The sequence below is a fragment of the Arachis hypogaea genome, chromosome 16 (assembly GCF_003086295.3).
Source record: "Arachis hypogaea cultivar Tifrunner chromosome 16, arahy.Tifrunner.gnm2.J5K5, whole genome shotgun sequence".
Taxonomy (NCBI): domain Eukaryota; kingdom Viridiplantae; phylum Streptophyta; class Magnoliopsida; order Fabales; family Fabaceae; genus Arachis; species Arachis hypogaea.
The window spans coordinates 111,808,016-111,880,104 of NC_092051.1; the positions used below are offsets into that span (position 1 = coordinate 111,808,016).

Consider the following 72,089-nt stretch of genomic DNA (forward strand, 5'->3'; position numbering starts at 1 on the left):
GCAAACCAAAAGACACGCGCACAAGAGACGCGTCTCCCCCACGGTCAGCCGATTCGACGACAACACACGAAACGGGAACATCACGCGCCACCAATAGCCCTCACGACCATCACTGGCGCGTCGGGGGCACTGTTACGGCCTGGTCCAAGATCCCGCGGGTCGACCCGAGCTCCACCCGATCCGGCCACGCATCCTGTAACCGACCCGGACACGCGTTCTGTACGGCTCGCACACAGCTAGGGGACAGCATCCTTTAGAATATGGGCCTGTCCCCATGGGGAGCCCACCACTGACATGTATATAAGGGGAAGACTGGCTCTTCCCCCGAGGTACGTCACATTTTCTACATCACCCCTTTTTTCGCCTGCACATTGTCTGACAAGAGCATTGGAGTGTCTTTGCAGGTGGCACCCCCCTCTCCACACGAAGTACTTGGGACCTCGCATCCATCTGACCGAAGAACCGTGACCTGACGAGCCCCTCCTATCACCCAGAATCTTGACCCGAACCGTCCGGTAACCGAGATACCGAACACAAACCAAAATTAATTAGTTTCTGCTTCATTGCGAGCTGTGCCATTATCAAGTTTCTTGCATAGGAATGCCTTTGACTCTCCAAATAGTAGTGTTTGTCAACACCAAGATCTCTAGTTTTTCAATAACATTACCCTCATAAATCGGTTTCACACTCAATTCTAGGAATGGCAACGGGACTGAATTAGAAAAGGGGAGAGGGGTGGCGTCTTCCGCTGTTCGTTCACGTTCTCATATTTACTCTCCGTTTTTACATTCGATTTTCGTCGTGAGAAAATATTATTCTTAATTTCTTATCCTCGTTTTTCACATATCTCTATTTCTCACAGAATCTTATTTTTTATTTTTTTATATTGATAATTTATATAAAAATTCTAATAAAAATTAAAAAAAAAATAAAAAATTATTACAACATACACATAAAGCATTGTTTAACATTATAAGTCCAAAAATATAAAATAACATACTATAATTATAGTCCATAAAATAAAATCTTAAAAAATATAATTTTCAGTCTAAAAAATAATATATAAAATATAATTTGGGAGATTAAAATTTAAAAATTTTGACCTTCTAAGATAACTGAGGCACAGTATTGATATTATAAAAAGAAAGAAAATTAGGTTTTTCAATAAGTATATATATATATATATATATATATATATATATATATATATATAATAACTAAAAAGTTTATATTAAAAATAAATCATTAAAGATATTTTAATAAATTTAATAATTTGAAAATTAGCGGAGACGAGATAGAAATTTGGTGTTTGCTTTGGTATGTTGATAAATTCATACGTACCGATACATTTAAAATATAAATAAATAATAATTAGTCATGTGGAATTTATTTTTCACATCAGTATTTAATTTTTTAAAAAATATATATTTTATATCACCACTTTTACTATAACACCCTATTAATTAAATAAAAATAAAAAATATTTTTTTCTTTAATTTTATAAAAAGTCTTAAACATCCTTACTTTATTCGATTAGACAAAAATACCCTTTTAAATCAATCAAATTTTAGAATTTAATTAATCCTAATATTATATTTTTAAATAATTTAAACAACAAAACAAAAACATATCTGAAAAAAAAAATCAAAATTGTTCGTTCAGCTGGGTTTCAAAAATCCTCTCTTGAATCTATTCTTCTCTCTCTCCCGATGGAACTCGATCTCTCTTATCTTTATCGGCGTTGCACTCAAGCTCTCTCTCTCATCTCCGGTCTCGTAATCAAGGTCGTCGTCCCTCTTCTCCTCTTCGAGACCGGTCGTCGCCGTTACTCTCTGTCTCATCATCGTCTTGCACATAGTCGCGCGCCTTCGTTGCGATCTTCGTCGCCGGCGGCAGAAGCAGCAGGTCCTGGGGCTCGTCGTCTTCTTGCTTCGAGTCTCGCCATCAGCTTCCTTTGCACAATCAGAAGCTGCTTTATGATTTTGTGAGTTCTAACAAAGGTAGGATTTTATTGTTCCAAGTTAGTTGAAACTTGAAACCGTGAGGTTGATGTTTTCTTCCCTTTTCACTGGAATCATCGAAACCAAAGCCACACACTATTAAAACCAGTGTTCCTCCTTCGTAGTTTCCATCATTCATTGCAAGCTTTTCTCCATTTCCTCGCACACCATTCTCCATTCCTTCTTCGACCTCATTGCCACAAAGAATCCTTATATTCTCGCTCACCCACTTCGCTAGATCACACTGTCATTTGAGCTCAGCAGCTAAAAAAAATTGGTTTTTGATTTGTGGGGTTTGTTCAAAATGGCGTCTTTCACCATCCCTTGTCCCAAGTGTCTCTCTTTTTCACATTTGGGATTGAACTCTCAGACCACACAACAGAACATGCACGTGGCTGGGTTGGGATTGAAGAAATCCCAGTCATTCGGATCTTTGGTTTGTGATTCAAACTCAATTGGAGTTCAGGTGTGTGTGATTTATTCTGATTCCAAATGTGATTTTTTTTGTTCCTTTATCGTGCCTGGTTTATGTAGATTACATGTTTGAGATTTTGATTCTATGGTTTTGAAGCTGAATTGATAATTTTTTTATAATAGATCAGTTGTTCATTCCTTCTTTGAATTGCCCTGTTATATTCACATCTTCCTAGTTTGTGATTAGTGCAACAATTGTCAGTGATTTGACTTTTAGATTGGATAGTACCTGATTTTGTTACAAAGTAGAAATTTACTTTGATTCACATTTTTACTGTATCAACGGGTCTTTTCACTCACATACAGCTCATAACAAGCATGCCAGTAGCATTTATCATAGTATATGTAATCTGTAGCTAATTAAAATGCAGATTTTGTTTATTTGGGAAGTCTTTTCTTGAACAAATTTTACAAAAATATATTCCTGTTGCCTCTAGCTAGGCATGTTTATTATGCATGGTGATGCTCATTTAAATTGCTTAGGAAGTATTTTTCTTAAAATTTTACAAAAATATATTTATTTCTATAATTTTATTTGCATATATAATAAAACTTCTAATATCTGGTTTTAGTGCTTTTTGAGAAAAGGGACAGTTTCCTCAGTGCTTTTTTCAAACTTGTTATTATACCAGTTGCAATTTAGGTTAGTATGGCTTAAAGGATGTATCATTAGCTCATTACTTTAAACACAAACTATATCACCTTACTAACACAAGTTGATGCTAAAATCATGTTTGGGCTTTGAGAGTTGGGACATAGCTCAGCTCAATTTTATTGAGCATATTTGAAATGAATTGAAACTTGGTTTGCATGCTTCAATTCATTAATTGGGCTACTTTTTCAATGCCAAGACAAACATGCACTATGATTCTAGTTAGATCCAATGATAATTGCATAGTTAACCGAACTAGCTTTTCAAGGTTGAATTGGTGATTTTAAAGAATAAGCTATAAACCTCAAAGTGTCCATATTGTTAAATAGCCGATGTTCTGAATGCTGCATGATATCTACATCTTATATATATTCTTTACAGGGATGACTTCCTGTCACAAGGTAGTTGGTAATATCAGTGCACTTAGGAGGTTGTATTATAATATGCACAAATTTTCTTATTTCACAAAAATAGCTTTGCACTTGGTTGACTCGCTTAAGTAACAATAGAAGAATGAAGTATGTAATGCATGAATCGTAATAAAATAGTGGCCTAATTACGCAACAAGATCCATTAGTTTGCCTTAGGTTTCTTGAAATTTATTACCATGATAATATTATGGGGTAAAAAGTAAGTGAAAGATTATTGGATGATTTTATGTTCATTTGTCCTGTGTTAGTGGTTTTTTTCCTTGGTACTGTTCACTAATCTAGACAAGTGCCTTTCTCTAACATGCCTTCATTTTCAGGATTGTCACAATACACATATTTTATAACAATTTGATCACCGGTGAAAACTCATATAGCAAACTCTCTCTTGTTGATTTGAGGAGCTGTTTGATTTAGCGAACTCATATTCAACTCCCACTTCTCAATACCAATTTAGCATTACCGTTTTTTAGCTCTATAATGAATAGGTCCTGTTTTCTTTTACTTACTATATACAACTTTTCTGGTATCCACTGTTTGCTTCCTGGTTTTAGTTGGCATTAGATTATCAAGGCCTTTTTTTTTAAATGTTCCTGCAGGCTAGAGATCTTATCTTGATCTTGCAATAACTCCTTCTCATTGAAGTAAATATTTGTCATGGAATTTCGTAGCAAACAACACGTTAGTTTATTAGTTATGTATTTTTAGTTTTTTCTGACTTCCTTAAGTTTCTTTCTAGTAGTAGCATCTATAATTGTAAAGACAGTTCTCATGATGTTCTGAGAATCTCTAGTAAAACATCTTAAGATGGTTAATAATAATATTATTATTCTTTGGCAATAAAGGTAATTTGAATTGGGAGTTTGGCACAACCCAATAATTTTCATTGTATGCTAATTTTTTTTTCTTTTTCAATGTTCATCTCAGGTGCAAGATTTACACTTTATTATTCCTGACTATTTCTTTTGAGTGGAGCAGTAATACACACCCACTTTCTTATCAGCAGGTTAGTATTATGTACATTAAAATTGTACTTTCATGGATATTTTGATATTTTGGAAACCATGAGAGTAGACTGTTAATTATTTTTTTTATTATGCATATATCAATTTTATAGATAAAGATGATGTTCCTAGCTATATAGATAAAGATGATGCTCCTAGCTAATAAGTCATATCAATTTTATTTGAATCTGTTGTATTCTTATTTTCAAAAGAAAGACCATAGAAAGTTAATAAGTCAGAGAATTTTTTTTGTAACTCTTGGTTGTCATATAAATAACATTCTTATGCACTAATAGCTCTTAGGTTTCATAGAATTTGATTGACTAATAATTTTAATCATAAAAAATTGAGTTCATTTTGATTATTCCATTCTCCTAGCATTTATTTAGTAGCTAACATGTTAAAATTTTAAGTTCAGTCATGGAGAATGATGGCAAAGAGTCATATAAGGATGGTGATCAATCTGAGGATTTAAGTGTTGAGTATGAGTGCAGTTCCGATGAAAGTGATGATATGGTGGATGTAACTGTAGATGAAGCAGAGGCAGATATAATTAATGTTGATGATTTTGAAAAGTTGATAACTGATTTGACCATTGAAGACATATGGGGATTGGTGTTTGATACAGAATCTCAAGTTTGTAAATTTTATGCGAAATATGCCAAGTGCTATGGATTTGTGTCCCGAAAAGACTTGAAGACGGTGGATGCTAACGACAATATTAATACAAGACAATTAGTTTGTAATAAAGCAGAAGAAATAAAGACATTGGAAGCACCTTAAAAGGGATAATCTGCAAAGGGAGCATAGGGCAATTACTCGTATCAACTGCAAGGCGAAGATTCGTTTCATTCGTCACTATAGAACGGATAAGTGGAAAGTCAGTGTCTTTGAGAGTGAACACAATCATCCACTGTGTCCACCTAAGTACAGAAATCTTATTGTCGCGAATTGTGGGCTTAATGACGCCGATAAAACATAAGCAGACAGCTTGCGAGTATGTGGTGTTAAAACTTTCCATATAATGGGTTACATGGTTTTTCAAAAAGGTGGATACGATAAAGTGGGTTTTACCAGCAAAGACCTACATAATCACATTAGTAAGACTAGGCATGGCAAAGTGAAAGACGGTGATGCATTTGCTGCGTTGGCCTATCTGTTGTCCAAGGTAGACAGTGACCCGTTATTTCTAGGAAAGTTCACCTTAAAAGATGGTAGGTTGGATAATTTGGTGTGGGCTAATGGAGCAAGTGTTGTTGATTACGAATGTTTTGGCGATGTACTCACTTTTGACACCACTTATAAGAAAAATGTCTACAACAAGCCCTTAGTCATATTTTCAGGGACCAACCACCATGGCCAAACAACTATCTTTGGATGCGCCCTGCTCTCAGATGAAAGGGCTAAAACTTTCAAGTGGGCACTGAAGGAATTTTTGAAAATCATGGCAAGAAAACTACCCGGAGGCGTTATGACAGACGGAGACCGTGCTATGAGAGAGGCTATCTTAGAAGTATTTCCTTGCATACCACACCGCCTTTGTGCATGGCATCTCCATTGTAATACGGTACAGAATATAAAAAATAAGCATTTTTTGGATGATTTTAATGTATTATTGTATGGGCAGTATACTGTACAAATATTTGAAGAGAGATGGAGCGAGATCATATCCAAATATGGACTTATCGAGAATGAATGGGTCCAGGGCATTTATAATGACAAAATGAAGTGGGCTACCGCATATTTGAGGGAGCACCTCTTTGGCCGCATAAGAACTACATCACAGTGTGAGGGAATTCATTCATTATTGAAGAACTATGTTGACAGTAAAACCAGTCTCCTTGAATTCATGCATAAATTCAGTGAAGTACTAAGGCATTACCGAAACAACCATCTTACTACTGACTTTGATACCTTTTATAAGTTTGCTGTTTTGACTACATGCTTAAAAAGTTTTGAGAAACAAGCTGCTGAACTTTATACTAGAAATATTTTCAAACTTGTGAAAGATAAGATAGAAGCAACAAGTGCCTTAAATGTGACTGAATGCCCAAACAGTGGAAACATTGTTGAGTACAACACGAGTGAGTATTTTAATTAACAATGGCTATTTAAAGTATCTTACGATAAAGACAAGGGCTTATTTGCGTGTGAGTGCAGACTATTTGAGGCTTGTGGATTACCGTGCTCCCACATCTTTGGGGTCTTGAAACATCGCAATGCAAAATGCGTCCCTACATCTCTTATCTTGAAAAGATGGACAAGAGATGCAAAGAGTGATTTTATATGCTCAATTGGGGAGCAAGACTCCGCTAATGATATAGTGCACACACTTAGATGCGGTGCAATGGCATCAATTTGTTGGAAGCTTTGTGATTATTGTTATTGTTATTGTGCACGAGAAATACCACATCGGTTGGGGAGGGAAACGAAGCATGCCTTATAAGGGTGTAGATACCTCTCCCTAGTATGACGCGTTTTGACGAGTGAGTGTGGGGGGCTTCGGCTATCATCCCTATCGTCAAAGACCAAACCGTGAGGCCTTGTGTGCCAAAGCGGACAATATAGTGCTAGCGGGTGGTCTGGGCTGTTACAAATGGTATCAGAGCCGGAGCCCAGATCAATGTGCCAGCGAGGGCGTTGGGCTCCCTTAGGGGGTGGATTGTAGAGTCCCACATCGATTGGGGAGGGGAACGAAGCATGCCTTATAAGGGTGTGGATACCTCTCCCTAGTATGACGCATTTTGACGAGTGAGTGTGGGAGGCTTCGGCTATCATCCCTATCGTCAAAGGCAAAATCGTGAGGCCCTGTGTGCCAAAGCGGACAATATCGTGCTAGCAGGTGGTCTGGGCTGTTACACAAAATAAAAGTGATACACAAGCGAGGCTTTCCCCCACGTCAGCGCTAATAGGTGATCCAGTTGTTGTGAAGTCAAAAGGGCTCCAAGAAAGGTTCCAAAAGGCCAAAAGAGGCGAAGATATTCACATTGTAAGTCAAGCAGGCATTTCAGTAGGACAGGTCCATTACTCATCAAGGAGGACTCACCCGCCGAATACTCAAATACTGAAGATGAACTAATGGTATTAATAGAATGCCTTTTTAATTAGTTACTTTATGCTTACCTATTATTTTAGTGTCTTTCGCAGAACTATTAAATAATGCTAAATTTTGAGCAATTTTTTCTATTTTTAGCAAGTTAAAGAATGTGATGCCAATAAACAGACTCTCTCTCAGGACAAAAAATCAAAAGAAAATACACCCGTGCACAATAACAATAACTTTAAAGTAAGCACTTGTCTATGTTATACCATGTATCAAATTTATCGTCATTTCGATTCAAATTTGCAACATATTATTCTAGTAGTGCTGATGCGTGGCGGATGTCGGCCGATTAAGAAATCAATATAGGAAATACGTTGCGAGTATAGCTCTTAACCAGCAAAAATCTGCTTCATCAATTTAAAAAAGTTGTCACAAAAGTTTAGAATAAAAATACTGGGAGTATGAGTTCCAGGTCGTCTCCCAACGAGTTGACAAAAGGGTGCTATCTTATTAATCAGGAGTTTTCTGGGTAATTTTGAGTTTGGGCAATGGGCAAATAAATAATTATAAATTAAAGCAGTGAAAATTAAAAGAGATTTATAATATTCAAAATAAAAGACCTTGACTGGGGAAATGATTAATTGGAAGTTCTATTCTTGTTGGAATTCTCTCAAGTGTAGTGTAAAGAGGTTGTTATTTTCACTTAGTTAACCCTTACTAAATAAAGAAAAGTCAAGTGATTGAGCTAACTCTTATTCGCAAATCCTAGTCCTCTCCCTTGGGAAGGTCTAGCATTAGTAAATACAGAATTAGCCAACAACTTCCAATTTAACTAATCACTTGAGCATTCTAACTCAAGTGTCTCCTTTTAATCAACCCCCATGTCAAGTTGGGAATCTACTCCATTGACATGAGAATTACTTGCATAGAATTAAATAAGGAATAAAAGGAAGACATGATAGACAATAACTATGATTCAATTAAAAGTAAAAGTAATCCTTTGCATTAATAAATTCTAAAAATAATCCAATTGTAACTCTAAACAAGAATTAAGAATATGGAATAATAAAGGAGTAAGAAAACAAACTAGAATAGTATCTTCAATGGAGGTGATGACTCTTCAATATCCAAAGCAAAAGCAATAAACTATGAAACTATGAATGTAAAAAAAAACCTAGAGAAAAATAATTTCTCTCCAGATTCAGATCTAAAAACTAAAACTATGCTAATGAGAATGTGTGTTGAGTCTCTGCATGTTTCCTGGCTCTAGTCTATGTTTCTGGGCCGGAAACTGGGTCAAAACTCGGCCCGAAATTGCCCCTAGCATTTTCTGTTATTTCTGCAGATCGCGCATGTCACGCGTACGCGTCAGTCACGCGTGTGCGTCACTGGTCGTTTTGGCATGTCACGCGTACGCGTCAGTCACGAGTGCGCATCTTTGTGCAAACTCCAATCCACACGTATGCGTCAGGCAAGCGCACGCGTCACTGCAAATTTCTCCATATCGCGCGCTCGCGTGAGCCATGCGTGCGCGTGGATGCTCGCTGGTTATCTCCTTAGTGTCTTGTGTTCCTTCCATTTTTGCAAGCTTCCTCTCTATTATCTAAGTCATTCCTGCCCTATAAAGCCTGAAACACTTAACACATAGATCACAGCATCGAATGGTATAAAGGAGAATTAAAATAGACAGATTAAAGATTCTAGGAAGCAAGTTTTTCAACCATAGAATAACACTAGGAAGGAATTGTAAAATCATGCAAATCATATGAATAAGTGGGCAAAGACTTGATGAAACCACTCAATTGAACACAAGATAAACCATAAAATAGTGGTTTATCAACCTCCCCACACTTAAACATTAGTATGTCCTCATGCTTAGCTCAAGGAGATAAAATAAATGAGTAGGGAAAAGTAAGACTCATGCAATGTAATGCAACCTATGCATTAATGCAACTATATGCTAAGATGATTTTGCCTACTTGGTTAAAAGAAAATAAGTTTTCCAAGACAAATATAAATCAAATTCCACTAATTAAAATCATACAGTAAAGACAAGTAAACTTGTAAGAAGACAGCTCATGAAAGCAGGGAACATAGAGTCAAGCATTGAACCCTCACTGATGGTGTATATGCACTCTAATCACTCAAGTGTATAGGGTAATCCACTTTAGTCTTCTCTAGTCATGCTTTCTAAACTTTGTTCTTCACCTAACCAATCAACAAGTATTTAATGTACCAATACAAACATCATGAGGTCTTTTCAAGGTTGTAATAGGGCTAAGATAAAGGTGATGGTATATATATGGCTAAGTGAGCTATGAATTGAATCCTTGATCAACCTAAGCTTTCACCTATACACACACTATATACTTTTTAAATTCATGCCTAGCTACCCAAAATTCCCACTTTTGTATTACATACTCATGCATCAACTTTTCTTTTAATTTGTATCATATATGCATTGATCTTTTTCTTTAACTTAACATTGGGGTAATTTTGTCCCTTTATTTATTTATTTAATCATTGAATATTTTTTTATTTTTTAAGGAAATATAAAAATAAACATAACATATCAATGCACATGGATTTGTTTAATTTTTTTTTCTGGTCTCACATGAGTAGGTACCCAAATTTCTAATATTTTATCATGACACATTCCCTATTAACCCATGTTCTCACAATTTTCCCACACTTAATTGACATACAATCTCTATCTTAAGCTAACCAAAGATTCAATTTGGGGTATTTAATTATTTTTTCGCTTAAGGCTAGTGATGTGGTAAAATATAGAACAAATGGGGATTAAAAAGGCTCAAAGTGGCTAACAAAGGTAATTGAAAGGGTAGGCTATTTGGGATAAGTGAGCTAATAATCAAATAATGGCCTCAATCATATGCATGCATATAACACATTAAACATCGGATATATAGGATGGAACAAAATATAGATTACAATCATAGAGAAGGAAACATACAAGAATAAAATATTATGGTTAAATAATGTAACCATGTAATTAAGCTCAAGATCTCACAGGTTGTGTGTTTTAGCTTTAAACCATGTTCCAATTTACAATCTTCAAACAGGTTTTTTAACTCAAAAGTTTTGATTTAAATTAGTGAAAATTTTCAAAAATAGGGTCTTAAAAAGAAACTTATTATTTTTCAACCAATTAGAACATGCATGCAAATACCTATTACTATGCAATCTATCCTATCCTAAACAAAAGAAAAATAAAATATTGGTGCTAAGAAAGAGCAGTTACCTCCAGAAGTCAGGTACTGACCGACCTCCCCACACTTAAAGCTTGGCACCATCCTCGGTGCCATCAGTCAGGAACAAAGGTGGGCTGGTAGCAGTATCTCCACAGTCGGGGTTGTCATGGCTCCCTGTGCTAGTAGATGAAGTGGAGTCCGGAGTGTCTGGTTCTTCTTTAGGTGGGTGGTTGTCAACAATCAGCTCCTTGAGGTATGTAAATTGGCGCTTGTTACGGCGCTCCATTTGCTTTGCCTGCCGGTCTAGTCAGTCTAACCTCTGAATTATCTGTAGGAGTAGCTAATTTGTTGAAGGTTTTTGTGATGTGGAAGGAGAAGGGATATCTTCCGCCGGTTCTGTGGTCTGGTTGATAGTGGCTATTGGAGGTCTGATGTACTTCCCGTTGGGGACGTACTGATCATCCCGTGGAATCATGGCCTTGGTGTCTCCAGCTCTGTAGGAAACTCCGGCTGCTGAGACTAGATCTGAAACTAAGGCAGGAAAAGGTAGGTTGCCCGCAATTTGTACGTGTCCCATGGCATTCCGGATGTGTCTTGGTAAGTTGAGAGGCTGGTCTGTAAGGATACACCAGAGTAGAACAGCCATATCTGCAGTGAAGGAGGACTCGTGAGTGCTCGAAAAGATGTAATGGGACATAATCTGTGCCCATACTCGAGCCTCCAAGGTGAGTGCTGAAGCCAATATGCCCTTAGGTCGGGATCGATGGTATCCATAGATCCATCTGCTGTCAGGTTGTGCTATAATTCTGAGGATGGTGTCCCAGTCAAATTGGTATGTCTGGCGTTTGAAAGAGGCTTCTTGGTATGCATCCAATCCTTCTGGAGCAGGAAAAAGATCTAAAGCTCGCTGAATGGCTTCTTCAGTTGTGGGGACTTGCTTTTGACGGACATAGACAGACTGCAGGGTTTGCATGTGAAAATTGGAGTAGAATTCGACTACCCATGAAAGATTGACCTGCCGTGGCTGTCTCCGTAAGAATTCCCATTGTCTGCGTTCAATTCGGGGATCAACAAAACTAACAATGTGGGTCGGGAGGATGAGGAGGTGCTCATTGTTATAGTTCCTCTCAGCCAGAATGGAGAACATCTGCTCACAGTAGCGGTTAGTGAACCGCGCAGTGTCCTTTGCTGGAAAGGTTTTCTCTGTTTCATTGACCTTAATGATCCTCTTGACTCGCTTTGTTGAGGGTTTTACTGATGTTGAGGATGGTTCCGCAGCTAGTGCTCTTTTTGTTCTTTTCCTTGCCGGTGGTTTGGGAGTAGCTTTCTCTTTACCCTTCTTGGTGGCCATCCTGAAAAGGGAAAAGGAAAGTAACATGTAAAGCTAAGGGTTAAAGCAAGGAAGAGCATAGTACAAGTGATAATCAATGCCAAGGTAAAGAAGGATGACTTTTATCACATGTTCGCGACTACATGTGATCAGTTCATCAATGGAAATATATCAAGTGCATATTCTGGCAAGATGCATGATGTTTATTAGCATGCCGGCAAAGGCATGAGTAGTATAGATCAAGCATCAAAAGTTAAATTGTATTATCACTCGTAACAAATTAGCCATCACGTTTGTATTGACAATTATATTTAATTAATAAAATATTTAAGGGTTTTTGTAAAAAACAGGCATTAGAGTAGAATGATAGAATAATTAAAATGCACAATGCTATACGGGCTTTTTCACAAATACTTAGCTTGCATGGTAAATATGTTATTGAAAGTATTGAATTTGAACATGCAAGCAACCCTAAGAATCAATATTAATTGTCAAACAATGCCTCAATATATCCACAAGCAAATATGGAAGAAAACAATCACCCAATTAAATTTCTAACACCAATTAAAAGGATGTAAAAAGAAAAAGAAAAAGAAAGACAAAGAAAATATAGATAATGAAATTAAAAAGAAAAAGAAGAAGAAAACATAAATAAAAGTAATAATGGAAAAGTAAAAAGGGAAAGAAGAAAAGAACCTTGATGAAGAAGATGAAGAAGGAGGGAAAAAGTAGTAGAAAGTAAGATAGAATAAAGAAGAAGAGGGAAGAAGAAAGAAATAAGAAGGGAGAAGAAAGAATTAGGATTGGGGGAGAAAAGATAAGAATTCTGGCGCAGATCTAGTTAAACTGTGCGTTGCATGCGACGTGGACGCGTGCATCACGCGTTCACGTGGGTTGCGCTATTTTCAAGTGACGCGTACGCATAAGGGACGCGTACGCATGAAATGAATTGTGCTATTGGCGCGAGAGCAGCCTCGCACACGCACAACTCTCTGTTCAATTCGCATATTTGCCAAAAATTCAACCGACGCGTGCGCGTGAGGGATGCGCACGCGTGGATGGCCTGGAGGGGAAAATGACACGTTCGCATCAATGACGCGCACGCGTGATGTTGCTCGTTCTCCTAGCACCATTCCAGCATCAAGGCATTACAACTCTCTGCCCAAACCTTGTTTACACCGATTTTTGCAGGGTCACGCGTAGGCGTGGGTGATGCGCACGCGTGGAAGGCTGATTTTGCAAGTGACGCGGACGCGGTCGCATGGGCGTGTTTGTGCCTAAGGCACGCCTCAAGCCATGCTCCCGCGCAACTCTCTGTTTCTTTTCTTCTTTGTTTCGAATGCACGTATGACGCGTACGCGTCAGAAACGCTCGAGCGTCACATGCCCTTTTTTTATTATGCAGAATGCAAAATGAAGACGCTGATGCAGATGTTATGAATGACACTAATAAACATAAAGGAGAATAAAATAAAATAAAACTAAGACTGAAAAGGAACGATCATACCATGGTGAGTTGACTCCCACCTAGCACTTTGCTTTTACTTCCTTAAGTTGGACGGTCTTCAGGCTCATTCTACTACTGTTGGTGGGTCTTCCAAGAGGAAGACCTCTAACTCTTTGTGTTCCTTCATCCTTTCACCATGATAAAGCTTTAAGCGATGTCCATTGACCTTGATGCAATTGGAACTTGAAGGATGACGCAGGTGGAAGATGCCATATGGCTCTGCTTTCTCCACTTTGTAGGGACCTTCCCATCTGGATCTCAGCTTTCCTGGCATGAGTCTCAACCTGGAGTTGTAAAGGTGAACCAGATCTCCTGGTCTGAACTCTCTTCTCTTGATATGCTTGTCATGCACAACCTTCATCTTCTCTTTGTATAATCTGGAGTTGTCATATGCTTCGAGTCGAAGGGTCTCCAGTTCTACTAGTTGCAGCTTTCTTTCAGCACCAGCTTGCTCGAATCCCATGTTGCACTCCCTCACAGCCCAGAAAGCCTTGTGTTCCACCTCTACTGGAAGGTGGCAAGCCTTTCCGTACACTAAGCAGAAGTGGCTCATCCCAATAGGTGTCTTGTACGCTGTCCGATATGCCCAGAGTGCATCAACAAGTCTGGTGCTCCAGTCCTTCCTATGAGGCTTTACTATCTTTTCCAGAATACACTTTATTTCTCTGTTAGATACCTCTGTTTGTCCATTGGTCTAAGGATGGTATGCTGTTGCCACTTTGTGAACTATTCCATGTTTCTTCAGTAGTCCTGCTAGTCTCTTGTTACAAAAGTGAGTGCCTTGATCACTCACGATTGCTCGCGGTGATCCAAAGCGACATATAATATGGTTTCTAACAAAGGAACAACAGTGTTAGCATCATCAGTACGGGTGGGAATCACTTCTACCCATTTAGAAATATAATCTACAGCTAATAGTATATAAAGGTAACCACTAGAGTTTGGAAATGGACCTATGAAGTCAATACCCCAAACATAAAAAATTTCACAGAAAAGCATAATCTGTTAGGGCATCTCATCCCTCTTGGATATATTACCAAACCTTTGGCATGGAGAACAAAATTTACAAAAAGCAGCAGCATCTTTAAAAAGAGTAGGCCACCAGAATCCACAGTCTAAAATTTTTCTAGCTGTTCTTTGAGGACCAAAATGTCCTCCACTCTCAGAAGAGTGGCAGGCCTCTAAAATGGACTGCAATTCTGATTGAGGCACACACCTTCTAATTACCTGGTCAGCGCCACACCTCTATAAGTATGGGTCATCCCATATATAATATTTAGACTCGCTTTTCAGCTTGTCTCTTTGATGCTTAGTAAAATTGGGAGGGAAAGTATGACTGACTAGATAATTAGCTACAGGTGCATACCAAGGAACTACTTCAGATACTGCATGCAAGCTATCAAATGGAAAAGCATCATTGATAGGAGTGGAGTCATCCTTAATGTGCTCAAGGCAACTCAAGTGGTCTGCCACTAAATTTTGGTTACCACTCCTATCCTTAATTTCTAAATCAAATTCTTGCAGCAACAGTATCCAACGTATCAACCTTGGTTTGGACTCTGTTTTAGCTAATAAATATTTTAAAGCTGCATGGTCTGAGTACACTACCACCTTGGTACCAAGTAAATAGGCTCAGAATTTATCCAGAGCAAAAACAATAGCCAAAAGCTCTTTTTCAGTGGTGGTGTAATTATACTGAGCAGCATCTAAGGTCTTAGACGTATAAGCAATTACGAAAGGATCCTTACCTTCGCGCTGAGCGAGCGCCGCTCCTACTGCATGGTTGGAGGCATCACACATAATCTCAAAAGGCTGGCTCCAGTCTGGTCCTCTCACAATTGGAGCTTGAGTCAGTGCGATTTTCAGCTTATCAAATGCTTGCATGCAATCCTCACTCATCTCGAACTCAACATCTTTCTGTAGTAGTCTGGATAAAGGCAATGCTACCTTACTGAAGTCCTTAATAAATCTCTGGTAAAAACCTGCATGGCCAAGGAATGAACGGACTTCCCTCACGGAGGAGTGGTAAGGTAAACTAGAAATGACATCTACCTTTGCTGGATCTACAGAAATACCAGTATTAGAGACAACATGGCCTAGAACAATCCCTTGTTTTACCATAAAATGACATTTTTCAAAATTCAATACAAGGTTTGAGCTAACACACCTGTCTAATACTCTAGCTAAACTATCCAAGCAAAGGTTAAACGAATCACCATATACGCTAAAATCATCCATAAAAACTTCCATACAGCTCTCAATAAAATCTGAAAAGATACTCATCATGTATCTTTAGAAAGTAGCCGGTGCATTACATAAGCCAAAAGGCATCCTCTTATATGCATATGTTTCAAAGGGACATGTAAAAGTAGTCTTTTCCTAATCTTCAGGAGCTATATGAATTTGAAAATAGCCTGTATAATCATCTAAAAGTAGTAATGGGATTTACCTGACAGGCGATCAAGCATCTGATCAATAAATGGCAAGGGGTAATGATCCTTGCGAATAGCTTGGTTGAGACGCCTGTAATCAATGCAAACTCTCCATAAAATCTGCACTCTAGTTGTCAGGAACTCTCCATGCTCATTCTTTACTGTTGTGACTCCAGACTTCTTGGGCACCACTTGCACTGGACTGACCCATTCACTATCTGAGATGGGGTAAATGATATCTGCTTCAAGCAGCCTGGTCACTTCTTTCTTGACAACTTCTAAGATGGTGGGATTCAATCTTCTTTGGGGTTGACGGACAGGCCTTGCTCCCTCTTCTAAGAATATTCTGTGCTCACAAACTTGAGGGCTGATGCCTACTATATCCACCAAGCTCCACCTAATTGCTCTCTTGTGTCTTCTCAGCACACTGAGCAGCTACTCCTCCTGTTGGGAAGTGAGTTCCCTTGCAATGATAACTAGGAGCTTCTGATTATCCTCAAGGCTAGGCTCTGGATTATCTGGAAGGGGCTTTAATTCCAATATCTGCTCAAGGCTAGGCTCTGGATTATCTGGAACTATTGATAATGGCAAAGTGTCCTCATTGTGTTCAGAGGGTGTCCCCACACTTGGACCTTGCTCCACGTACTTCTTTTCTACTTCTTCTTGGTGAACTTTAGCTACAGTTTCATCAATGATGTCGCACTGGAAGATAGAATGATCTTCCGGAGGGTGCTTCAAAGCTTCATTTAAACTGAAACTTACAGCTTTGCCATCTATCTCAAAGGAGTAAGTTCCTGAGAATACATCCAGCTTGAACTTTGAAGTTTTCAGGAATGGTCTTCCAAGCAGGATTGATGATGGTCTTCCTGAGTCATTAGGGGGAATTTCCAAGATATAGAAGTCAATGGGAAATGTGAGCCCCTTAATGCTCACTAGCAGGTCTTCAGCAATTCCAACCACTGTAATAATGCTTTTATCTGCTAACACAAAACGAGCTGCCAACCTTTTTAAAGGAGGGAGCCTCAAAGCATCATATATAGACAATGGCATTATACTAACACACGCTCCTAAATCACACATGCAGTCATAAAATATTACACCTCCAATGGTACCGTTAACCATGCATGGACCTGGGTCACTACATTTTTCAAGTATACCCCTCATTAAAGCAGATATAGAACTACCTAAAGGAATAGTTTCTAGTTCATTAATTTTATCTTTATGTATGCATAAATCTTTTAGAAACTTTGCATATTTAGGTACTTGTTGAATAACATCAAAAAGGGGAACAGTTACCTCAACCTTTTTGAAAATTTCTACCATTTTGGGATCAAGTTCCATCTGCTTCCTAGACTTCCTTGCAAGGTGTGGAAATGGGATAGGAATGGCGCCACTTGCAGCTTCTGTGTCCTTTGGTTCTCCATTCCTTGGCTGAACTACTTCTTCTTCAACCATGTCTTGTACTTCTTCTTCCTCTTCAGCATTTTCCACTTCAACTAAGTCTTCAACTGGGGTGTGTTCTTGTGGGTTTGGCTCCTCCTGATTCCTCTCTTGCAGTGTAGTTTCGGACCTCAAAGTGATGGCATTGATGCCACCCTTGGGGTTAGGTAAGGGTTGAGAAGGAATTCTACTAGAGCTTAAAGGCTGATTGGTGGAAGCAGGTAATGAATCTATCTGGGAGACGAGAACTTGTAAAGTGGCATTCAGACCATTTAGAGTAGAGTTCAGTGTAGTCTGCATGTCTTGTTGTCCTTGTGCAAGAGAACGAAGCATCTCGTCATTTGATGAGGAAGGAGGATAAGTGATCTGAGGGACCTGTTGTTGGTTGTGCTGGGATCCTTGGGACTGCCTTAGGTGGGGTGCTCTGTAAGGCTGGTTCGGATTCTGCGGTTGATAGGAATGGTTCTCTTGATTCCGGTTCTGCTGATTGTTATTGTTATTCCACCTCTGGTTTCCCTGATTGTCTCTGCCCCTCTGTTATAGTTGTCCTTCCAACCATGGTTGGAATTATCTCTCCAACCCTGGTTGGAGCTGTCCTGCCACCCTTGGTTATAGTTCCCACCGTGGTTGTAGTTGCCGCCTTGTTGATTGTATCCTTGATTCGGGCGGTCATAGAAGTTATGAGTAGCTGCCACAGTGTTGTCTTCTTGTTGGAACTGCGGGCACTCATCACTGTAGTGACTATAATCAGCACAAATTCCGCATACTCTTTGGGGGACCAACTGTTGGCTTTGTTGTGGAGGGGGAGGCTGAGGTTGTTGTTGATTCAACTGCATCTGCTTCAGTAGGTTGGTCATCTCACATATACTCTATGTAAGAGCAGAAGTCTCAATACTAGAGGAAACTTCTGCAATAGCCTTTGAGTGGTTGTTCCTGTGCTTATGATTCCGAATGGATTCAGCTAAGTCGCTGATCAATTTCCATGCTTCATCTGCGGTCTTGTACTTTTTCAGAGAACCATTACTAGCACCATCCATTGTAGTCTTATCCCGAGGATTCATGCCTTGAGTAAAGTAGCTGATCAACAATAACTTGTCAATCATATGATGGGGGCATGCGTCTAGAAGATTCTTGAAGCGCTCCCAGTACTCATAAAGAGTCTCTGATTCACCCTAAACAATGCAGGAGATCTTTTTCCTCAGTCTATCTGTAACTTCAGCTGGAAAGTATTTTTCCAGGAATTCTCTCCTGAACATATCCCAGTTAGTAACGGTCGCTTCAAGTTGAGTGTAGTACCACTCCCTCGCCTTTCCCTCAAGAGAAAACGGGAAGGCGGTTAAAAAAATAGAAGTTTCATCTGCACCATGACGCCTTACAGTAGAACAGGCTGTCTAAAAATCCCTTAGGTGCTTGATAGGCTGCTGAGCGGGTAAGCCATGAAACTTGGGCATCAAGTTGATTAGTGCAGTCTTCAGTTCAAAATCTGCAGTTAGATTTGGGTGACGCACTTGATACGGTTGCAGAATAAAGTCTGGGGCTCCTGCCTCCTGGAGAGTGATCCTCCTGGGTGCCGCCATGTTACCTGCACCTAAATCAACCGGATTAGTAGAGACGGAGCTTGTTTCTTCCTTAGATGGCGATTCAGATTCGCCCTCAGAAGAGACTGGTGAATTGATAATAATCACTTCACCATCCTCAGAGGCTAACCTGCGCCGAGCTCGCCTAATATGCAAAAGAGTTCTTTCAATTTCAGGATCAAATGTGGCTAAGCTCGGATCAGGCAGTGAACGCGTCATTCAATGAAAGAAACATACAGCTCATGGTAATAAAATAAAATAAAATACGCAAAAATTAAAAATATGTACACTAATTAATAATTTAGCACACAATTGCAACTCCCCGACAACGGCGCCAAAAATTGATGCGTGGCGGAAGTCAGCTGGTTCGTGGCAGAATTTAGGCCAATTAAGAGAATTTTAATAGGAGAACAGCGTTGCAAGTATAGCTCTTAACCAGCAAAAATCTGCCTCACCAATTTAAAAAGGGTGTCACAAAAATTTAGAATAAAAATACTGGGAGTATGAATCCCAAGTCATCTCCCAATGAGTTGCAAGAAAGGATGCTATTTTATTAATTAGAAATTTTCACGAGAGTTTGAGAGTTGAATAACGAGCAATTAAATAATTGTAAATTAAAGCAATAAAAACTAAGAATGATTATTAATATTCTAGATAAAAATTCTTGACTGGGGGAATGATTAATTGGAAGTTTTATCCTTGTTAGGATCTCTTAAGTGTAGTATTAAAAAGGTTGTTGTTTTCACTTAGTTAACCCTTACTAAATAAAGGAAAGTCAAGTGATTGAACTAACTCTTATTCGCAAATCCTAGTCCTTTCCCTTGGGAAGGTCTAGCATTAGTAAATACAGAACTAGCCAACAACTTCCAATTTAACCATTACTTAATCCTTCCAACTCAAGTGTCTCCTTTTAATCAACCCCATGTCAAGTATGGAGTCTACTCCAATGACATGAATATAACACTCACAAAAATAATAGAAGAAGACATGATAAATTAAATTAAATTAATTAAAGGTAAAGGTAATCCTTTGCATTAACAATCCATAAAAATAATCTAATTACTACTTTAAACAAGAATTAAGAATATAGAATAAATAAAAGAGTAAGTAAGAAAACAAACTAGAATAGTATCTTCAACGGAGGTAATGACTCTTCAATATCCAAAAGCAAAAGCAATAAATTGGGAATGTAAAGAGAAACTAGAGGGAGAGTAATTCCTCTCTAGATTCAGATTTAAAAACCTAAAACTATCCTAATGTGTATGTGTAAAGTCATGTCTCTGTGTCGTGTTGAGTCTCTGTATGTTCCCTGGCTTTATTCTGTATTTTTGGGCCGAAAACTGGGTCAAAACGCGGCCCAAAATCGCCCCCAGCATTTTCTGTTAATTCTACAGATCGCACAGGTCACGCGTACGAGTCGTCCACGCGTTCGCGTCTTTCAGCGATTTTCCTTGTCACGCGTATGCGTCGTCCACGCGTTCGCATCATTCGTGCAGACTCCAATCCGCGTGTACGCGTCAGGCACGCGCATGCATCGCTGCAATTTTTCCATTCCGCGCGCTTGTGTGACCCATGCGCGCGCGTCAGTATTTGCTGGTCATCTCCTTAGTTTCTTGTGTTCCTTCCATTTTTGCAAGCTTCCTCTCCATTTCCTAAGTCATTCCTGACCTATAAAGCCTGAAACACTTAACACACGGATCATGGCATCGAATGGTATAAAGGAGAATTAAAAATACATAAATTAAAGTTCTTTAGGAAGCAAGTTTTCAATCATAAAACAATATTAGGAAGGAAAATGTAAAATCATGCAATTAGTATGAATAAGTGGGTGATGACTTGATAAAACCACTCAATTAAACACAAGATAAACCATGAAATAGTGGTTTATCAACCTCCCCACACTTAAACATTAGCATGTCCTCATGCTTAGCTTAAGGAGATAAAACAAATGAGTAGGAAAAAGTAATACTCATGCAATGCAATGCAACCTATGTATATAAATGCAACTATATGCTAAAATAATTTTGCTTATTTAGTTAAAAATAAATAAGTTCTTCAAGACAGAAATAAATCAAATTCCACTAATTCAAATTATATAGTAAAAGCAATTAAACTTGTAAGAAGACATCTCATGAAAGCAGGGAACATATAATTAAGCATTGAACCCTCACTGATGGTATATATGCACTCTAGTCACTCTAGTGTATAGGGTAATCACTCTACTCTTCTCTAATCATGCTTTCTAAACCTTGTTCTTCACCTAACCAATCAACAAGTATTTAATGTACCAATGCAAATATCATGAGGTCTTTTCAAGGTTGTAATGGGGCCAAGGTAAAGGTAAGGGTATATATATGGCTGAGTGAGCTATAAATTGAATCCTTGATTAACCTAAGCTCTTACCTATACATACACTTTATACTTTTAAATTCATGCCTAGTTACCCAAAGTTTTCCCATTTTTGTATTATATACTCATGCATCAACTCTTCTTTTAACTTTGTATCACATGTGCATTGATTTTTCATTAGGCTTAACATTGGGGTAATTTTGTCCCCTTATTCATTTATTTAATTGAATATTTTTGGAATTTTTTGTGCAGCATAAAAATAACATTGCCAATGCACATGGATTTATAATTTTTCTTAGTTTCACATGAGTAGGTACCCAAATTTTCAATATTTTATCATGACACATTCCCTTATTAACCCATGTTCCCACAATTTTCCCATACTTAATTGACACACAATTTCTATCTTAAGCTAACCAAAGATTCAATTTGGGGTATTACTTGTTTTTCTGCTTAAGGCTAGTAATGTGATAAAATATAGAACAAATGGGATTAAAAGGCTCAAAGTGGCTAACAAAGGTAATTGAAAAGGTAGGCTATTTAGGGTAAGTGATTTAATAATCAATTGATGGCCTCAATCATATGCATACATATAACACATTAAATATTGGACATATAGGATGGAACAAAATATAGATCACAATCATAGAGAAGCAAATACACAAGAATAAAATATTATGGTTAAATAATGTAACCATGTCATTAGGCTCAAGTCTCACAGGTTGTGTGTTCTAGCTTTTAACTATGTTCCAAATACAATTTCCAAAAAAGTTTAACACAAAAATTTTGATTTAAATTAGTGAAATTTTTTTTCAAAAATAGGATCTTAAAAAGAAACTTATTATTTTCTAACCAAATAGAACATGCATGCAATTACTTATTACTATGATATCTATCCTATCCTAATAAAAGAAAAATAATTAAATATCATATTTTATGGTGTTAAGAAAGAGAAATTAACTCCGGAAGTCAGGTACTGACCGACCTCCCCACACTTAAAGCTTGGCACCGTCCTCGGTGCCATTAGTCAGGAACAAAGGGGGCTGGTAGCAGCATCTCCATAATCGGGACTGTCATGGCTCCCTGTGCTGGTAAATGAAGTGGAGTTCGGGGTGTCTGGGTCTTCTTTAGGTGGGTGGTGACCAACAAGTATCTCCTTGAGGTATGTAAAATGGCGCTTGTTACGGTGCTCCCTTTGCTTTCCTTTCCGTTCAAGCCGGTCTAATCTCTCAAGTATCTGATGGAGCAGTTGGTTTGCTGAAGGTGCTTGTGATGTGGAAGGAGTAGGAATATCTTTGGCCGGGTCTGTAGGCCGGCTAGTAGTGGCTGCTGGAGGTCTGATATACTTCCCGTTAGGGACGTATTGATCATCTCGTGGAATCATGGCCTTGGTGTCCCCAGCTCTGTAAGAGACTCTGGCTGAGACTAGATTTGAAACCAAGGCGGTAAAAGATAGGTTACCTGCAATCTGTACGTGTCCCATAGCATGCCGAATGTGTCTTGGTAAATTGAGGTGCTGGTTTGTAAGGATACACCAGACTAGAACAGCCATGTCTGCAGTGAAGGAGGACTCGTAAGTGCTCAGAAAGACGTAATGGGACATGATCTGTGCCCAAACTCGAGCCTCCAAGGTGAGTGCTGAAGCCAATATGCTCTTAGGTCGAGATTGATGGTATCCATAGGTCCATCTGCTGCCAGGTTGTGCTATCACTCTGAGAACGGCGTCCCAGTCAAATTGGTATGTCTGGCGTTTGAATGAGACTTCTTGGAATGCGTCCAATCCTTCTGGTGCAGGAAAAAGATCTAAAGCTCGTTGAATGGCCTCTTCTGTTATGGGGACCTGCTTCTGACGGACATAGACAGACTGCATGGTTGGTATGTGAAAATTAGAGTAGAATTCAACTACCCATGAAAGGTTATCCTACCGTGGCTGTCTCCGTAGGAATCCCCATTGTCTTCACTTAATGCAAGGCTCAACAAATTCAACAATGTTGGTCAGGAGGACAAGGTATTTGTTATTATAATTCCTCTCTGCCAGGATAGGGAACATCTGCTCACAGTAGTGGTTAGTGAACCGCGCAGTGTCCTTTGCTAGAAAAGCTTTCTCTTTTTCATCGACCTTGATGATCCTCTTGATTCGCTTTGTTGAGGGCTTTACTACGGTTGAAGATGGCTCTGCCACTAGTGCTCTTTTTGTTCCTTTCCTTACTGGTGGTTTGGGAGTAGCTTTCTCTTGACCTTTCTTGGTGGCCATCCTGAAAAGGGAAAGAGAGAGTAATATGTAAAGCTAAGGGTTCGAGCAAGGGAGAGGATAGTATAGGTGATAATCAATGCATGATAAAGAAGGATGTCGTTAACACATGGTCATGACTACATGTAAAAAGTTCACCAATGGAAATATAGCAAGTGCATTTGATGGCTATTTAATGCAAGATGTTTATTGGCATGCCAGCAAAGGCATGAGTAGCATAGATCAAGCATTAAATGTCCAAGTTAGATTATCAACCCTTTCAAACTAACAATCTATTTGTATTGACAATTATATTTAATTAATAAAATATAAAAGGAGTTTTGTGAAAAACAGGTATTAGAGTAGTAGAATAGAGTAATATAAAAATAATGTGTAATGCCATACGGGCTTTTTCACAAACACATAGCATGCATGGTGAATATGTTATTGAAAGTATTGATTTGAAATGTAAGCAACCCTTTAAGAAGTAATATTAATTGTCAAACAATTCCACAATATATTCACAAGCAAAAATATAGAAGAAAACAATTACCCAAATAAATTTCTAACACCAATGAAAAGAATATAAAAAGAAAAAGAAAGAAAAAGAAAACATAGATAATGAAAGTAGAAAAGAAAAAGAAAAAGAAAACATAAATAAAAATAATGAAAAAGTAAAAAGTAGGAAAAGAAAGAAAAGAACCTTGATAATAGATGTGAAAAAATTAAAGGAGGAGAAAGTAAAAAAAATGAGAAAGAATAAAGAAGGAAGAAGAGAGAAGAAAGAAATAAGAAGAGAAAGAAAAGATTTGGATTTGGGGAAGAAAAGATAAGATATCAGGCGCTGATCTGTTTAAGATGTGCGTCACATGTGACGCGGACGCGTGGTGCACGCGATCGCGTGGTGTGTGATAAGTTCAGGTGACGTGGATGCGTGGGTCACGCGATCGCGTGACCTGATTTGTGCTATTGGCGCGAGAGCAGCCTCGCGTACGCACAACTCTCTGTTTCGTTTGCATAATGCCAAAAATTCTGGGTGACGTGTGCGCGTGGGTGACGCATTCCCGTGAATGGCCATATTTGAAAACGACGCGAACGCGTGGGAACGCGTTCGTGTGATAGGGCTTGTGCTTCTAGCATCATTCCAGCCCCACTCCATCATAACTCTCTGCCATACACCTCTTTACGTCGATTTCACAGGGCCATGCGAGCGCATGGGCGACGCGCACGCGTGGGAGGCTTTTTTTCAAAATGACGCGAACGCATCAGCGATGCGTTCGTGTGGGCTTGTTTGTGCCTAAGGCACACCTCCAGCCACGCTTTCGCGTGACTCTCTGCTTCTTTTCTTCCATGTTTTGAATGCGCATATGACGCAGACGCGTCAGTGATGCTTACGTGTTGCGTGCATTTTTTTATGCAGTATGCAAATACAAATGCAGGCTATATACAGCTATATACAGAGATTATGAGAAGAGTCATTAACAGAAATAAAAATAGAATAAAGTAAAATAAAACTAAGACTGAAACGGAACAATCATACCATGGTGGGTTGTCTCCCACCTAGCACTTTGCTTTTACGTCCTTAAGTTAGACATTTTTCAGGCTCATTCTGCTTCTGTTGGTGGGTCTTCCAAGAGGAAAACCTCTAGCTCTTTGTGATCCTTCGTCTTCTCTCCATGATAAAGTTTTAGGCGATGTCCATTGACCTTTATGAATTTAGAGCTTGAAGGATGACGCAGGTGAAAACTCCGTATGGCTCTGCCTTTTCTACTCTATAGGGACCTTCCCATCTTGATCTTAGTTTACCTGGCATAAGCCTCAGTCTGGAGTTATAAAGAAGAACTAAATCTCCTGGTCTGAAGTCTCTCCTTTTTATGTGCTTGTCATGGACAGCCTTCATCTTCTCTTTGTATCGCCTGGAATTGTCATATGCTTCTAGGCGAAGGTTCTCCAGTTCTGCTAGTTGCAACTTCCTTTCAGCACCAGCTTCTTCAAAATTCATGTTACACTCCCTTACAGCCCAGAAAGTCTTGTGTTCCACCTCTACTAGAAGGTGGCAAGCCTTTCCGTATACTAAGCGGAAGGGGCTCATCCCAATGGGTGTCTTGTACACTGTTCTATATGCCCAGAGTGCATCTTGTTGCCTGGAACTCCAGTCCTTCCTATGAGGTTTTACTATCTTTTTTAGAATACGTTTAATCTCTTTGTTAGAGACTTCTGCTTGCCCATTGGTCTGGGGATGATAAGTTGTTGCTACTTTGTGAATTATCCCATGCTTCTTGAGTAATCCTGTTAGTCTCCTGTTATAAAAGTGGGTGCGTTGATCGATCACGATTGCTCGTGGGGATCCAAAGCGACAAATAATATGGTTTCTAACAAAGGAAACAACAGTTTTAGCATCATCAGTATGGGTAGAAATTGCTTCCACCCATTTAGAAACATAATCTACAGCTAACAGTATATAAAAGTAGCCATTAGAATTTGGAAACGGACCCATGAAGTTGGTGCACGAAATTGTGATCATCAACAATGGCGCCAAAGGACTTGGAGCTCTTAAACATGAATCACACTTTGTCACAATTCCGCACAACTAACCAGCAAGTGTACTGGGTCGTCCAAGTAATAAATCTTACGTGAGTAAGGGTCGATCCCACGGAGACTGTCGGCTTAAAGCAAGCTATGGTTACCTTGTAAATCTCAGTCAGGAGAATTCAGATGGTGATGGAGAATTGATAATTAAAAGATAAATAAAACATAAAATAAAGATAGAGATACTTATGTAATTCTTTGGTTGGAATTTCAGATAAGCGTATGAAGATGCTTTGTTCCTCCTGAACCTCTGCTTTCCTATTGCCTTCTTCCAATCATTCATACTCCTTTCCATGGCAAGCTTTATGTTGGGCATCACCGTTGTCAATGGCTACTTCCCGTCCTCTCAGTGAAAACGTTCCAAATGCGCTGTCACCGCACGGCTAATCATTTGTCGGTTCTCGATCAGGTTGGAATAGGATCCATTGATCCTTTTGTGTCTGTCACACGCCCAACAATCGTGAGTTTGAAGCTCGTCACAGTCATCCCTTCCCAGATCCTACTCAGAATACCACAGACAAGGTTTAGACGTTCCGGATCTCAGGAATGGCCGCCAATAATTCTAGCCTATACCACGAAGGTTCCAATCTGAGATTAGAAACCCAAGAGATACACATTCAAGCTTATTTGCATGTAGAACGGAAGTGGTTGTCAGTCACGCATTCATAAGTGAGAATGGTGATGAGTATCACATAATCATCACATTAATCATGTTCTTGGGTGAGAATGAATATCTTGGAGAAGAAATAGACTTGAGTTGAATAGAAAAACAATAGTACTTTGTATTAATTCATGAAGAACAGCAGAGCTCCACACCTTAATCTATGGTATGTAGAAACTCCACCGTTGAAAATACATAAGAATAAGGTCTAGGCATGGTCGAATGGCCAGCCCCCAAACGTGTCTAAGATAGCATAAGACTTATCAAAGATCAAAATACAATAGTATAAGGTCCTATTTATAGAGAACTAGTAGCCTAGGGTTTACAGAAATTAGTAATTAATGCAGAAATCTTCTTCTGGGCCCACTTGGTGTGTGCTTGGGCTAAGTATTGAAGCTTCCATGCGTAGAGACTTTTCTTGGAGTTAAACGCCAGCTTTTGTGCCAGTTTGCGCGTTTAACTCCAGCTTTTGTGCCAGTTCCGGCTTTAAACGCCAGAATTCTTGAGCTGACTTGGAACGCCTGTTTGGGCCATCAAATCTCGGGCAAAGTATGGACTAATATATATTGCTGGAAAGCTTAGGATGTCTACTTTCCAACGCAATTGAGAGAGCGCCAATTGGGCTTCTGTAGCTCCAAAAAATCCACTTCGAGTGCAGGGAGGTCAGAATCCAACAGCATCTGCAGTCCTTTTTCAGCCTCTGAATCAGATTTTTGCTCAGGTCCCTTAATTTCAGCCAGAAAATACCTGAAATCATAGAAAAACATACAAACTCATAGTAAAGTCCAGAAGAGTGATTTTTATTCAAAAACTAATAAAAATATAATAAAAACTAATTAAAATATACTAAAAACATACTAAAAATAATGCCAAAAAGCGTATAAATTATCCGCTCATCACAACACCAAACTTAAATTGTTGCTTGTTCCCAAGCAACTGAAAATCAAATAGGATAAAAAGAAGAGAATATACAATGAATTCCAAAAACATCTATGAAGATCAGTATTAATTAGATGAGCGGGGCTTTTAGCTTTTTGCTTCTGAACAGTTTTGGCATCTCACTTTATCCTTTGAAGTTCAGAATGATTGGCTTCTATATAAACTCAGAATCCAGATAGTGTTATTGATTCTCCTAGTTAATTATGTTGATTCTTGAATACAGCTACTTTATGAGTCTTGGCCGTGACCCTAAGCATTTTGTTTTCCAGTATTACCACCGGATACATAAATGCCACAGACACATAATTGGGTGAACCTTTTCAGATTGTGACTCAGCTTTGCTAGAGTCCCCAATTAGAGGTGTCCAGAGCTCTTAAGCACACTCTTTTTGCTTTTGGACCACGACTTTAACCGCTCAGTCTCAAGTTTTCACTTGACACCTTCACGCCACAAGCACATGGTTAGGGACAGCTTGGTTTAGCCGCTTAGGCCAGGATTTTATTCCTGTGGGCCCTCCTATCCACTGATGCTTAAAGCCTTGGATCCTTTTTATCACCCTTGCCTTTTGGTTTAAAGTGGTATTGGCTTTTTCTGCTTGCTTTTCTTTTTTTTTTCTTTCTTTTTCTTTTCTCTTTTTTTTTGCCTCTCTTTTTTTTTTCTACAAGCTTTTCACTGCTTTTTCTTGCTTCAAGAATCAATTTTATGATTTTTCAGATCATCAGATAACATTTCTCCTTTTCCCATCATTCTTTCAAGAGCCAACAATTTTAACATTCATAAACAATCAAATTCAAAAATATGCACTGTTCAAGCATTCATTCAGAAAAACAATAGTATTGCCACCACATCAAAATAATTAAACTATTTTAAAATTTAAAATTCATGTACTTCTTTTTCTTTTTCAATTAAAAACATTTTTCATTTAAGAAAGGTTATGGATTCATTTTCATAGCTTTAAGGCATAGACACTTAGACACTAGTGATCATGTAATAAAGACACAAACATAGACAAACATAGAGCATAAAAATTCGAAAAACAAAAAATAAAGAACAAGGAAATTAAAGAACGGGTCCACCTTAGTGATGGCGGCTTGTTCTTCCTCTTGAAGATCTTATGGAGTTTTTGATCTCCTCAATGTCTCTTCCTTGCCTTTGTTGTTCCTCTCTCATGGTTCTTTGGTCTTTTCTAATTTCATGGTGGAGGATGGAATGCTCTTGGTGCTCCACCCTTAGTTGTCCCATGTTGGAACTTAATTCTCCTAGGGAGGTGTTGATTTGCTCACAATAGTTTTGTGGAGGAAAATGCATCCCTTGAGGCATCTCAGGGATTTCATGAGGGGTTTCCTCATGCTCTTGTCCATGAGTGGGATCTCTTATTTGCTCCATCTTTTTTCTTAGTGATGGGCTTGTCCTCATCAATGAGGATGTCTTCCTCTATGTCAATTCCAGCTGAATTGCAGAGGTGACAGATGAGATGAGGGAAGGCTAACCTTGCTATAGTAGAGGACTTGTCCGCCACCTTGTAGAGTTCTTGGGATATAACCTCATGAACTTCTACTTCCTCTCTAATCATGATGCTATGAATCATGATAGCCCGGTCTATAGTAACTTCAGATCGGTTGCTAGTAGGAATGATTGACCGTTGGATGAACTCCAACCATCCCCTAGCCACGGGCTTGAGGTCATGCCTTCTTAGTTGAATCGGCTTCCCTCTTGAATCTCTCTTCTATTGAGCGCCCTCTTCACAGATGTCCATGAGGACTTAGTCCAACCTTTGATCAAAGTTGACCCTTCTAGTGTATGGGTGTGCATCTCCTTGCATCATGGGCAAGTTGAATGCCAACCTTACATTTTTCGGACTAAAATCTAAGTATTTCCCTTGGACCATTGTAAGCCAATTCTTGGGGCCCGGGTTCACACTTTGATCATGGTTCTTGGTGATCCATGCATTGGCATAGAACTCTTGAACCATTAAGATTCTGACTTGTTGAATGGGGTTGGTGAGAACTTCCCAACCTCTTCTTCGGATCTCATGTCGGATCTCCGGATATTCGCCCTTTTTGAGCTTAAAAGGGACCTCGGGGATCACCTTCTTCTTGGCCACAACTTCATAGAAGTGGTCTTGATGCACCCTTGAGAGGAATCTCTCCATCTCCCATGACTCGGAGGTGGAAGCTTGTGCCTTCCCTTTCCTCTTTCTAGAGGTTTCTCCAGCCTTTGGTGCCATTATTGGTTATGGAAAAATGAAAAAAGCTTTAGCTTTTACCACACCAAACTTAGAAGGTTGCTCGTCCTCGAGCAAAAGAAGAAAGAAGAGAGTAGAAGAAGAAGAAATAGAGGAGATGGAGTGGGCTTAGTGTTTCAGCCAAGGGGGAGAAGTAGTGTGTATGTTTTGTGAAAATGAAGGAGTGAAGATGGGTTTATATAGGAGTGGAGGGGGGGTATGGTTCGGCCATTATGAGTGGGTTTGGGTGGGAAAGTGGTTTGAATTTGAATGGTGAGGTAGGTGGGGTGGGTTTTATAAAGGATGGATGTGAGTGGTGAAGAGGTATTGAGGTGATTGGTGACTGGGTGAAGAAGAGAGAGAGAGAGGTGGGGTAGGTGGGGATCCTGTGGGGTCCACAGATCCTGAGGTGTCAAGGATTCCTCATCCCTGCACCATGTGGCGTGCAAAACGCCCCTTGCTGCCAATCCTGGCGTTAAATGCCAGGCTGCTACCTATTTCTGGCATTTAACGCCAGCTTCTTGCCCATTCCTGGCGTTATACGCCCAGAATGGTGCCAGACTGGGCGTTTAACGCCCATTCTGCTACCCTTACTGGCGTTTAAACGCCAGTAAGTTTCTCCTCCAAGGTGTTCTATTTTTCATTCTGTTTTTCTTTTTGTTTTTGCTTTTTCAATTGTTTTTGTGACTTCACATGATCATCAACCTATAGAAAACATAAAATAAAAGAAAATAGAAATTTAACATAGATAAGTGAAAATTGGGTTGCCTCCCAACAAGCGCTTCTTTAATGTCAATAGCTTGACAGTGGCTCTCATGGAGCCTAACAGATGTTCAGAGCAATGTTGGAACCTCCCAACACCAAACTTAGAGTTTGAATGTGGGCGTTCAACACCAAACTTAAAGTTTGGCTGTGGCCTCCCAACACCAAACTTAGAGTTTGACTGTGGGGGCTCTGTTTGACTCTGTATTGAGAGAAGCTCTTCATGCTTCCTCTCCATGGTGACAGAGGGATATCCTTGAGCTTTAAACACAAGGGAGTCTTCATTCACTTGAATGATCAATTCTCCTCTGTCAACATCAATCACAACTTTTGTTGTGGCTAGGAAGGGTCTGCCAAGGATGATGGATTCATCCATACACTTCCCAGTCTCTAGGATTATAAAGTCAGCAGGGATGTAGTGGCCTTCAACCTTTACCAAGACATCCTCTACAAGTCCATAAGCTTGTTTCTTTGAATTGTCTGCCATTTCCAGTGAGATTCTTACAGCTTGTACCTCAATGATCCCTAGCTTCTCCATTACAGAGAGAGGCATGAGGTTTATGCTTGACCCTAGGTCACACAGAGCCTTCTCAAAGGTCATGGTGCCTATAGTACAAGGGATTGAGAATTTCCCAGGGTCTTATCTCTTTAGAGGTAATCTCTGCCTAGTCAAGTCATCTAGTTCTTTCATGAGCAATGGAGGTTCATCCTCCCAAGTCTCATTACCAAACAACTTGGCATTTAGCTTCATGATTACTCCAAGGTACTTAGCAACTTGCTCTTCAGTAACATCTTCATTCTCTTCAGAGGAAGAATACTCATTAGAGCTCATGAATGGCAGAAGTAAATTCAATGGAATCTCTATGGTCTCTGTGTGAGCCTTAGATTCCCATGGTTCCTCATCAGGAAACTCCATGGAGGTCAGTGGACGTCCATTGAGGTCTTCCTCAATGGAGATCACTGCCTCTTCCTCCTCTCCAGGTTCGGCCGTGTGGGTTGTGGTTATGGCCTTGCACTCTCTTTTTGGATTCTCTTCTGTATTGCTTGGGATAGTACTAGGAGGGAGTTCAGTAATTTTCTTACTCAGCTGACCCACTTGTGCCTCCAAATTTCTAATGGAGGACCTTGTTTCAGTCATGAAACTTTGAGTGGTTTTGATTAGATCAGAGACAATGGTTGCTAAGTCAAAGTGGTTTTGCTTAGAATTCTCTGTCTGTTGCTGAGAAGATGATGGAAAAGGTTTGCTATTGCTAAACCTGTTTCTTCCACCATTATTTTTGTTGAAACCTTGTTGAGGTCTCTGTTGATCCTTCCATGAGAGATTTGGATGATTTTTCCATGAAGGATTATAAGTGTTTCCATAGGGTTCTCCCATGTAATTCACCTCTTCCATTGCTGGGTTCTCAGGATCATAAGCTTCTTCTTCAGAGGAAGCTTCCTTAGTACTGTCTGTTGCTGCTTGCATTCCAGACAGACTCTGAGAAATCATATTGACTTGTTAGGTCAATATTTTATTCTGAGCCAATATGGCATTTAGAGTATCAATCTCACGAACTCCTTTCTTCTGAGCTATCCCATTATTCACAGGATTCCTTTCAGAAGTGTACATGAATTGGTTATTTGTAACCATTTCAATGAGTTCCCGAGCTTCTGCAGGCGTCTTCTTCAGATGAAGATATCCTCCAGCAGAGCTATCCAATGACATCTTGGATAGTTCAGACAGACCATCATAGAAAATACCTATGATGCTCCATTCTGAAAGCATGTCAGAAGGGCACCTTCTGATCAATTGCTTGTATCTTTCCCAAGCTTCATAGAGGGATTCACCTTCTTTCTGTCTGAAGGTTTGGACTTCCACTCTAAGCTTTCTTAATTTTTGAGGTGGAAAGAACTTTGCCAAGAAGGCATTGACTAGCTTTTCCTAAGAGTTCAGGCTTTCTTTAGGTTGTAAATCTAACCATGTCCTAGCTCTGTCTCTTACAGCAAAAGGAAAAAGCATAAGTCTGTAGACTTCAGGGTCAACCCCATTGGTCTTGACAGTGTCACAGATTTGCAAGAATTCAGCTAAGAACTGATGAGGATCTTCCAATGGAAGTCCATGAAACTTGCAATTCTGTTGCATTAGAGAAACTAATTGAGGCTTAAGCTCAAAGTTGTTTGCTCCAATGGCAGGGATTGAGATGCTTCTCCCATAGAAATCGGGAGTAGGTGCAGTAAAGTCACCAAGCACCTTCCTTGCATTGTTGGCATTGTTGTTTTCGGCTGCCATGGTCTCTTCTTCCTTGAAAAGCTCTGTTAGGCCCTCTAAAGAGAATTGTTCTTTAGCCTCTCTTAGCTTTCTCTTCAAGGTCCTTTCAGGTTCAGGATCAGCTTGAACAAGTATGCCTTTATCTTTGTTCCTGCTCATATGAAAGAGAAGAGAACAAGAAAGTAGGGAATCCTCTATGTCAAGATTCCTTGAGGTGTCAGAGGAAAAGAAGAATAGAAGGAGGAGGTAGATAGAAGAGAATTCGAACATATAAAGAAGGAGGGAGTTCAAATTGCACCTTGAGGAAGAGTGTTAGTCCTTTAAATAGAAGGATGTGAGAAGAGGGGAAGAATTTTCAAAATTAAAGTAAAAGATTTTGAAATAATTAAAAGAAATTTTGAAAATTTAATTGATGATTTTCGAAAACTAAAATTGGGAAAGAAATTAAGTGATTTTGAAAAAAGATTTTGAAATTAGAAATTAAAAAGATATGATTGAAAATTAATTTTGAAAAAGATGTGATTAAAAATATATTATTGAGAAGATATGATTGAAAATCAGACTAAAAAGAGAAAGTTTTAAAATTAAAGTTGATTACTTGACTAACAAGAAATTAGAATATATGATTCTAGAATTAAAACTTTTGATCCTTTCTTAATAGGCAAGTAACAACTAGAAAATTTTGAAGTAAATCATTAATTATAACAAGGATTTTCGAAAATTATAAAAAAAATGGAAAAAAATTGATTTTGAAGAGATATGATTGAAAAGATATGATTTGAAAAAGATTTGATTTTGAAAAATTATGAAGATTTGAAAAAAAAATTGGATTAAAAACAAAATCTTCCCTCTAGTGTCCTTCTGGCGTTAAACGCCCAGAATGGCATCCATTCTGGCATTTAACGCCCAAAATGCTACCTTTTTGGGCATTAAACGCCCAGCCAGGTACCCTGGCTGGCGTTTAAATGCCAGTTTTCCTTCTTCACTGGGCGTTTTGAACGCCCAGCTTTTTCTGTTTGATTCCTCTGCTGAATGTTCTGAATCTTCAATTCTCTGTATTATTGACTTGAAAAGACACAATTTTTGAAAATATTTTTGAATTTTTAATGATGAGAAATAAAAAAAATGCAACTAAGATCAAATAAACAATGCATGCAAGACACCAAACTTAGAAGTTTGTATACTAAGGACTATAACAAATTGAAAATGCATGTAAGAAACAACAAAAGACACAGAATAAGAGAAATTTAAGATCAGAGCACTGAAATCATCAAGAACAACTTGAAGATCAATGAAGAACATAATGCATATATTCGAAAAATGCAAGAAGAATAAAAACATGCAATTGATACCAAATTTAAAAATTGATACTAGACTCAAACAAGAAACATAAAATATTTTTAATTTTTATGGTTTTATAATTTTTTTGTGATTTTCGAAACTTATATAGAAAAGAAAATAAGGAGAATCAAAACTTTTAATAAGAATTCCAGGAATCATGCAATGTTAGTCTATAGCTTCAGTCTAAAAAGATTAGACATGGTTGGCCAAGCTTCAGCAGGACATTACATTCAGCAGCTAAATTGATGAGAATCAATCAGCTTTTGTGATGATAAGAACATCACCTTGAAACTCTAGAATTCATTCTTAAAAATTCTAAAAAATAAAAAGAAAAGTACCTAATCTAAGCAACAAGATGAACCGTCAGTTGTCCAAACTCAAACAATCCCCGGCAACGGCGCCAAAAACTTGGTGCACGAAATTGTGATCATCAACAATGGCGCCAAAGGACTTGGAGATCTTAAACATGAATCACACTTTGTCACAATTCCACACAACTAACCAGCAATTGCACTGGGTCGTCCAAGTAATAAACCTTACGTGAGTAAGGGTCGATCCCACGGAGACTGTCGGCATGAAGGAAGCCATGGTCACCTTGTAAATCTTAGTCAGGCGAATTCAGATGGTGATGGAGAATTGATAATTAAAAGATAAATAAAACATAAAATAAAGATAGAGATACTTATGTAATCTTTGGTTGGAATTTTAGATAAGCGTATGAAGATGCTTTGTTCCTCCTGAACCTCTGCTTTCCTATTGCCTTCTTCCAATCATTCATACTCCTTTCCATGGCAAGCTTTATGTTGGGCATCACCGTTGTCAATGGCTACTTCCTGTCCTCTCAGTGAAAACGTTCCAAATGCGCTGTCACCGCACGGCTAATCATCTGTCGGTTCTCGATCATGTTGGAATAGGATCCATTGATCCTTTTGCATCTGTCATACGCCCAACAATCGCGAGTTTGAAGCTCGTCACAGTCATCCCTTCTCAGATCCTACTCAAAAAACCATAGACAAGGTTTAGACGTTCCGGATCTCAGGAATGGCCGCCAATAATTCTAGCCTATACCACGAAGGTTCCAATCTGAGATTAGAAACCCAAGAGATACACATTCAAGCTTGTTTGCATGTAGAACGGAAGTGGTTGTCAGTCACGCGTTCATAGGTGAGAATGGTGATGAGTGTCACATAATCATCACATTCATCATGTTCTTGGGTGCGAATGAATATCTTGGAGAAGAAATAGACTTGAGTTGAATAGAAAAACAATAGTACTTTGTATTAATTCATGAAGAATAGCAGAGCTCCACACCTTAATCTATGGTGTGTAGAAACTCCACCGTTGAGAATACATAAGAACAAGGTCTAGGCATGGCCGAATGGCCAGCCCCCAAATGTGTCTAAGATAGCATAAGACTTATCAAAGATCAAAATACAATATTATAAGGTCCTATTTAGAGAGAACTAGTAGCCTAGGGTTTACAGAAATCAGTAATTAATGTAGAAATCTTCTTCTGGGCCCACTTGGTATGTGCTTGGGCTGAGCATTGAAGCTTTCATGTGTAGAGACTTTTCTTGGAGTTAAACGCCAGCTTTTGTGCCCGTTCTGGCGTTAAACGCCAGAATTCTTGAGCTGACTTGGAACGCCTGTTTGGGACATCAAATCTCGGGCAAAGTATAAGCTATTATATATTGCTGGAAAGCCCAGGATGTCTACTTTCCAACGCAATTGAGAGCGCGCCAATTGGGCTTCTGTAGCTCCAAAAAATTCACTTCGAGTGCAGGGAGGTCAGAATCCAACAGCATCTGCACTCCTTTTTTAGCCTCTGAATCAGATTTTTGTTCAGGTCCCTCAATTTCAGCCAGAAAATACCTGAAATCACAGAAAAATACACAAACTCATAGTAAAGTCCAGAAGTGTGATTTTTATTCAAAAACTAATAAAATATAATAAAAACTAATTAAAATATACTAAAAACATACTAAAAATAATGCCAAAAAGCGTATAAATTATCCGCTCATCAGAAGTCAATGCCCCAAATATAAAAAATTTCACAGAAAAGCATAATCTATTGAGGCATCTCGTCCCTCATGGATATATTACTAAACCTTTGGCATGGGGAACAAGATTTACAAAATTCAGCAGCATCTTTAAAAAGAGTAGGCCACCAGAATCCACGGTCTAAGATTTTTTTAGCTATTCTTTGAGGGCCAAAATGTCCTCCACTCTAAGAAGAGTGGCAGACCTCTAAAATGGACTGGAATTCTGATTGGGACACACATCTTCTAATTACCTGGTCAGCACCACACCTCCACAGATATGGGTCATCCCATATATAATATTTAGACTCGCTTTTCAGCTTGTCCCTTTGATGCTTAGTAAAATTGGGAGAAAAAATATGGCTAACTAGATAATTAGCTACAGATACATACCAAGGAACTACTTCAGATACTGCTTGTAAGCTATCAAATGGGAAAGTACCATTGATAGGAGTGGAGTCATCTTTAATGTGCTCAAGGCGACTCAAGTGGTATGCCACTAAATTCTGGTTACCACTCATATCCTTAATTTCTAAATCAAATTATTACAGCAGCAGTATCCAACGTATCAATCTTGGTTTAGACTCTTTTTTAGCTAATAAATATTTTAGAGCTGCATGGTCCGAGTACACTACTACCTTAGTACCAAGTAAATAAGCTCGGAATTTATCCAGAGAAAAAATAATAGCGAGAAGCTCTTTTTCAGTAGTAGTGTAATTGGACTGAGCAACATCTAAGGTTTTAGATGCATAAGCAATTACGAAAGGATCCTTACCTTCGCACTGAGCCAGTGCCGCTCCTACTGCATGGTTGGAGGTATCACACATAATTTCAAACGGATGGCTCCAGTCTGGTCCTCTCATAATTGGAGCTTGAGTCAGGGCGTTCTTTAGCTTATCAAATGCTTTCATGTAATCTTCACTAAATTCGAACTCAATATCTTTCTGCAACAGTCTGGATAAAGGTAATGCTACCTTACTGAAGTCCTTAATGAATCTTTTGTAAAAACCTGCATGGCCAAGGAACGAACGGACTTCCCTCACAGAGGAGGGGTAAGGTAAATGAAGAGAGAACTTTTGCGTGGTCTAGAATTCAGAATAAATTCCCGTTGCAAGTATAGCTTCTAAACCAACAAAAGTCCTTTCTTGCAAAAGTTTTGGTTGTCACAAGTAACAAACTCCTTTGAAATTGATAACCGAAGTATTTAACCTCGGGTCGTCTTCTCAAGGAATTGCAGGGAGGTGTTCTTATTATTGGTTATGAGTCTTGTAAATTGGGGGTTTTGAAAGTAAGGAACAGGTAATTTAAATGACAAGTAAAATAAATTAACAATAATAAAATCTCTTGGCAAGGTATGAAAATTCAGAAGTCCTATCCTAGTTACTTCTATGAGAATGGAAGTTAATCCCACTTAGTTAACCCTTATGAAAGCAAGGGAAAGTCAAGTGAACTAATTAGTTAGATTCCCAAGTCCTAGCCAACTCCTAAGGAAAGACTAGAGTTAGTGGAATACCAGTCAATTTAGCCGACATAACAACCAATCACGGATAGTTGATAACTCAAGAGCTTCCAGTTAATCAATTAAAGCCAAGAATATAAAAAGCTAAATTATTTATATATATAAAGGAAAGTAATCATAATTCTAAAATACCTCAAATTGTACTAATAAAGATATCAAATGTAACATGGAAAAGTTCATAAATTAAATTGGAAAAATAAATAAAAGGAACGTTGAACCTGAGAAGAAGTTGAAATAATAAATTGAAATAATAAAGTTGAAATCCTGATTCCTTTAAGAGGAATCCTAATCCTAAATCCTAAGAGAGAGGAAAGAACCTCTCTCTCTAAAAACTACATCTAAAACTAAAAATTATGAATTATGAGCTTGTGTTCATGAATGGATGCATTCTCCCATTTTATAGCCTCTAATCTGTGTTTTTCGGGCCGAAAACCAGGTCAAAAACAGCCCAAAAATCGCCCCCAGTGATTTCTGTTACGTTCAGGTCACGGCAAAGTGACGCGGAGGCGTCGTCCACGCGTTTGCGTGGATTGTGTTTCTGCCAGGTCACGTGTCCGCGTTTTTCACACGTTCGCGTCGTCTGGCGTCGAGGCAGCTATGACAAATTATATATCAAATCGAAGCTCTAGACGTTAGCTTTTCAAGACAATTAGAACCGCATCATTTGGACCTCTGTAGCTAAAGTTATCGCCGTTTGAGTGCGAAGAGGTCAGGCTGGACAGCTTAGCAATTTCTCCAACTTCTTGTATTTCTTCCACTTTTGCATGCTTCTTTTCCATCCTCTGAGCCATTCCTGCCCTGTAATCTCTGAAATAACCTAACACACATATCAAGGCATCTAATGGTAATAAGAGAGGATTAAACATAGGTAACTTAAGGCCAAAGAAGCATGTTTCAATCAAAGCACATAATTAGGAAGGCAAATGTAAAACCATGCAAATAGTATGAATAAATGGGTAAAGAGTTGATAAAAACCACTCAATTGAGCACAAGATAAACCATAAAATAGTGGTTTATCAGTAAACTAGAATGACATCTACCTTTGCTGGATCTACAGAAATACCAGTATTAGAAACAACATGTCCTAGAACAATCCCTTGTTTTACCATAAAGTGACATTTTTCAAAATTCAATACAAGGTTTGAACTGACACATCTGTCTAATACTCTAGCTAAGCTATCCAAGAAGAGGTTAAATGAATCACCATATACGCTAAAATCATCCATAAATACTTCCATACAGTTCTCAATAAGATCTGAAAAGATACTCATCATGCATCTTTGGAAAGTAGCTGGTGCATTACATAAGCCAAAAGGCATCCTTTTGTATGCATACGTTCCAAAGGGACATGTAAAAGTGGTATTTTCCTGATCTTCAGGAGCTATATGAATTTGAAAGTAACCTGTATAACCGTGTAAAAAGCAATAATGGGATTTACCTGACAGGCGATCGAGCATCTGATCAATAAATGGCAAAGGGTAGTGATCCTTGCGAGTAGCTTGGTTGAGATGCCTATAGTCAATGCAAACTCTCCATGAATTCTGCACTCTAGTTGTCAGGAGCTCTCCATGCTCATTCTTTACTACTGTGACTCCAGACTTTTTGGGCACCACTTGTACTGGACTGACCCATTCACTGTCTGAGATGGGGTAAATGATATCTGTTTCAAGTAGCCTAGTTACTTCTTTCTTGACAACTTCTAAGAAGGTGGGATTCAATCTTCTTTGGGGTTGACGGATGGGTTTTGATTCCTCTTCCAGATATATTATGTGCTCACAAACTTGCAGACTGATGCCTACTATATCCGCCAAGCTCCATCTAATTGCTTTCTTGTGCTTTCTTAGTACACTAAGCAGTTGTTCCTTTTGTTGAGAAGTGAGTTCCCTTGCAATGATAACTGGGAACTTCTGATTATCCTCAAGGTAAGCATACTTGAGGTGTGGAGGAAGGGGCTTCAATTCCAGTTTCTGCTCATGGCTAGGTTCTGGATCATCTGGGGCTAGTGATAATGGTAAAGTGTCTTCATTATGTTCAGAGGGTGTCCCCACACTTGGACCTTGCTCTATGTGCTTCTTTTCTAATTATTCTTGGTGAACTTTAGCGATAGTTTCATCAATGATGTCGCACTGGAAGATAGAACGATCTTCCAGAGGGTGCTTCATAGCTTCATTTAAACTGAAACTTACTGTTCTGCCATCTATCTCAAAGGAGTAAGTTCCTGAGAATGCATCCAGCTTGAATTTTGAGGTCTTCAGGAATGGTCTTCCAAGCAGGATTGATGATGGTCTTCCTGAGTCATTAGGGGACATTTCCAGGATATAGAAGTCAATGGGAAATGTGAGCCCCTTAATGCTCACTAACACATCTTCAGCAATTCCAACTACTGTAATAATGCTTTTATCTGCTAACACAAAACGAGCTGCCGACTTTTTTAAGGGAGGGAGCCTTAGAGTATTATATATAGACAATAGCATTATACTAACACACGCTCCTAAGTCACACATGCAATCAGAAAATATTACACCTCCAATGGTATAGTTAACCATGCATGGACCTGGATCACTATATTTTTCAGGTATACCTCCCATTAAAGCAGATATAGAACTACCTAAAGGGATAGTTTCTAATTCATTAATTTTCTCTTTATGAATGCATAAATCTTTCAGAAACTTTGCATATTTAGGTACTTGCTGAATAACATCAAAAAGGAGAACAGTTACCTCAACCTTTTTGAAAATTTCCACCACTTTGGGATCAAGTTCCATCTGCTTTTTGGACTTCCTTGCAAGATGTGGGAATGGGATTGGAATGGCACCATTTGCAGCTTCTGTATCCTTTGGTGGTCCATTCCTTTGCTGAGCTACTTCTTCTTCAAGCTTGTCTTGTGCTTTATCTTCCTCTTCAGCATCTTCTACTTCTATCACATCTTCAGCTGGGGCATGTACTATTGGGCTTGGCTCCTCCTAATTCCTCTCTGGCAGTGTGGTTCCGGACCTTAAAGTGATGGCATTGATGCCACCCTTGGGGTTAGGTAAGGGTTGAGAAGGAATTCTACTGGAGTTTAAAGATTGATTAGTAGAAGTAGGTAATGAATCTATCCGGGCGAGAGCTTGTAAAGTGGCATTCAGACCATTTAGAGTAGAGTTTAGTGTGGTCTGCATGTCTTGTTGTCCTTGTGTAAGAGAACGAAGTATCTCATCATTTGATGGGGAAGTGGGATAAGTGATCTGAGGGACCTGTTGTTGGTTGTGCTGGGGTCCTTATGATTGCCTTAGGTGAGGAGCTCTGTAAGATTGGTTCTGATTCTGCTGTCTGTTGTTGTTATTCCACCTCTGGTTTCCATTGTTATCTCGGCCTCCTCTGTTATAGTTGTCCCTCCAACCATGGCTGGAGTTATCTCTCCAACTTTGGTTGGAGTTGTCTTGCCATCCTTGGTTATAGTTGCTACCTTGGTTGTAGTTGTCGCCTTGTTGATTGTATCCTTGATTCGGGCGGTCATAAAAGTTATGAGTAGCTACCACAGTGTTGTCTTCTTGTTGGAGTTGCGGGCATTCATCAGTATAATGACTATAATCAGCACATATTCCGCATACTCTTTGCGGAACTAACTATTGGCTTTGTTGTGGTGGGGAAGGCTAAGTTTGTTGTTGATTTAACTGCATTTGCTTCAGTAGGTTGGTCATTTCACATATACTCTGTGTAAGAGCAGAGGTCTCAGTGCTAGAGGAAATTTCTGCAACAGCTTTTGGGTGGCTATTCCTGTGCCTGTGATTCCTGGTCGACTCAGCTAAGTTACTGATTAGTTGCCATGCTTCATCTGCGTTCTTGTACTTTTTCAGAGAACCATTACTAGCACCATCTAGTGTAGTTTTATCCCGAGGCTTCACACCTTGAGTGAAATAGATGATCAACACTAGCCTGTCAATCATGTGATGGGGGCATGCGTCTAGAAGGTTCTTAAAACACTCCCAGTACTCATAAAGAGTTTCTGATTCTCCTTGAACAATGCAGGAGATCTCTTTCCTCAGTCTGTCTGTAACTTTAGCTGGAAAATATTTTTCCAAAAATTCTCTCCTAAGCATATTCCAGTTGGTAACAGTCGCTTCAGGTTGGGAGTAGTACCACTCCCTTGCCTTTCACTCAAGAGAAAATTGAAAGGCAGTTAACAGAATAGAAGTTTCATTCGTACCGTGATGCCTAACAGTAAAACAGGCTGTCTGAAAATCCCTTAGATGCTTGATGGATTTCTGAGTAGGTAAACCATGAAACTTGGACATCAAGTTGATTAGTGTAGTCTTCAGTTCAAAATCTGCAGCCAGAGTTGGATGATGCACTTGATACGGCTGCAGTGTAAAATTTGGGGCTCCAGCTTCCTGGAGAGTAATCCCTCTAGGTACTGCCATTCTATCTGCACGTAAATTAACTGAATCAGTAGTAAAGGAGCTTGTTTCGCTCTCAAATGGCGGTTCAGATTCGCCCTCAGATGAGACTGGTGAATCGATAACAATCACTTCACCACCCTCAGAGGCTAACCTGCGTCGAGCTCGCCTAATACGTGAAATAGTTCTTTCAATTTCAGGATCAAATGTAGCTAAGCTCGGATCAGGCAGTGAACGCGTCATTCAATGAAAGAAACATATAGCTCATGGTAATAAAATAAAAAAATAAAATATGCAATTAAAATTAAAATATTTACACTAATTAATAATTTAGCACACAATTGTAACTTCCCGGCAACGGCGCCAAAAACTGGTGCGTGGAAAAAGTTAGGCCAATTAAGAGATTTTTAATAAGAGAACAGCATTGCAAGTATAGCTCTTAACCAGCAAAAATCTGCCTCACCAATTTAAAAAGGGTGTCACAAAAATTTAGAATAAAAATACTGGGAGTATGAATCCCAGGTCGTCTCCCAACGAGTTGCAAGAAAGGATGCTATTTTATTAATTAGGAATTTCCATGAGAGTTTGAGAGTTGAATAACGAGTAATTAAATAATTGTAAATTAAAGCAATAAAAACTAAGAATGATTATTAATATTCTAGATAAAAAGCCTTGACCAGGGGAATGATTAATTGGAAATTCTATCCTTGTTGGGATCTCTTAAGTGTAGTATTAAAAAGGTTGTTGTTTTCACTTAGTTAACACTTACTAAATAAAGGAAAGTCAAGTGATTGAGCTAACTCTTATTCGCAAATCCTAGTCCTCTCCCTTGGGAAGGTCTAGCGTTAGTAAATATAGAACTAGCCAACAACTTCCAATTTTACCATCACTTAAGCCTTCCAACTCAAATGTCTCCTTTTAATCAACCCCATGTCAAGTATGGAGTCTACTCCAATGACATGAATATAACGCTCACAAAAATAATAGAAGAAGACATGATAAATTAAATTAAATTAATTAAAGGTAAAGGTAATCCTTTACATTAACAATCCATGAAAATAATCCAATTATTACTTTAATCAAGAATTAAGAATATGGAATAAATAAAAGAGTAAGTAAGAAAACAAACTAGAATAGTATCTTCAATGGAGGTAATGACTCTTCAATATCCAAAAGCAAAAGCAATAAATTGGGAATGTAAAGAGAAACTAGAGGGAGAGTAATTCCTCTCTAGATTCAGATCCAAAAACCTAAAACTATCCTAATGTGTATGTGTAAAGTCGTGTCTCTGTGTCGTGTTGAGTCTCTGCATGTTCTCTGGCTTTATTTTGTGTTTCTAGGCCGAAAACTGGGTCAAAACGCAGCCCGAAATCGCCCCCAGCGTTTTCTATTAATTCTGCAGATCGCGCAGGTCACGCGTACGCGTCGTCCACGCGTTCGCATCTTTCAGCGATTTTCCTTGTCACGCGTACGTATCGTCCACGCGTTCGCATCATTCGGGCAGACTCCAATCCGTGCGTACGCGTCAGGCACGCGCACGCGTCGCTGCAATTTTTTCCATTCCGCACGCTCGCGTGACCCATGCGCGCGCATCAGTATTTGCTGGTCATCTCCTTAGTTTCTTGTGTTCCTTCCTTTTTGCAAGCTTCCTCTCCATTTCCTAAGCCATTCCTGACCTATAAAGCTTGAAACACTTAACACACGGATCACGGCATCGAATGGTATAAAGGAGAATTAAAAATACATAAATTAAAGTTCTTTAGGAAGCAAGTTTTCAATCATAAAACAATATTAGGAGGAAAAATATAAAATCATGCAATTAGTATGAATAAGTGGGTGATGACTTGATGAAACCACTCAATTAAACAAAAGATAAACCATGAAATAGTGGTTTATCATCGGCCGATTAAGAAATCAATATAGGAAATACGTTGTGAGTATAGCTCTTAACTAGAAAAAATCTGCCTCATCAATTTAGAAAAGTTGTCACAAAAGTTTAGAATGAAAATACTGGGAGTATGAGTCACAGGTCGTCTTCCAACGAGTTGACAAAAGGGTGCTATCTTATTAATCAGAAGTTTTCTGAGTAATTTTGAGTTTGGGCAATGGGCAAATAAATAATTGTAAATTAAAGCAGTGAAAATTAAAAGAGATTTATAATATTCAAAATAAAAGGCCTTGACTGGGGGAATGATTAATTGGAAGTTCTATCCTTGTTGGAATTCTCTCAAGTGTAGTGTAAAGAGGTTGTTATTTTCACTTAGTTAACCCTTACTAAATAAAGGAAAGTCAAGTGATTGAGCTAACTCTTATTCGCAAATCCTAGTACTCTCCATTGGGAAGGTATTGCGTTAGTAAATACAGAATTAGCCAACAACTTCTAATTTAACTAATCACTTGAGCATTCAAACTCAAGTGTCTCCTTTTAATCAACCCCATGTCAAGTTGGGAATCTACCCCCATTGACATGAGAATTACTTGCATAGAATTAAATAAGGAATAAAAGGAAGACATGATAGACAATAATTACGATTCAATTAAAAGTAAAAGTAATCCTTTGCATTAATAAATTCTAAAAATAATCCAATTGTAACTCTAAACAAGAATTAAGAATATGGAATAATAAAGGAGTAAGAAAACAAACTAGAATAGTATCTTCAACGGAGGTGATGACTCTTCAATATCCAAAGCAAAAGCAATAAACTATGAAACTATGGATGTAAAAGAAAACCTAGAGAAAAGTAATTTCTCTCCAGATTCATATCTAAAAACTAAAACTATGCTAATGAGAATGTGTGTTGAGTCTCTGCATGTTCCCTGGCTCTAGTCTGTGTTTCTGGGCTGAAAACTGGGTCAAAACTCGGCCCGAAATCGCCTCCAGCATTTTCTGTTATTTCTGTAGATCACGCATGTCACCGTACGCGTCAGTCACGCGTGCGCGTCTTTGTGCAAACTCCAATCCACGCGTACGCGTCAGGCACGCACACGCGTCACTATAAATTTTTCCGTATCACGCGCTCACGTGAGCCATGCGTGCGCGTCGATGCTCGCTGGTTATCTCCTTAGTTTCTTGTGTTCCTTCCATTTTTGCAAGCTTCCTCTCCATTCTCTAAGTCATTCCTTCCCTATAAAACCTGAAACACATAACACACGGATCATGGCATCGAATGGTATAAAGGAGAATTAAAATACACAGATTAAATATTCTAGGAAGCAAGTTTTTCAACTATAGAATAACACTAGGAAGGAATTGTAAAATCATGCAAATCATATGAATAAGTGGGCAAAGATTTGATAAAACCACTCAATTGAACACAAGATAAACCATAAAATAGTGGTTTATCAAGTGCTTATATTATTTCTTATTTTTCTATAACAAAAAATTCAAGGGTAGTAAAAGTAAGAAGTCTGTATCTAAATTGACAGAGACACCGAAGATTAGAGCAAATGGAAAAAAAGGTCGACAGAAGGTAACATTTCGAATATCTAATAATTTATATTAGATAATTCAAGAAGGAAAATTAAAGTCTTTGTTTGAATTTAAATTATTTTAATCCAATACCATAAGTTCAATTGAGAGATTAAGGGAGAGTGAGGTCAACACTTTGAGAAAAGTCTTACTCGACTCTAGCTTGTCTGACAAGGTTTTTTTTTAAATTTTGTATCGTAATTATTTGAAAATTATGATTTATGTTTAGACGGAAGAAATCACTCTAACTCAAGGGACATTAAAAGATAAGACCAACACACCAGAAATAGAAGTGGAGGAAGTTCCAGGTGCAGCCACAACCAAGAAATCAGGATTGCTACAATATCCTATGCATCATTATCCAGTGGTCCATCCTTATCAACCTTATGGTGGAGTCCTCCCTATTCCTTTTCATCCTGTTCCAAATGGCATGGCACACTTCAACCAATATCCTTCTACTGCCGGAATTACATCATATCCTCAGTTGTCCCATATCTCGCCGTATTCTAGTGGACCCAGTGACTGGAATATATGGGCTAGACTTTTGAATGATGTCATCAACAACAAAAAGTCATAGAGTTATAATCTATATATATACATATATATATATATATAGATTATACTTTAACTTTTCTACATTTTTTTGGTATAGGATCTTGAATCATAGACTTTTGTGACGTTAACATAATAGGCTATTTATTATGCTCGTTCATAGATGTGTTCGAATTATTGAGCAGAAAACTGATACAAAAATTTGTTTTCTTTTCATGATTCTTAGTTAGGAAACTTAATACCTATAAAATTGATACAGAAATTATTATTTAACATGATAGAAATAAGATTGCAGGATGAAACAAAAATGCTTCATAAATGCAGCATTATGATACTTTGTTTCGCCAGTCTGCTATTCAGAACCTTCCATATGATGTAAAATACTCGACAACTATACAACAATAACTAATTTGAGCATGCTCCATTGTAATTAGAACATACCAAGTGAGTATATGCTGTGAGTATGTGCCAATCAAGCAGTTTCCAGAACTTTATCAAAATGCAGCTGTGAGTATATGCTGAGCAGGAAAAGAGGGGAATTTGTGTGATATTCAGTACAGTTTGAAGAATATGTATCAGCTTTGCGTAGGGTTTTACATTTTGTAAAGGTCTAAAAGGAAGTTAGGGTGTTTAATGCGACCATTCAAATGGTTATTGTAATTAATGTTAGTTCAGAACAATTGGAATTTTTAATTTATGCATGTTAAAATTGTTGATTATATATCCCTTTCTCTAATAATTCTTCATGCATCTATACAGGATCTGCCACAGACCTTTCCTGGCCATCCATGGTTGGACACTCCCGAGGGACATGCTGCTCTTAGACGTGTTCTTGTTGTTTATTCTTTCTGTGATTCTGATGTTGGATATTATCAGGTGGATTTGATCTGCTCTTCCTTCTTATTCTGGATTATTTTTCCCCTCATATAGAAGAGAAAGTTCTGATAACAACTTAGAATTTGATACTAACTATCTTTGAGGATTAACTATTTTCGTCTGGCTTCATTTATTCATCTGATCTATTCTTCTCCTGGCATTAGAAGTCAAATTTTTAAGAATTAGTAACTTGCATGATGCTTATTCTCTTTTTCAAAATTGAAGCTTCTGTGTTCTACCTATAATACACTTTTTATAAGTGAAAATTAAAATCATCAATAGCATGTGGCTTATAAAGAAGAAAAATTGATAGGTTCCATGACAACCAATACGATATCAAAGCAAAGGAAGAAGCAAGAACCCGAAGTGATGAAGAAGCTCGATGAACGAATCAAACGATTAGAGTCGTTTAAAATGGAGGATAAATAGTATTTGCCATTGTATTTGTGTTTCAGTCTAAGTTAATATGAGAAGTGTTTGAACCATCCTATCATAATAGGGTCTATTGCATTTCTTAAGTTCTTGTTGGCATGATCTAGCCCTCTTGTTTTCAGGATGCTTGTATTGTAGGTCAGAATTGTAAATTTTAATACCTTAATAACTTAACTGTTACTGTTATAATGTGAATAAATGTCAATTTAGGACATTGTGCTATTTCATTGCCCTGGATTTACATTATTAAAGAGGCATTTGCACCTGTTCAGTTTAACTGTTGTTAGCTCGATCTTAGTATCCTACTTTTCTAACCAAATAATAATCTTAATAATAACAGTAAATTACATTCATACCTTTTGAGGTATATCAAAACTACACATGCTTTTTTTTAACGATATTTTATTTTAATAGTGTAATAGAGAGGAATTGGGTGTATAATAAAGTGGTGGTTTGTAATTTTGAAGTGTAAAGGTTTTGGAAAATCTTTACTCACTCTTTATCTCAACATCTGAGGGCAACAAGCAAAAATACGGATGCATTTAGCAAATATAAATGCCCTTATTAATTATTATACATATATCAGATCACTTTAGAGGATTTATTTGTGAATTATTTTTCAACAAAAATTCTGAGATGAAGATTTATCTTTTTAGGGTGAGATGTCGCCGATTCAGCAATAATGGCAATGAAGAACGATCAATACTTATTTGATAGCTAATAACTACCTGAGTATTTAATTTCTGTTGACATTTATGTAAGCAATCCATTTGGTGCATCTCTCAATCTTTTTTCTGAAACTATTGGCCTGTTAGGTTTATAAATTTTGTAAATCATTTTGGATAAAATATAATACTTAAAAAGGAGCATGTTACTTCCACGGGTGAATTATATTACAAGATCAGCGGTTATATCTTACAAAAATTGATCTTCAATTTCGGAGTTACAAGAAAGAAGTGTAATATCACAATTGTAATGGCGAAAAGCTGTCAATTGGAGAATAAAACGATGCCTCCCTCCCATCTTGTTATTGAGAAAAATTGCATGTTATTTTCATGAAAGAATGTAGCCAAGTACTAAAAAGGTCTAAATGAGAAAATTTACAGGATGGCATTTCCCTTGGTTCTATAAACAAAAATGAATTTATCTTCTTTACTCATTTTATAGAGTATGTTTTACTTCAATCTTTTAAAGGGTTGCATCTTTCTTCAACGTCAGCAGTGGTTTCTAAGAGCTGGAATTTTATGAATCTGTATTATCATCAATGGCTAAATCAGACAACATTTGAATCTAATATTGGCACCACAGTAAAAGACAGAAAAAAAAAAGGAGGGCAAAAAAAATAATAGCATTAGTAAATTTCCAAGCTTAGCAGAGAACAAGGAAAAGGAGTAAATATAACCAGTAGTTTCTTGGCAAGAAAGAGTAAAACCATTCTTCACTTATAATAATGTACAATAGCAGACAGGTTCAATGAATAGTGTGAGAGAATTCATTCATTTATGCTGAACAACTGATCTTGGGATAAGGACAGGTTCAATGATGTATCATCTATTACATGCCCACACTCATCTGTGCTCCATGAAATACCAGGAGAAGACTACAGATGCAGATCATCCACCTCTGCAAGTTCTTTAGTAATTCACCTTGAGAAACTATCAACCTTCTTCAAGTTCTCCTCTCCATCTAGTAATGCATGCTTTGCAGTCAAGGAATAGCCGGCACTATCCTCTTGAGGAATTTCATATTCAGTGTCGGATCTTGGTGCATGCTGAGATTGTGCATCTGTAGACTGCTTTGAGAACTTCTGTGGCATAGGTTGCTCTTTTAGCTCTCCATTAGAAGTGAACAAGTCAGATCAAATCTCTGGAATTGCATTATTAGATTCACCCCCAAATAAACTGAATAAGGTAGTTTCCAAAATGAGCACAGAATAAGGAAGTTTTCCAAAATGATCACAGAATAAGGCAGTTTCTTCCTAATCACTATCAACAGTGTAGAAACCTAGAGAAAAATTAGTTCAGGTTTGAATAGTCTAAGTAGTAGGTCATTAAAATCTTCTATAAGTAAAACAAGTTTACAACCTAAATTTGATTTCAATCAATTACAAATCAGGTTTGTTAAATGTGTTTTTCTCCAATAAGAAGTAGACTTATAAGACCAGTCACCTGTTCTTATGGGGGCAACTATAGAAGATTCATTGCATTCAAAAGCGAGAAAGAAACTGAGAATTGTGAAAATAGAAAAATCAATTACCCATCCATTTCTGGCATTTGGAGATCCATGAAACCTGCATCGAAATTGTGCAGTGGCTTAAGCATCTGAAGAGCAGCCCTGCCACCCTCAACATAAGTAACTGTTGCCCCATATTTCTGTAAAACACCTTTTGCAACTTTTCTATTCCCTGCATTATCATCAACCACCAAAATTCTTTTCGATAATGATAGATTCCCAAGTTTGGATACTTTCTTTCTATTTATTTGCCTTTTTTCAATTCCAAGGGATTTTCTATAGGAGCAAACTAAAACACTCAGCCAAAAAGTCTTCATTAATATATCATCAATGACACCTAAACTAGAAGAGAATGTATAATCAAACTATGGAGTATGTGCACTCTGAAGTGAACGAATGACCTGACGAGGTAAAACTACGATACCCAAAGCAACATCTTCCAAGTATAAACAAAATTAATATACCTAGGTAAAGATGCATGTTGCCTCTCCGGTGGAATAACAGTTCCACCTTTGTTGTAATGCTCCTCAAGATATGTAAATTGTTTCTTGAAGTGGTCCAGAGCACTGATGAAAAAGGTGTTAGGGTAAAAAATACAGCACCAAAGCACAAAAGGGAAAACAAAATTCAATGGCTAACATGACATGTTGGACCAATTGGGGTATAAAAAATAAACAAAGGACATCTAGCCAAAATAGAAACAGATTGAAAAGTCAAATTTACAATCCCATTAAGCACAAAACTTTGGTTGTTACATTTGAACAAACATACAATCAAGTAAAGTAACAGAAAAAAAAAAGATTTATCAACCCTAAATACTCATTCAGCATTAATTATTTACAAAAGAACTTCTACCTTCGAAGTCCACTTGCATGGGGAATTAAATACTAAGAAAAAGTCAAAAAATATGGCATGACTTACGGTTAATAATTCAAACTGTTACATAGAGATATTTAGGGAATAGCCAATTATAAAAAATTGTATTGAGTGGTTAAAGAAATGCAAAGAATAAGGATGAAATAAGAGTTCGGCTACAGCCATAGACAACAATACCTAGGATACATGAAACCTGTTGGCTCTGCTCCCTTTAGAAATTCTTTTAACATTTTTGGATAATACTCTAGAATCTCATGGTATATAGGTTCTTGTACATCTTCCTTTGTTATCCTGCGTCTCTCAAACTCAAATTCCATCTTTGTAACTGGTTGGGCAGAAGGTTCTCTCTCAACCTTGGCCGAGCCTTTAAAATATGGATCCGCTAACGCCTAACAATATCATACATAGGATCATAGGTTAATAAAAGATTACCAAAGAAACTGAACTAAAGACAGATGAAAATTTAGAATTCAACCTCTTCAGTAGAAGGCCGATCTTTAGGCTTAAAGGCCAGCATTCTTTCTAATAAACGAAGAGCAAGGGGGTCTGCATTAGGAAACTTCTAGCAGAAAGGAACTAGCTTCTTCTTGCGCATGCTGCTCAAGTATTTCCGAGCTTTCTCATTCCTTACCTATTAATATGCAACCAAGGTTGCATTAAGTAAAAACTAAAATACACAAGACTGCAAAGAGGAAGGGAAACTGAAGAACAGACCCTAGCAATGGCTTCAAGAGATGGTGTTCCAAGAAGATCAGTCATGAGATCCAATTGATGGACAACATTCTTCCCAGGAAAAAGAGGCTTTCTAGTCAAAAGTTCTACGAAAATGCAGCCAGTGATCCATATGTCTATAGCTGGTGTATACTGGAAAGAAAATGGTTTCAGGCAATAGTGATTTACTGAGTGAAGGATAATACATCAGTGAAAGACACACAAGTAGATTCATAAACCAACTAAAGTATTTAGTATATGGCAAGGAAGCATAAACATTTGCAAGACCAATTATTATTTATTAACCACACGCAATTCCCATATCTAGCGCACAACTAAAACAGTAAAAACAAAATACTATATTGTATAAAAGAACAAAATTTCAATCACCAAAAGAGTATAAATTCATACATAGGCAATAGATACATTCACAAGTCACCACACATATCATTCCCTACCCCCTCAATATTCACTAAATTCCTCCCCAAAAAAATACAAAACACCAATCCAAAACATATTAAGATACATACATGTAAATCTAAATATACATATGAGTTGAGTAACTTTACCTTTTTTTTCTGATCATGCAGCATCTTTAAAACTAACCATAAAAGAACTTTTAATTATTTAAGCAAAAACTGCATCAACCAGCCCCTTCTTTCGGGTATAATCCAAATCACCCGAACTCCCACTTTCACTTTGAAACCCCAAAAAAAAGGGAAAACCACACTTGCACTACAACTCTCAGATCAAGAAGGAATGATCAAAATGCAAAGAAATATCCTAAAGAGCTAATAAATAAATAAGATAAGACAAAAGTAAAAGAAAAAATCTTCACCTCAAACCCAACATAGCTCAATTCATATATCAAAGATACTACTATTAGCTAATATCTATTGATTCTGAATCTATCTAATTATGATCAAATCAATCATAATGTCAAAATGGCATAATAGCGAGCACCACTAGTAGAAAAATCATAAAAAATCATAAAACATAGAAGTAATAATGATGGCCAAGAAAATCCACCTTTAAAAATAACAATACTTATATCTCTAGTCAAATGGAGACATTAAATAATCCGGCAAACAAATACGAACACAAACGTAAATAAAATATAATGCGTATGTCACTGGAAGGTTTATATGCCCACAAGAAAATAACAAAAAGGGAATGTTATAAATCTAATCTTGCGAGAATTCATAATTATCAAGATGGTGATTACTATATAACTTTTTAAGATTTTCAAAGGCATTTCTTTTGACCCTATACTCGATCATATTATGATTTCTCGACACGAGTGAGACTGCAATCTTCATTCGATTCCCATCATCAACCTAATAAAATATTAACATTTACACATTATGCTTAACTACCTAAATATCAAAGAAAGAATGAGTAAAAAAAATATAGTGTATAATATTATCTTTATATTAAAATTTTCATCTTCAAAACAAGCTATCATCCAACTTAAAACTGACACACCCGTGTCATTTCTACACATCGAGCAAGATATATTAGAGTACTATATAATGAATAAATTTTATACCAATAACTACTAATTATATTATCTTACGATCCATCTTCGAGGGTGGGAAGGCCCTCCTGTTCTTCAAATTCAAATTCTGAAGAAATCGGATTCGAAGTGGTCTCAAAGTCATAGAATGAACGATCTTCTAATACTTCGTCCAAAAAAATGGCCTGTTTAAGTCTATGTCAGAGTTTAGTTTTTTAGTCATATATCTAGATAATTAACAAAAAAACATAAAATGTATTTACTGATTTCAAGGTTGTCCTCTTTCACTTGAACTGTTTCTCAATGGGCAATGGGTCTAGCAAAATGATTTGTCTTTTAATACGATCGATCACTACGAGGTACCAGTGTTGATGATCTTCGTCAATAGTCTCAGATACAGGGATAAACACCGAATCAAGAGAAAGTCATTTTAGTTATTAAATTTATTTCATACCCATATTTGCTAATTTGAATTTAAAAATGATATAAACTTCTTGAATAACAAGTATTATGTTATGTTATATGGTACATGCAACAATTCTTACTCTTTTTAAGCAGTCAATTTTGCCCAAATAAACATCTGTGATGCAAGATGGCAGACAGCTAGGATCCATTTTTGTCTTCTTTGACAACTACATCATTTTTGCCACTTGTTTATATGCGCAATAAAAATAACAAATACCAGCATTATTTTAGTATTATTTCTCTGATATGCTTACCGCAAAAACTGGAGGTAAAAACCAATAACCACTTTCTCTGGTCAACTCTGATTTCATTATATCTCCTATTAAGTCTAGCACAAGAGAAACAATTGGCTTGCCTGGCATCAAACTCTTGAATACATCTATGCGAGCTATAAGCCCTGAAAATACTATATCCTCCTCATCGTTGCCAAAGATAAATTAACATAAACAAAAATAGCTAAAAAAATCCACAACGCCGTTAAAAAATAATATGCTTATTAAATTTACTTACTTATCTACCAATTGATCACCATACAAGTATGCTGCAATTGCAAGTTCAGTATCGTCCAAACCCATCGAAGCTATTGGTCTAAAAGATACGTGCACCCACTAAATATAAAAAAAAACTATTACTATTGAAACAACAACAACAACAACAACAACAACAACAACAACAACAACAACAACAACAACAACAACAGAAACAACAACAACAATAAAACTAAACTACTTATTACTTAGTACTCACAATAGGCAGCTTTAATCCAAGAACAATATTTGGAGCAAGTGAGTTTCTTCTTCTTTTTTTAGCAATAGACAAATCCGTTTTTGCCTTCTCAATAGAGCATAGCAACAATGGATTACTCGACGCACTACCTTGTTGAGTAAGAGTATTAGAATCGGAACCAAGGGCCTTAAACACCTTAGAGGGGGAGCTGACATTATTTTCCAAATGTTGAACAATAGATTGAACTAGTTAAGTCAATTGACCAATTGAATTGGCTAATGAATCCAAAGTTACTTTTTCCAACTGTTCACTGTAACGATAAAGAAAAAAATAATAACGATGTAACAATAGAGATAATAATGAGATATTAATCAAATGACAAATTGAAATTCACAATAAACACCCAAAAATTCAAACCAGATTTTTTAACCTCAAAACAAGATATTTTAAACCAAAAATTCAGTTTTAAAATCAATTTTTAACCAAAAACACTGTGCATTTGAACTCTGATTTGTCATTGCTAGTTTTTGAGATCACATAATCAAAATAAAAAGGGTTACCAGAAATTTTTAATCAATCCCACTTGAAAGACACAAGATTCTGCAAAACCACTAATTTTTAATGTGTATTTTTATAAACCAATTTGCAGAAACTGATTTCACATGCTAATGAGATAGAAATTACAACTAATAATATGCAACATGGTAGAGGAAAAGCATTAATTAAACATGTATTGAGCTGGGAAAAATGCACAAATAATGCTGAAAATGAAGAATCATCCTTCCCTTAATCTGTCTTGTGGTAGGTAGACAATTTCATAAACTGATGTTAACTTATAGTGTTTTGATCTAGGCATGTTTCAAATGTATGTTTGATAACTTATAGTGGATTATAGGATTGTATCATTTTTCCATTACAAAAGGTTCTAAGACAAAACAATAGACGCAATTTATAGAAGGGACAATCTTGAATAGTTGTATGAATATTATATTACATCATCACAGAGTTGCAAGAGATACAAATTTCATAACTAACAGCTTCAATCCTCATCCCAGTTACAGATTACTCTACTTGGCATGTAAATTTCAATAAAAACTAAAACTTTAGAAACAACAAAACAACCCAAAGAGTCATCCAAAGTATTAAACCAAATAACATGAAGAGAAAAAGAGTACATAGAAACAATCAAAGAATAGCAGCACCCAAGATTCACCTTCAGACAAAGATAAAATAGAGCAAAACACCACACACACACTCAACCAACCCAAAAACAAAAACCCCTTTTCACAAAACAAGAAATAGGTCAGAATCCATGAACCACCAAAATTAATTCAGAAAGAAAGCAACCCATCAAAGTAAACAGAGAAAAGACCAGTGACCTTGGTGAGATAGAGCAAAGCAAACTCGGCTTTCAGATCCTTGATCCACTGACCCAGAAGCAAGAAGGAAAACCGGTTGCCCACACCTGTGACGGCAAGTCGGCGACAACAAAACCAAAAGACGAGGATGGCAAATGTGTAAGGAAGCACCAAGAGGGAAGAGCCGAAGAAGAAAAGACCATTAACATGGTTTTGCTTATGAAACTAGATTGTGGATTCACCAATTCAGTCTTAGATTATGGGTTTTTTTTTCAATTTTGGATTTTAATTTGGATATGGATTTGGATCAGGATTTAAAACTGTTTAAATAGTTTGGATTAGAAAATCAAACTATAAAAGAGATTCAATTTGGTTTGGATTTTTTTAATTTAAAATTGGTTTTTTTTAAATGGTTTGGTTTGAATTTAGTTTAAAATTCAAAATCTGGATTTTTTTGCCCAGCCCTACTCATGACCGTGGAGAGTGAGAAGGGAGTGATTGACCAAACCCTACTCATAGAACTTGCCTCAACAGAAGCAACTCGATTATTTCGACGTGTTTTTACCATTGTAATTAGCTTATGATTTTATGTGTTTTAGAAAGAATAAATAACAAGGATAAAAGAGAGTTGTTATTATATATCAATTTAAGGTGAATCTATATTAAATATAAATTCAATCAATTATTGACAATATGATTAGTGTTATAATCAAAATGAATCATACAGATTTTATTTTTAAATAAATTATATATTTAATCTAAGTCTGAATATTGATATCTACCATAAATAATTTCTAGATATTTAAAATAAATTTTCAATTATATATAATTTTAAATAAAATATTTATTTATTATAAAAAATTATGTTTTTATTACACGTAAATTTCAATAATAATATATACTATGATAATAATCTAAATAAAAATAATAAGTTTTAAATAATATGCAATTTTAAAAAGTAATATATTTATTATTAAAATTATATATTTATTGTCACGAAGATTAATATTAAGTTATAAAAATAATATCTACTTTAAATAGTAAATTTTTTAAATTACACTCACTAACAATGCACATACCTTATAATTATATGATATGATATAAATATAAAATAGTAAAATTTTTTTAAAAAATAGTTTCTCAAAAATAAAGTAGGAACAAATAAAAATTTGAACTATATATAAAGACATATTTTAACATGTCATTAGCAAATTATATTCACATTATAATTCTAATTGTGTTACATATATGCTTGAGTGCTTGACATGGGTAAGCGAGAATCATCCGGATCACCTCAACGTAGCGAGAACAAAAGAGACACAAGAGAGGTTAGCATTAATGCTATTGATAACCAACTCTTACATTATCCGTTCTTCAACCATATACCTCACATACCCCAATTTTTCTATTCTATGTATCCCGGTTTTTATACTACTGTAGTATATTCTAACCAATCTTCGACAACCATGCATCCATCACTATACAACATATTTCCACCATCATTTATTGTAGGTCCAACTGTCACAAATTTTTAACCTCCTACTCTCTTATATCCTTTTCAATCTATTAATCCAAGAGATACAGATGAAATTCTTAAACTGCTAAAGTCTCCACAACATCATCAGTCTGACTTTGGCACAAATAAGAAAGCCTCAAAGAAAACAAGTGTATGCGATAAGAAGATATCTACGGCCAAGAGAAGAATTGTCTGAAATTCACATTTGTCTAAAAATATAGTTGGTGTGAATACAGGCTCCATTAAAGAAAAATTTTCAAAAAATAAAAAAACTACACAGGGACCTCACACAAATCTCTAACTGAGGAGCAAAAGGCACTCTTAAAAAAGAGTACACCAAGTGGATATTCTATTAGTATGCCTACTCTAAACCAGAAAAAAATCGAGCAAAATAAACAAAGAATTGAATGGCCATCTATAAGTCCTCATATCACAAGTGTTTGCGTCAATCATCTAAGGTTACATAACTTAGTAATCTCACCAATATTTTTATTTTGCAGTGGATCCCGATTTTATTTTAGCCTCCTGCATACATGGATTTGGATGACTTAGATATTAAAATGGCAACTTATGTGTTTGCACCAAATAAAAGAAGGTTAAATATCTCATTATCTATTTACTAAAATTTAAAAAAAGTACAATATTAATGTGATTCGTGCTTGTAGTGATGAGGTATTGGCGACAACAAACAAATTTAGCGGAACTCGTGATAATTTCAAGTCATTAATTCCCAAGGCTTGGGTGCATGGGATGTAAGTGCATAATTAAACTACTATATCTAGCATACTTTCGATTCCTAATAAATTTATTAATTACCACATAGGTGTTGGATTTGGTGGCTACTATGCTAACCATGTAGGAGAAAGAAATAGGATGTCAAACACATTGGTATTTGCCAGCTGTGTTTTCGGTACGCAATGTCTTTTTCAGGCTTGTTACAGTTTTTATTTATTTTATCTTATTGCTTAATTGGTGTCACCGACTTAGCCCCTAACTATTAAATTCAGCAATTCATACTGGAATGTGATACCAAAATTGAAGTTTTGTTGAAATATTATCAAAAAGAATTCATGAAAAAAGTTGATGAAGGTCTAAAAAAGTATATGATTTATTGTATTTTTATTTTTTTATTATTTAATGGCCTTTATCTTTATGAACTGATCTATACTCTTTATTTTTTTAAAAAAAATTGTATCTAGTAATATTCTAATACGTGAAAGTTGGTACTAAATTTTTTTACCTGTCAATGAGAACAACACGCATTGGTATCTGGTTATTTTTTATTTGTGCAATCATCAAACAATTCTGCTAGACTCCCTACCAATTGCTTCAAATAAAGAGGGAAAGAGATAGAGTATAGTAAAGCTGGTAAATTAACTTTTTCCATTTTTACTTTTATGACATTTTTTTAAAGGTTTCAAATATCGTCCTGCATTTAATTTTTTTCCTATTTGAATAGGCAAAATATCTGGAAGATATGCTCAAGTATGACTCGTTCTATAATACAACATTCCGTTTAGGCCAAGGATACTTGATTTTGCATTTGTGGATACGCTAGAAACAGGAGAACAAGCTCCTAGCTCATAAGGAATATCTGTATTTATGTTTTCCTCTTTGAAATTTTTATCTACATAAGCTAACCGCGTCTTATTTAATACAGTAATGATTGTGGGGTATGGGTGACAACCTGGATGAGAAACTACAGGAAGACGTATAGTTATATGATGTAATTTTCTTTTGTTAAAAAAAATAGTACTTCATTTGCTAATGTGTATATAATTTTGTTGGTAACCTAAAATATTTATAATTTTTAGGTTAATGATGGTACAAGGATGCAACTTCCGTTGGATTTGATTCTAAGGCCCCACAACTTGATGCTGCATAATGTCATTGACTTTGCTAGTAGGAATTACAATAAGTATAAACAAAATGATTCAAACAAAAATTAAAAAATCGTAATTGTCATGTAGTCATGTTTAGTTTATATTAACTATTAAGAGTTGTTAGTTTCATCTCTTTTACTTAAAAAATTATTATGCACTATATTTTTTATGGACTCTTTTTGAAAATTAATGTTTCTGTCTTTAGTTCAATTATATTTGAATTTAGGCGAAGCTTAATTTTCACTCCAGTATTTCGATTTCTTGAACCACTTCTGTGTTGTAAGCTGGACAAGTAATATTTTTGGTTAATCAGAATGAGCAATCACTTAATTAAGAATGTTGATTTTTCGTTACAATTATTGTACTTGATCAACTGAATGTGCCTTGGAAAAAATTGTCAACTTTTTTTGTTATAATTATAATATATTTCCAACACTTATTTTTTGAAATCTTTAAACTGAGCATAAAAAAAATTGAAGAAAATGTGAAGAAAAACTTCCAGCAGGAGCATCCGGTTGGATATGGACCATTTTTTATAGGAGTAGGTGAAGTCAAGTTCTTATGTACACTATAAGAAGATATCTACGATTTTTCTTTGGTACTATGGGCACATTTTCCTTTGTTTTAAAAGATAAATAATCTTAGCTTGGCTCATTATGTCTTTAAATAATTCTCAATGCTGATATAATTATTACCAGGCAGGTAATGGTGTTTTTTTTTTTTTTGGTAAGGTGGATTAGGGAGGGGGAGATATGCCATGTGAGTTACAGCTCATTGGCAAGTAGGGGTGTTTAGATTCAGACAGATTCAAAAGATATTGGGTTAAGTATGATAAATATTGGGTTAACGTATGTAAAAATGAAGACTAAGCATGATAAATATTAAATTTAATCAAATTCAAACCACTTAAAATTAGATTAGATTGAATCAAATTGTATATTAAAAATTATCCAATCCAAACCCTACCATAACTAAAATTAGTATTTGAATTGGATGAAATTTTTTAGTTTAAAATCAAAACAAACCACGCCGTAAAAATTTATGTTTCTTAGTCCAAACTGCATTATTTAGTTGTATATGTTATATTGAAATTTCATAATCTCTAATTTAGTTCTGCTACAAGAGTGCTTTGTTTGATGAACTTTGAAGATTTTTCCAGTAAAAAATTGTTAAATGCTAATTATTTGTCATCCCTTTTTTTTTTTCACTATTAATCTGGTTTAGCTTGAACTTATGATCTTTTGCATCTCATTCATCAAATCCAAAAAGGACACTGAATTGTCAATTAAGTATACAACTTCAGGTTCCAATGCGTATTTCACCAAGATTTTCATTTATTCATGTCAAGATTTTAATTTTCAAATTGTAAACTTATGCAGTCTAATATCTTGTACTAAATAAAAATTTTAATAGTTAGAAGCGGTGCAATATCATGGGAAAAGATAAAGGATAGCAGCTCATGACAAATTTGAAGGGGAAAGATAAACCTAGAGGTTGGCTAGTTATGGGGAAGGAAGGGTTTTGAAGGGTGTAAAATTGACACTACAAGCTTTTTCGTCCCCTCCCTTCTCTTCCAAACGCAATTCACAAACAACCCTTAGGTTACATGAATTAAAACTTCTTCTTCATCTCCTGTTTCAAGAAAGGTAGCTATCATGGATATTTATTACCTTCATCCATCAATAAAAAAATGGGATAAATGAAATGCTAATAAACGAAGGGCATTGGGTTACATAGAGTAGAAATCTTTAAAAAAAATTCTTCAATAAATACACTATAAAAGCATTGGAAACTACAAAGTTTTAGTTTTTTTTAATAAATTATTTCTACATTAAACACGTGAACAAATGCCCTTTAGCAAAACTGTAAAAGAAAGATACAAATTCTATTAAGACTGAAGATCGATATCAAGAAAAAAAATATTTCAATAGATCTATAAGATTAGCAAAGGGCACATGATGTTTCTCATCAATTGTGTTGATTTTAAAGGGATGCCAGTCTAGGTCCTTAAGATACTCTTCCCACAATAAACACAGTTCTAAAGCTCTTTCTTCTGCTTCCTCATCATTATATCTTTTCCTCATAAATTCAACAAACGGTCTAATATCAAGTTCCCCCATTCTCCTCACACCAATATTGCCACGAGTACACGTCTTTAACTCCCTGAAACATTTAAAATATAAGAAAGCATGGAGAATGGAAAGGAAGTTTCAATGCTTAGAGCATAAAAATCCATGAGCCACAAGTCAGGTAACAGACGAGAACTGGATATCGACACAATATGACTGTTGCACCATTACAAGCCAGCAATGCTGGTCTTTTCTACAGGTACAATTTTAGAGACCTATGAATTAGAAATAATCAATTGGGTGACATGTTAATTAAATATCAAATAAATAAGTTTTGACTTTAATGGAGTTACTTTGTTACCTTGATTTCTAACTAAATAAATTTAATTTTTGGCAAAAAAAAAAGAAGAGAAAGAATGCACTATAAAAGAAGCCATAATTTAAAACAAAGTATATTTCATCTACAAGGAAATTTTTATTTCTTTAATTGTGGTTCATACAGGATAGTTTCATCAATCAGTTAATATCTTATCTGATTCATATAAGAATTTATTGAGCTGACAACAAGCAAAACCTGTGTTTATAAAATGACCAGGTCATATTCCAATGACAACCAAAAATCATATATTAAAGTATTAAAAAAAAGGACTTGATTGAACAGATGCACTTACAGTGTAGTTCAAAAAAATATGCACTTTGGAATACTTTTCAATATGCGCATATCAAGGAAAACAAAAACTTACACTAATCAATACTTTTCGAGCATCCTGCAGCTCATCATTGCTCTTACGCTCTTTAACAATTAGTGCTTGGTTCAATGTCCCTATCTCTCGAAGTGACTGTTCCTTATCTCTTAATTCGTTATATAAAATATCCGTCACATTCAAAACTTCAAAGTCTCCATCATCTTTCATGTGCTTCATGACATTTAATTTTCTTTTTAGTTGGTGAATCTCCAACTCCAATTTTTGTTTCATATCCAATTATTTTTCAAGCCGGATAATTTTAGCATGGAGTTCTTCTTTTTGTCATTGGATAAACAAATAGTCAAATAGCATGAACAATTACATCTTTTTTCAATATAAAGTATAAACAAAGCCTCAAAACAGGTTATGCAAACCTCCTGATCTACAGCCAGTCTCAAAAGATTTTTATCAGCCTTCGCTACAAAAAAATGTCACAAAAAATTAGAATTTTGAAACAAAAAGAATTTGTAACAAAAAAAGGGACTGTTGCAGTATGTCCCGTTACAAAAAGTTTTTGTAACAAAAAATAAAACTGTTACAATTCAAAGTAATATTAGTTAACAAAAGTGATAACAAATTTTGATTTTCAAAATATTTTTTGTGACAATATATTTTTTCCTATCATAAAATTTTGTTACAAAATATAACTTGATTTTGTAACATTTTGCTTTCTTTAATTACAAAAATATAATATTTATTTTGTAACAATTTTTTTAATACAAATTACATACATAATTTATCAAATTTTTTAATTAATTAATATATTAACTACTTTACTGAACAAGTCAACATTTACATAATATGTAAAAACATAGATAATTCAAACATGCTTCATTTAACTAAAATTGTTTTAAAACAAAATAATATTAACGTCTACATTGATTAGTTCTACAAGTTATATTTCTTACACAAGATCAATCAAAAGTTAAAAGTCTAACATAAATTAGTGTCTCTATAAATCAAAATATTCTTGAGTCCTTTAAGTAGCATGTTGGCACCATTTTAGCACTCCTATAAATGAGAAAAACCGAAACAAAAAGTTAAAAATAAGATATAACACCAATTACAATTTTTTTCATTAACTTCTATTCAAAAATTTTTGAAAAATTTTAGCAGAACCTCACCTAAAATTTAGATATTTCCACCGTCTATGGTTCATCAATAACAACCAATTCATTACTTATTTCTCAACCAATACATAACCAAATTTATCAAATCAGATAATAAGACATTTGTCATTTATCAACTATGACACAAGTAAAATGTAATAAATAGAACCATGGGTAATGCATAAACTAAGTTCTGCCAACATTCAACACTACAAAAGCCACACAAAATTATAACACATTACTCAAAAAACAGTATGACTAAGAAAATACTAGTTCAGAGATTAGACATAGGCAGCTAACATAAACTAGCCATGGCTAAGTGAGCAACCTTGAAATTTTGTAGAATGAAAAAAAAATTACAAACACTAGTATGGATTGGGTAATTTTGTTATTGTCCCTTTCCCTTAGCCACTCTCCTGTTTATGATGTGTCATTTATTTCCTTCCATTATCACTACAACTGTTGAACCATATCCCTCTATTTTGAAAGAATAAATGATAGTCAGCAAACACAAAAGCTGTTGAGAGACAGCACCACACCACAACTTCTCAGCATCATAAGGTTTAAGCAAACGGGAACAAGACTTCAAAGTGAAAAGGTAACAAGGGAAAACAATATATTTCCATTTTTCTGATTAGAAATTTGAACTTGAAAAGTCACAAAACCAGACAAAAAGCAAATAGAGCTTCAAATTATTCAACAACAAATGCACACACAATGCAATCCCTATAAACACAAGTAACTATTCGAAAGGTATTTATGTCATTTCTAACAACATATTACACCAATTGAAACTATGATAACATTAAATGAAGTCAAGGACTGAAACCATAAACAATTAACTTTTAAATCAGAAGTTTAGATCTTAACAGCATAATCAAATTATTTACCCAAAAACAGGCACTGTTGAGAAGGATATATACAAAACACTAGTATTTGCTCCCGGTGGTAGTGGGCTTTGGTGATGGCTGAACAATGGGCGGAAAAAATGGAGACAGTGCGAGTTGTACGGAACCCGAATAGTAACCTCGGCAGCCCTTTCTGGCAGCAACAGTAATCGTAGTTTCGATACCCGACAAAGAATGGAATGGAAACAAGGTAGCAAAAATAGGATAACAGTAGAGTAAAAGTAGAAGTAGAACAAGTTAGAGGAGCGAAGGACCTAAACCAAAGAGGCAGCAATAGAAACCTCTATCAGTGACTCCATAAACAGCGCGAAGCTCAGTGATGGTCACGGCAGCTTCCGGCGAGCCCAGCGACGACAGTAGCAGCGGTGGTGGCCTCTGTCATTCTTCTTTGCGGCTATCTCTGTCTCGTTCTACTTCTCGACAGTGACAATGCGGGACAGTGGCAAAGGTGCAAAGAGCACCCCTCCTCATCTTCTTCGCGGCTGGGACGAGGTCTACGGTGGCAGCGGCGGTGTTGGAGGCTTCAGTGGCGAACGAAATGGCCTTCTCCTCCTCTCCTCGTTGCGTCTCCTTCCCCTCTCTCTCTCTCTCTCTCTCTCTCTCTCACACGCACCGTTGCCTTCTCCATGGTAGAACTCAACAGAGACGGCGGCAACCTCAACCACGGTGGCTTGGCCGCGATGGAGGTGGTCCCCTTCCTCCCTCGTTTCCCTCGCGCTCTTTCCCCTCTCTTCCTTCCTCTTCTCCGTTCTTCTGATTTCCCCCTTCCCCCTCTCTGTCTCTGAGTGTGCGTGTGTTAGTGGATTTAGGGTACAAATTAGGGATTTTGTGTATTAGGGTTAGAATTAGAAATTTTCATAATAATTTTATAAAATATTTAAAATAAAATAATAATTTAGAATTTAAATATGATATTGTAAAGATTATTTTTAAAAAGTATAAAATTTTATTTATCAATAAATCAATGTACTCAAATAATTATTTTTAATTTAAATTATAAAGTAGACATACTAATCACATTTTATAAAATACAATATAAATTCAAAATTTTCTTAAATTAAATTATACAGTACTTTTATTACTAAATTTTAATTTCAAATTATATGAAATAACTAATAATAAGATCTTTAATAATAATTATATAAAAGGGCAAGTCACTGATATAAGCCAAGGAGAGAAAAAATTTACACCAATCAGTCAAATCAAAAACTGGTTTATGAATCACCCAGTCCACATTTCTATATAGTTCGAATCACCCTAATTCGAATTACACACAAACGCACACACCCACTAATTCGAATTAACCTGATTCGAATTACACACACACAGTAATTCGAATCAGGGTGATTCGAATTACACCCATGCACGCGTTCCAAAGTAATTCGAATTACACTGGTTCAAATTATACAGGGCCAAACGTGTATAAATATGGTGTGAACGTGAATTGATCTTATTAGAGTGAGAAAATGGCTAGTGAGGAGAGTTTTGTAGTGTTGGTTCATCACAGAGGATCGATTAAGAGGAAAACACGATCTGGTGTGAAGTTCACTGATAAGGATCCTCTCAGTATTTTTATCAGGCCTACGACGAGCTATGATGAGGTTGTGAATTCTATACTACAGAAACTTGGTCTGCAAGGCGTGAAACGGGTTCACAAGTTATTTTATCGCATTCCGATCTTAGTGCTGCAAGAAATAGTGAAGTATGATTGTTTCGCGATCGGGAGTGATAAGGACTTGCAGGTCATATTTCATTGTCGTCGGCAGTTTTCCGAGGTTAGGGCACCTGAGCTGTTAGCGAAGTTGGTTGATGTGGTATCTAGCTCGGGGGTTCGAACCGAAATACCCACACTATAGGCACGGTAGCCGGTTCTAGCTCCATACCTGTTGGTGCATCTTCGTCCGTCCCTATGAATGAACTTCTGGTCGAGCCTATCACCTCCCCGTCATTCGTTGTTGATCTCAACTGTAGTGGAGGTGGAGAGGTTGGAATAGTAGATGTTGTGCCGACTTCTTTACAGTGTGCTGCACCGGCTGGTCTGGGCGATGCATTGCTGGATGATGTTGACGATGATGATGTGGAGCCGGATATCATTACTGATGACAGTGGCGATGATATTGGAGCGAGTGATCCAGCTGGGGCTGGAGGTGGTTCTAGCTCTGGCACACAGTAGTACCCTCCGCACTTTTCATCTTTGGACTTGGATGCCATGAAACATGAGGGGGTTCCTAGGGAGCCTACTGGATTTGGTGCTAGAGATGGCCAGGGGTCTGCAGGTCTTACAGAGTTTCAGGTTGGTCAGTAATTTTAGGATAAAGATGAGGCTGTGTTAAGTGTGAAGACGTATAGCATCCAACGCGGGGTACAGTACAAAGTGGTGGAGTTTGACTATCGCCGATATGTTGGGAAGTGTTCTGAGTTTGGGAATGGGTGCACATGGTTGATTAGACTAAGTCTCCGGTAGCGCAAGGGTATTTGGGAGGTAAAATGGTACAACGGACCACATACGTGTCTCGCGACGTCCATCTCTAGCGATCACAGGAGTCTGGATTATCATATGATCTCGGAATTCATCATGCTAATGGTTAGAGCTGATGCATCCATCAACATCAAGGTGCTTCTAAATGCGACGGCAGCACACTTTGGGTTCAGGCCGATGTATAGGAGGGTTTGGTTGGCGAAGCAGAAGGCCGTCGCCCACATCTATGGTGATTGGGATGAGTCGTACAACGAGCTCGCGCGGTGGGTGTTAGGAGTGAAGTTGATGATGCCTGGTACTGTTGCAGTCCTTAGGACGAGTCTTGTTCGAGTTGGGGGCCAGGTCGACGACTCGCAAGCTTATTTTCATCGGCTCTTCTGGACATTTCCACCATGTATTGAGCCATTTTGGCATTGCAAGCCGTTGGTGAGTATTGACGGCACCCACTTGTATGGTAAGTATGGGGGTACGTTGCTCGTCGCGATTGTACAGGACGGGAACTCCAACATACTACCAGTTGCATTTTCACTGGTTGAGGGTGAGAATGCGGAGTCCTGGTCCTTCTTTCTTTACCATCTCCAACAGCACGTGACCCCACAACCGGGTCTGCTGGTTATATCAGATAAGCACAACGGCATCAAGGCTACGCTTGAGGCTTCCGACGGAGGCTGGCTACCTCCTGCTGCCTACCGTGTATTCTGTATTTGACATGTGGCAGCAAATTTCTCCCTGACCTTCAAGGGCAAGGACGCAAGGAGGCTTCTTGTGAATGCAGCTTATGCTAAGACTGAGGTGGAATTCGATTACTGGTTTGATATTCTACGATCTGTGGACCCTGCCATGTGTGAGTGGGCGAACTGGATCGAGTATTCATTGTGGACCCAGCATCGGGATGAGGGTAGGAGATTCGGTCACATGACGACAAATATCTCCGAGTGTGTTAATTCAATCCTGAAGGGGGTCAGGAATCTCCCGGTGTGCTCGCTGGTGAAGGCTACTTATGGGAGGTTGGCAGAACTATTTGTTCGCAAGGGGAGAGGGGCAGAGACCCAGTTAGGAACCGGACAACAATTCAGTCAACATCTGGTGAAGTGTATAAAGGCCAATCTGAAGACGGCTAGGTGCTTCACGGTGACTTTGTACGACAGAGATAACTCGGAGTTCACCGTCTCGGAGACGACTCCTACTGGTTTGTTCTCACTTGGTAGCTACAGAGTTTCACTCGGGTCTCAGACATGTGACTGCGGATATTTTCAGACACTTCATTACCTGTGTCCTCACGCCTTGGCATGTTGTGCCTATTTACGGCTTACTTGGCAGTCGTATGTCCACCAGGTGTATCATCTTAGCTCGGTGTTCAGTGTATACCGGATGGGGTTCACACCTCCCATTTCCGAGGGTTTTTGGCCACCGTACGAAGGGCCAACAGTGATACCGGACCCCATCAAGAGGCGTGCGAGTGAGGGACGTCCTAGGTCCACCAAGATACGGACTACTATGGACGAGGCGGAAGCGAGCAGGCCAAAAAGATGTGGTCTCTGTAGGCAACCAGGACACACACGTCAGAGTTGTCCACAGGTCGGAGGACCAAGGAACACTGGGGGAGATGAGTAGGTATATTGTTAGATGAATTACTATCTTATTACCACTTTTGTGTTTAGATTCCATTGTTTTAGGGTTTGTTACTTGAAGTTGTTAATTATGAAACTTTGGTTACTTAATGTGATGTATTTAACATGCGTACTTAATTGATCGATGTGTTTCGTTTCTTAAGTATACGCTTATGTTACGCTTAAATGTCACTCGATGTAATCTACTCAGGCAACCATAAGAAAAGGTATGCCAATTACAAAACATACACCAATTTTCAACATAAGTATTACAAAATATTGCAATAAGGTACGTAACCTAAGTAACACAAACCAAAGTAGGTCCTACACATACATAACATAAATAAATAAAGCAAGCCAAGGTACAACACTGATGATAAATAAAAGTGATACAAATAAACAAGTCATCTAAATAGATGCGATCCCATGAAGCAACGACGGGGATGCCGTGTCCTCTGGCCTCTCCGGACGAGCGGCTCCTCGTCCTCAATTTCATCCTCGTCATCATCCGGGTCTGCCTGTGGAAGTGGCATAGGCTAGCCTGGCAAAGGACGTGCGGAAGACCCTGACGGAAGTGACTCTCCGTGGACGGGTGCCGTAGACGGTTCGGCAACTGAATGTACGCCGCCAGCATAGGCGGAAGGAGGGGTACCACCCAATGCAAAATACTCATGAGCAGGCCCAGAAGGAGGCTCGTTCAGGTCGACATCTAAGTGTGCCTGCGTCCCCGTAATCTGTGTCCTTCGACGTTCCGCATCATCCTCCTGCATGATGGCATTGATCTCATCTAGGAAGTTTGAACCGCCGAACTCCACATCAAGACCATCACTGGTCAGCAAGTCTGAAAATAGCTACCCCAGACTAACCCATGTCTGACTTTCATGAACTGCGTGGTCGTCACTGGGGACACCGATGAAGTAATCGCCGAATGGCCCTCCTCCAAGTCCACCGCCACCCTGGCCCAAATCATCTCCCATACCAGACCCGTACCACTCTCCACCATGACCTCCAGGATGAGGACTAACGCCCCCTATCCCAGTAGGGATCCCGCCGCCCCCTCCACCATCATGGCCTCCGCCATCTCCCCCACCAGCCGCATGCTGATCACCATCGTCGTCATCCTCACCATGGCCACCGTGATCGTCAACTCCAGCACGGGCCCTACGTCGTCCTCCACAGCCTCGTCGTCTACCTCCATCCCTCCCCCATAGCGTCACCCTCCTCCATGGCCTGGTCGAGCCACTCTCTACTCACACTGGCTCCTTCGTGTCCCGACACGAGCTCTCCGCTCAACTCGACGCCTATCCGAAACGTCGTCAACACGATCCATCTTAGGCATTCATCCGACACCCCTCTGTGTCGCCTCGACCGGAATAGGCACGGCTCTCAGATCCCCAAGGTACATCTCAGGTGACAGGAATCTCTTACCAAGTTGAACCCACCAATCCAAGAAGTCATGTGAAGGACCTGGGTCTGCCACAACATCAAACCGGAGAACATGATCCGCACGGCTCTCCCAATGAAGATGCCAGAACTGGAAACTGTATGGAAACCAACGATCACCACATCTGCCATCCTTCGACATCAAGAAGTCAATGTTTAGGGCGGGCTGGGGCGGGGCTGTACTCCACCAAACTGCGGTAGCCCCCGATCAATCTGGTGCCACTCTATGACGGTGAAATATATCAATGCCGTCACACACCGCCATAACGCCGTATGTCGAGGCTCCAACACCTCTGGATGCACAACCTGAAGGACGTCGGGAGAGCTATACGGCATCCAAATAAACTTTAAATACATAGCATCAACGTTAGGCCATACCGTGATGCAAACTATGAAAGATTACTTAATTAAAACTAAGTGGTTCGTATACTTACATCCCCAGCCTGTAACAGGTCTATCCTCAGCCTCCACATCTGCACTCGAGGTCCCTTCTCGCTAGCAGAAGGATTGTGACCTGAACACCTACAACACATTGGTGGTATAACGAAAGCAAAATATCACCACATAGTATAACATTATAAGCGGACACGGAATAAAATAATTTTAGACGAAATAGAAAAAAATGATAACAGTACCTCGAGGCCAAGGACCAGCTGAACGTATCATACCCAGCAGCTCTAAACCCAGGAAAGCGCCAGAAGATCCAAGACTGAAGTAGCTATAACGGACAGGCTAACTTCACAACATGTCTATTGGCCACTCGGCACATGCACCGGTACAACCACGCGAGTGCTGCTGACCCCCAGCTGTAGCCACCCATATCCTCAAGCCTAGCCATGTAGGGTAGCCACCTAATGTGAATACGGTTGCCGGACTTGTCGGCAAACAGCTGAGTGCCTAACAATATCATGATATAGGCCCGAGCATAGCGCTTGACTGTCTCCTCGTCGGCTCCCTCAGGGCACTCTCCAAACGTCTCCTGGAACCAGCTGCAGTTCACTGCAAACTTCTGGATTTGGTTCGTAGGAGGTAACACACCAAGCAACTCCTAGAACCACACCCAAGCTGGACGGCCACCCTGGATGTATGTTTGGAAATCTGTCAAGCAACCACTCACATAACGTCCGTCGACCAGCAACCCCAATTGGTACGCCACGTCCTGCAGTGTGATCGTGTACTCCCCAAACGGCATGTGAAATGTGTGCGTCTCCGGACGCCACCGCTCGACAAAAGCACTCACAAGGGGCTCATCCAATCTGAACCATCTCTCGTTCAGTTTCGCAAGATGGTATAATCCCGCCATCTGCAAGTACGGAATGTACCTCTCGTCCAGTCGCATGCCCTGCTACCGTCGCATGCTCGAGATGCATCGCTGGGGCTGCACATATAATGGACCAGATAATTAAAACCACTTACAAAATCAATTACAAAACCACTAACAAAAACTACTAACAAAACTACTAACAAAACCACTAACGAAACCACTAACATAAACCACTTGCAAAACCACTAACAAAACTACTAACAAAACCACACCTTAAACCACTAACAAAAGCACTAACAAAATCACATACATTATCACTAACAAAACATAAAAAATCAGTCACATACAATGTTTACCAACGTCATTTACCATCAAAACCACTAACATAACGTATATAAACAAATGAATAAGTTACTTAATCCTACTTTAAAAAAAAAGATTACGTACTAACCTCTTCGTTGAGGACCCCGGCTATATGAGCTACTCCATCCAAACGATATAGTCTGACCGGATTATCCCCATGGGCTGAATATCCTGCTCGAGCCTTTGTTGGAGTCGTTTTGGGTCGTTTTCTCTGGGATTTGGTGGGGGTATGATAATGAAAAAATGGTTCGAATGAGGTTGGTTCGAACTCCTTTTATAGCGGAGCATAAGTAATTCGAAACACCCCAATTCGAATTACTACTAGAACCAAAAATTGACTCGAATCACTCCAATTCGAATTACTTTAGAACACGTGCGTGAGTGTAATTCGAATCACCCTGATTCGAATTACTATGTGAGTGTAATTCGAATCAGGTTGATTCAAATTAGTGGGTGTGTGCGTGTGTGTGTAATTCGAATCAGTATGATTCGAATTACATGGAGATGAAGTTCGAATTTGGGTGATTCGAACTATATAGAAATGTCTCTTGGTTGATTCATGAACCAATTTTTTATTTGGCTTATTGGTGTAAATTTTACCTCCCCTTGGCTTATATCAGTGATTTGCCCTATATAAAAATATTATTTAGTTATAAATTCTCAAATTATTTTTAAATAAATACTCTAATTTTAAAAATTAGAGATAATTAAATTAATTATTCTTAAAATATCATTTTATTATTAATTTACAAATTATTTTTAAATAAACACTAATTAAGATAAAATTAGAGATAATTAAATTAATTTTTTTATTCATAAAACTTAAAGTGTTGAATTTAAAAATTTTAAATATTTAAATTAAATCATATAAAATTTTATATTTTTTCAATTACTAAAATTTCTAAAAATTTATTTTGAATAAATATAATAAATTATAAATGACTTATTATTTAATTTTTAAAATAATTTTAAACTCAAAGTATCATTAATTTAATTTTAATATTTTTAGTAAAATAAATTTTTGAATATAAAATCTTAAATAAATATAATAAATCATAAATTACTCATTATGTAAATTTTCAAAAATTTGAAGTCTTATATTTAATAT

General features: G+C 37.5%; 2 protein-coding genes and 1 non-coding gene across 3 annotated transcripts; all 3 read left to right on the forward strand.

The window, feature by feature from the left end:
- Positions 1-5,582: 5,582 nt before the first annotated feature.
- LOC112757359 (protein FAR1-RELATED SEQUENCE 5-like) lies at positions 5,583-46,424 on the forward strand. The gene is made up of 6 exons (XM_025805947.1): positions 5,583-6,071; positions 6,186-6,631; positions 6,719-6,881; positions 7,401-7,547; positions 45,768-45,848; positions 46,077-46,424. The coding sequence occupies exons 1-6, from the start codon at positions 5,583-5,585 to the stop codon at positions 46,422-46,424; spliced, it is 1,674 nt and encodes a 557-aa protein (XP_025661732.1).
- On the forward strand, positions 32,612-32,719 carry LOC112761166 (small nucleolar RNA R71). The gene has a single exon (XR_003181574.1). It is a non-coding gene; the product is annotated as a small nucleolar RNA R71 (small nucleolar RNA).
- Positions 46,425-66,403: 19,979 nt separating the features above from the next.
- LOC112757360 (uncharacterized) lies at positions 66,404-67,915 on the forward strand. Its single transcript, XM_025805948.1, has 2 exons — positions 66,404-66,994; positions 67,043-67,915. The coding sequence occupies exons 1-2, from the start codon at positions 66,404-66,406 to the stop codon at positions 67,913-67,915; spliced, it is 1,464 nt and encodes a 487-aa protein (XP_025661733.1).
- Positions 67,916-72,089: the final 4,174 nt, after the last annotated feature.

Bases quoted from the DNA above. Each gene is read 5' to 3' on its own strand.
- LOC112757359 (XM_025805947.1), top strand. From the start codon at position 5,583: ATGGGTTACATGGTTTTTCAAAAAGGTGGATACGATAAAGTGGGTTTT. The intron at 6,632-6,718 runs GTACAACACGAG...GTGTGAGTGCAG, and splicing joins AACAGTGGAAACATTGTTGA to ACTATTTGAGGCTTGTGGAT. The intron at 6,882-7,400 runs GTGCACACACTT...TCGTGCTAGCAG, and splicing joins AAGACTCCGCTAATGATATA to GTGGTCTGGGCTGTTACACA.
- LOC112757360 (XM_025805948.1), top strand. From the start codon at position 66,404: ATGGTTAGAGCTGATGCATCCATCAACATCAAGGTGCTTCTAAATGCG. The intron at 66,995-67,042 runs GTATTCTGTATT...CTGACCTTCAAG, and splicing joins TACCTCCTGCTGCCTACCGT to GGCAAGGACGCAAGGAGGCT.